Genomic DNA, 63,399 nt, shown 5'->3' with positions numbered 1-63,399 from the left:
GAAACAAAGGACCCCAGGCAAGCCCACAAAGTGATCCCGGCAGTTTCCTGGCCACAGGAGTGTGAATAAACCCTTCCTCTGAGTCTCACATTCCCCATCAGAGCAGCAGGCCCTGCAGTGACATCAGTGAGGAAACCGCAGGATGGAAACTGGGATTCTCCAGGCTGAGGTCAGGCTGTGCCCAGGCAGCTGCAGAGCAGGGATGGAGCTCAGCATCCCCTTGTTCTTCCTCCTGGTGACGATCAGGAGGGACCTTGTCATACCCTCAGAGGTTGCAGAAGTGTCAGCACCTTCTCCTCTCTCAGGGATAGGGGATGCCAGATTGGGTCCAGGAGCAGCCCAGGCTCAGGAGCAGCCCAGGCTCAGGGTGTCAGTGCTTGAAAAAATAGGAGGATATGGGCTCTTAAAAGGAAGAATAGCAGGAACGAGCCGGATTGCAGAGAACCAGTAATAAACATTTGCACAGGTCACAGCGTGCTTTGGAAGACAAGAAGTGCCAAGTTTTTGAGTTTGAAATGTCCCAGAGAGACTCAAAGCCAGTGTAGGGCGTCCCAGGAAAGTTCCACTGGGAGCCTTTCTGGTGCTGACCCTGCTGCATCCCGCAGTGCTGGTCTCCCTGGAAAAGGAAAGGGGCTTTCTGGTGCAAGGGGCTGAGGTGGAGGGGTGTCTGGACATGTCCTGTGTTTTGGTGACATGGAGCCAAGGAAAAAGCCCTTCCAGCCCACGGCATTTCCAGCATTTAATAAAAATTCTCACACCAGGAAAGAGCACAAAGCATGCCCGGTGCTTTGTGTGTTTCCTGAAATCCAGGGCTTTTAAAAAGGATCTGGGAGTATTTCAAACACATGGGAAGGTCGCTGGGAAAAGACAGTAAAGAGCATTTGGCTGCCAGGGATTTTTACTGTGCTGCTTTTTCCTTTGACTTTTACAATTGCCAGGCCCACCAAAATTTTGGAAAACAGCACAAATTATTTGGAGGAGGGCTGAGAAGATGAGGTTGATCTGTGACTTGACTCCTGAGATTCGCTGAAAGATGCTGGTGTGGTGTGTGAGGAGAAGGGATGGAGCTGAGCTGGAGCTGGAGCATTCCTGGCAGCCAGGGCTGTGCTCCGAGCCGGCACCGCTGTGCGGAGCTGTTGGAAGCACGGCTGCCAGAGCCGCTGCCAGGGCTGCAAAAGCAGATTAAAGCCCTGGGGAGCAGAGCAACAGCCATGGGCATGTGCACTGCTTGGGGCCATGATAGGGGTCCCAGCTACAGCAAGTGCAAACTTTCCATTTAGACTCCTCTGTCTCTTTTTTTTTTATATTTGTTCCTGGAATAAACCCCAGGATTTCCAAAGAGAAACCGTGCTCGCAGTGTGTGAGCACGACTGTCTGTGGTGAGCACTTGTACTGCATAAATGAAGATTAAATGCATTTACTGCCCTGAGGAATCAGATTTGGGCTTGTTGCAGTACCAGCCCAAGGGACCCCAAACTCCTTTATCTCTAAGATAAAATAGTTGATATCTGCTGTGTGTGTCCAGTTAATGTATCAGTCTCTGATGTTTGACACAAATATTGCAGGGTCTGTCAGCCAGTACATTCATTATCTTAGAAGGAGTTTCGCCTGAGTAAAGGACTGAATTTGACTGTGTAGCACACGGAACACAGGACCTGTAAAAGGTGCCTGGACACTTTATTTCCCAGTTCTTCCCTCCCAGAGACTGATCCTTCTTCAGGGTGATTCTCTTACCAGTAGCACCATACACATCACAGTGAGTTCTGGGTTTTGGGCTGCCTTTTTGGTTTTTAAAACTGCCCAAGAACACACACGCTGGGGTGTGTGATCATTGCTCTGCTCTGGGCATGTCTGTCCACTTTGTCAACCCACACATCAACGTGCTCACACTGCAGAGCCTCAGTGGGTGAATCTGCTATGAAAACTAGAGTCAATAAATTTCCTGTGTATCAACTGGTTTGATTTAAAATACTCTTCTGAAAAATCAGTTCAGCCAAAGGCAGTAAATATTGTTTATTGCTCAGCCAAACCAACACTTTATTTTGCAATAAGTTGAATGTAGGAGTGCCTGTAAGCAATGACCCAGTCAATATTGCCACCAACAAAGCTGATCGATGTCCCTTTTTCTATCACCCCTTTCTCCCTCACTTCCTTGCTTTTCAGGCACAGCATGCTCCCCAAAAAATCCCTGTACACTCCAGAATTTTACCTTCCCAACCCATCTTAGGCACTCCTGACTTTTAGGGGAGAGCCTGTCTACAGTGAGCCCACTGGGAACTGATTTTAAAGGCTTCAATCAGTCCAGCATCCCCTGCCTCATGAACCTGCTCTAACAGCATTTTGGGGCTGGGTGCTCAATGGGAAAAAGGTTGATGCTGTCTCTCTTGCAGAGCTTTCCCTCTGATGCTTCCCTTGCCCTTCAGAAAAATCCCACCTGGTGAAATCAGGCAGGAATAGGATTAACATGAAAAATTCCTAGTGACTGGAATCACCTGGAAAAAGAAAAGATGAAAAATACTTGAGTCTACATAAAAGGGAGTGAGGCTTCACATCTGAGGCACAGTGGGACCCTTGGCTCGAAGTCTGGGCAGTTTAAATAGATGAGGTCTTTGGGTGACATTTTCCAGCAAGATTTTAAGTAAATGCCTTGCTGTAATATTTGAGATCAGGCATCTCTTGGTTTCCATGATTCTTTTCTTTTTTTAAGCCACAGACACACACACAAAATATATTAAAAGGAGCCCAGATTAGCTAAAAGGTCGGCTGGTTCCGAAACAAACAGTGGAGATTTATGGTGGAGGCTTTGGAGCACCAGAAGGAAGTGGTTCATCCCTGCCTCTGCTTTGGGTGGAAAGGGAATGTGGATTAAAACCTTTCTAGGAGCAGAAGTAAAGGTGAGAAGAGATGCTTTTGTCATTCATGTTGTAGAAAGGGAATTCACAAATTCCCCGGGGCATGTGCTGGCAGTGGGGAGAGAAAAGAGGTGCTGCACAGAGAGGCAGGAAAGGGGTGGCTGTGGGATGGGAAAGGGGTGGATATCTTGGATGTCTTCCTTTGGCAGGCTCAGCCTCTGCCTGCTTGGAGACCAGGGCTGGCAGGGGCTCAGGCGTGGGCCAGCTGTAGGTGCCCAGCTCTGTAAAAGGGAGGTGAGGACAGAAGGGGGAACCTGCCCGGGCAAAAACTTTCTGGAAAGGGGAAGAGGTTGATCCCTGCCTCGAGAATGCAAGGCTGCATCCCAGGAGACAAGCTCTTTGCTCAACACCCTGTCTGTGAGAAAGAGAACAGAGCAGAGCTGTCTGCCCGTGAGAGTGAGAATCCTTCATGTGTGGCTGAGGCTGATTTGCCAAGGAATTATTAGAATATATTAAATTAATTAGCTCACAGAAATGTGCTGCTGAGGCCTTTCCTCATAGGAGCACTCGGCCCAATTTTGGTGTGGTCCCTACCAACTTTTGGGGTAGTACCCTCCCCATGCACTTTTAGGAAAGGAGAGATCTGGCTGGTACAAACTGCACTATCCTGTTGAAGTGCTGACTGTAGATCAACAGCCACATTATTTCCAGCTACCTGCTATTTCAGTTTGCAATTAGAATTATTTTTAAACTCTGTCTCTTGATATTTCCTGCCAGTACTTGGCATGGAGGGAAAGTGGAGGAGGCAGCACACGGAGCACTCAGGAACAGCTGCTGGGGCAATTCCCTCCTTGTGCCTGCACATCTCCTGTGTGCAGAAACACGAGGCAACAAAACCCAAAGCAGAGCATTTCTGCAGACAGCTATTGATACAAACGTGCACAACCACACTGCAAAATTAGACCAGCAGATGGGTATCTTGTTTGTGGGAATAGCAACTGCTTTTCACAAGGCCAAAATGAAGCTACAGCACCAGAAGGGACAATAACTCTCCGTTACAGATCCCAAAGGAACTCACTTGCTGCATCTGTGGGAGAGCTGCTTTAGTCCATAATTGTGGGTTTGTGCTGGAATCACAGGCCTCTGAGCTCCCCCCATCTTGGGAGTTGAGAGTTGGGGACAGTGGGGACAGTTGGGGACAGTTTGCGTCCCAGCTGCATCAGTACACCCCACCACCTTCCCTCATGTTCCACTTTCCTTCTCCAGGAAAAATACTCTTGATCCATCCCAAGAAGTTGTCCAAGGGCCAGGAACAATGGAGGAGACCAGCTGGGAACAGCAACTCTGACAAACTCCTCTCGACTAACAGAAATTTCATAGCAGAAGAGCTTAAATGGAAGGAACATTGGTGTTAAGAGATTATTAGTCATTCTTTAAACTAGAGTGGGATGAGTGCTGGAAAATATTTCTCTCCAAATTGGTATGAATAACATGGCTAAATAAATCTGATTTTGGTTAGTCTTCCATGGTGTTCTTATTGGACGGAGCGAAGAGGAGCAAAACCGGGGGGAATATTGACTGCTGGGGAAGGTTTGCTGTTTGTATGCAACAGATGATTTGATTGACCGAAGAATTAGACATCTTTTATCAGCTAGGGAAGCAGTCTGGGTAAACACAGAGCCCACTGGCTGTTGGAAGCAAGGTACTCAGCATCTGCTAATGAACAGGAAAAATTATGGCTGTCTTTGGATAAACCAGTGATGTCCCGAGTGGGATTTTCCTCCATCTCCTCTCTGCATTTTTAAAGATTTTATCGCAAAGATGGCTGAGTGGACAAACAGCTCACCAGTTTTACAGGGTGGCTGAAAGGGTAAACCCATCACAGACCACTCATCCTTGGGGAATCTTTCCCTGTGGAGGATCCCTTTGTCACCTTGAGAATCACCATGACACCCTCACTGTCTCTATAACAGGAAAGCTCAGAGAGGAATCCACATCCCCAAATATGAAGATATTAAGGGAAAAGTCACTGATAGGGGCCAAAGCAAAGCCACAGCACTGAGGGTGCCCCAGGCAGGTCAGGGCACAGGGAGGTATTTTTAAGTGTGTTTTCCCCTTCATTTAAATGCATTTCTCCCAGCAGCAGCAAGAGCTGAGTGGATATTTGGGAATCCAGTACATACAGATGTACAAAGGTGTCAGAGCACCCCTGATACCTCTCTTCTCCCTGTGGGGGATGAAGGAGGGGGCTCGGACCCACGAGCAGCCCCTTACCAGCCCTCAACTTCCAGCCGCGCCCGTGTCTGACTTAGGGATGGAGAAAGTGTGGGGGAAGTCCCAGCGGGGAGTGGCTCCCTCCCTCTCTCCCAACACGGGTCCGCACTTTGGGGACCGCGCTGGGGCTGCAAAACCCCTCTCGGCGGTGGGGCCGGGGTTGGTCTGCGGTGACCGGCGGGGAGGGCGCGGCTGTGCGGTGCGTGTGTGCGGGGTGTGTGTGTGCCTGTACCGGTGTGTGTGTGCGGGGGGTGTGTGTGCCTGTACCGGTGCGTGTGTGCGGTGTGTGTGTGCGGGGTGTGTGTGTGCCTGTACCGGTGCGTGTGTGCGGTGTGTGTGCGGGGTGTGTGTGTGTGCCTGTACCGGTGTGTGTGTGCGGGGGGTGTGTGTGCCTGTACCGGTGCGTGTGTGCGGTGTGTGTGTGCGGGGTGTGTGTGTGCCTGTACCGGTGCGTGTGTGCGGTGTGTGTGTGCGGGGTGTGTGTGTGCCTGTACCGGTGCGTGTGTGCGGGGTGTGTGTGCCTGTACCGGTGCGTGTGTGCGGTGTGTGCGGTGTGTGTGTGCGGGGTGTGTGTGTGCCTGTACCGGTGTGTGTGTGCGGTGTGTGTGCGGTGTGTGTGTGCCTGTACCGGTGTGTGTGTGCCTGTACCGGTGCGTGTGTGCGGTGTGTGTGTGCGTGTCCCGGTCCGTGTGTGCGTGTGCGGGGTGGCTCCGCGCTGCCGGGGCACATCTGTGCGCGGCGGAGCCGCAGGAGGAGGGAGCCGGGGCCGCGGGCGCTCGCACCGAGCGGGGGGCGCGTCTCGCACTCGCACACGCGCGGCAGCCCCGGGACCGCCGGCTCCTCCCGCCGCATTAAAACGAGCCAAGTTCCCCGCCGGGGGCAGCGGCGGGCCCGGGCGGTGCTGCCCGGCGCCGGGGATGCACCCGAACGCCACGGCCCCGGCCGTGCCCGCCGGGCAGCTGCACCCGCACCCCAGCGGCTATGCCAACGCGTCCAACCGCTCCGACCTGCTCCCCAAAGTGCCCGACGAGGAGGACCTGGACGTCAACACCGACATCTACTCCAAAGTGATGGTGACAGTCGTCTACTTGGCTCTTTTCTTGGTGGGCACCGTGGGCAACTCCATCACGGCGTACACGCTGGTGCGGAAGAAGTCGCTGCAGAACCTGCAGAGCACCGTGCACTACCACCTGGCCAGCCTCGCCTTCTCCGACCTCCTCATCTTCCTCCTCTGCATGCCCATCGAGCTCTACAACTTCATCTGGGTCCATCACCCCTGGGCTTTCGGGGGAGCCGTTTGCAAGGGCTACTACTTCCTCCGGGACGCCTGCACCTATGCCACGGCACTCAACATCGCCAGCCTCAGCGTGGAGCGCTACATGGCCATCTGCCACCCCTTCAAAGCCAAGAGCATCATGTCCCGCAGCCGCACCAAGAAGTTCATCAGCTGCATCTGGATCGCCTCCTTCCTGCTCGCCATCCCCATGATCTTCACCATGGGGCAGATCTACGGCAAGGACCAGGATCCCGACTCCCTCATCTGCACCGCCATCGTGGACACCTCCACGCTGAAGACGGTCATCCAGGTGAGGGGCCGGGGACCGCGGCCGGGCAGCCGCCTCCTCCTCCGGCCGGCCAAACTTTGCGGAGCCGGGCGGGGCAGGAGTGGGAGGCTGGAGCGGGAACCGGCTCGGGAAGGGGATGTCTCGGGCAGCCCTGACGGGACGCACCGGCCCGGGGTGCGCTCAGGAGGGATTTGTGGGAGTCTCGGCTCCGCTTGCTTCGCCCCTCCCCGCACCCTCTCCTGCCCCACCACTCTCAGCAGAGACCTTGCACCGGGGTAAATCCTGCTCGGTGGTTAATCCGGCCTCGGGCCGGTACAACCCTCTGCGGAGCTCCTTCCCGTGCCCGGAGCTTCCCTCGTCCCGGTCCGGAGCTCCTGGTGCCTCAGAGCCCGGGACAGCCGGCCCCGCTCCGCCGTGTCGCGCTGGGGACTCTCGGGTCCCACCCAAAGGCGGCAGTTCATCGCCATAAACCCCCAAATCTCCACCCGTTCTCTGCATTTTCTGCATCTCCTTCCCTTCTGCTGGAAAGCGGCCACCAGGTTCAGGGGAAATAAAACCATCTCTCCCCCTCTTCCAGTTCCTTGTGTTGATCCAGAGCCCTTTTCTTCAGTGTAGTGACAGCTCCTAATTTCAGAAAGTTTTGGACACAGGGTGTAGCACAGGCATGTGAAAAGGAGCTGCATCGTGGAAGCCAGAGGCTGCTATTTTTGCTGTTTTGGGGAAATCCATAGCTGGTTTAATCAGCAGCCCCTCCTGACTTCAGCACGGCTTCGCTGCTCTCCACTCAGTGCTAAATCCAACACGCCCATGCGTGGAACGGATTTCAGCATCAACACTTGCCGTGCTCCAGTGCTCTGGCGGGTTGAGGCATTTGTTTACTGGAGCATCGGGCTTGAAAAATGTAAGAGACACGGAAGGAGGGACAGAAGAGATCAAGACACCAATCTCCACAGTCCCTTGGCTGCCAGGCTTGCATGTGATAGCTGCTCAATTTTTTATTTGGAACATGAATTTCAGGTGGGGTTAATCAGCGGGCAGTTGGAATTTAAAGCTGCATGTGTACTGGAGTCCCTGGGATGTTCCCACACTTAAAGGGAGGGAACTTAAATGGAAATGAATCAGAACCATTCCCTCCCACTAAAAGCAGGTGAGGGTTCGTGCATTTAGATTTAAGACCAGCGCCTGTAAATGTTTAGACATAACTCTCCCAGTTTCCCCTCTGTACTGTTTCAGTAAACCAAAATGAAGCCCTGATAGAAGCCCTGGATTCCCTCTGCATTTTGTTATGATCCCCAACTTTCATCTGAGGTGGTGAGGGCTGCATTTCTCCTGTAGATGCCTGGAAGGTTTTGTCAGCAGACGCCCAGTGTACTTAACCCAAATTCTCTACTCTCCGAGGAGACGTGAGCCATCTGATTTGAGAACTATGTGACTGAAATGCATTATTTCCACTCATCTTCTTCCTAGGATTAAACTGATGCTCATTGTTACCATGGTAGGGCTAAAACCAGAGGATTATTTCCTATCCATATCTTTGGAGATTACACTTTAAACAGTTCTCAGTGTACCTTACAGTCTTGCAATTATTCAGGCTATACCTTATCCCATTAGCCAAGTCAGGAGAAGGCAGACATGAATGTACTACGTGTGTGTGAAGTTCACCTGTGGGCTTTTCCTCATATATTTATATTTAATTAACTAGTGGATTAATTTAAAAGTTAAAAGAAAGAGGCAGCTGTTGGGGGAGAAGGAAGAACCAAACCCCAAACCATGTCAATCTGTTCCTTCTCGGGGGATCTGGCTGCAAAAGTGCCTTTGCCAGGACAGGAAGGTTGTTTCATGGTTTTACTCCATTCCTCTGAGCACAGGGAAGCATCACACAATGTGAGGGAAGGCTCTGGAGTGAATAAGCAAAGCAGCTGCAAGTCAGGTTTGAAGTGCGTTAATGGAAACCATCGCACAGCGTGTGAGCCGGCGCTCTCACGTCGTAAGCTGTGCAGAGGTTTAAAAAAAGACAAATGATGGAAGATCCGGGAGAGAAAGGGCAGTGCTGATGTGGAGTGTGACGTGCAGAGGTCTTGCTGGGTGGCAATCTGGAGCCCTGGTCTTTCGTGGTGCGTTCAAGCTGCTTCAGAGCATCTCTGCAACTCATTGCGTTCATTTTCTGTCTTTAAATTAAGGAGAGCAATGATGAACTTGCTCGAGCTGGCAAAACACTTGTAATAAATCACTCAACATATTTTGCTCCTATTCCTGTTTGGCAAACTGTCTAAAGCAAACTGGCGGGTTTTTTTTGGAAGCCATTAGTTCTCCAAGTGGTTTTATTTGTTGACTGATTGAAAGCCTGTCCCAGAACAGGGCAACTGTAACCATTTATATCCTCAGAGCCCACAGTGAGCCATGGTTTTGCTGGGATCATTACAGGAGAATGATCCTCTGGGACAAACTTCCTGGGACAAATATTTCATAGAATCACAGAATATTCTGAGTTGGAAGGGCCTATTTCATTGTAGTAATTTAATATCTCTGATTTTGAAAAAATTCCTCAGTGTTTGCTTTGAATAGTCAAGTTCGAATGGACATTTCTGAGTGAAATTAGACTGAATGTGAACAACCAGGTTTCCTCGTAATAATAATAAAAAAGCAATTATTCAAACAACACTCAGGATATTTGGTTCTTGTACATTTTAACTCTCACCACTTAAGCTCCACATGAACTGTAAGAGGTAATTACTGATATTCTTCTAGCAATTACAAATTGTTCAGGGCAGCACATAATCAGGAGGAGCAGTGAGTGAAATGTTCTGCAGGGTGACACTGCGTGTCCCCACGAGCCGTACGCCGGGCACATCTCACCTCTTGTCATCGAGGCATAAGCCCTGTGTGGTCTCTGATATGGAATTCTTAGAACTATTTCCCAGCTGTGCTCATCACTGTCTTTGCAGCTGCTTAAATCAGCCTGTGGATCTGGTTCATTATGTATTCTCCATTGCCAAGTTTTCGTGTTGCTTCTGTCAGTCAGGGACGTCTGGTTCGGATTTTGGCATCCACTGGGATCTGGTAACAGGAGTAAGTCCATTACAGCCACATTATTTAGTAAACTCTTAGCTGGCAGACATCCTCTGAAAAGCACTGTAGCCAATTTTAGGACCTTTTTCCACATAGATTAAACACCTCTTAAAGCCATACAAGTAAATTCACGTTTTCATGGCAGTTCAGCTGGAGGAGGTTTTAAAGCTCCTTGTTGTGGCAACAATAGATACAAGAGTTCTGAGGCAGGATGAGAGGTTTCCCCTGGTCACTTGTGGGTCTGTGCCTGTGGGGTTGGCTCTGGGACCAGCTTCCCCAAAACAGGATCCCACCGAATGTCCTGATCTACCATGTGCAGCCCCGTGTGCCATTAACACTGCACACTCTCAGCCCTGGTTTTCAAAAAAGCTCTGAATTTTACTGGCCAGATGCTGTGCAAATTGATTTTCCTGCTTATTACTTTTTTTACCTTCATACCTATCTTCTGGAGAGGTTCACAGCAGAACCTGGGGGAAGAGGGGAAGCTGAAAGAAATACCTGGAATCCTGGTGCACTGTCAGTCCCTACACACGGAGTCAGCAGCTCCTCAACCTAAAATCCCAGGATTTTATCTGAGCCTGGACACACGTGCAAGGGGACCTGAGTGTGGGCAGCTCCTGGCACCCCAAAATTCACAGGAGGAAGATGTTTTCACACTGGCATGGCACAGCCTGTGCTTGGATGGCTCTGCTGCAAAATGTCCCCTAAGCTACAGCAAGTGCCTGGGTAGAGTGTCTGACACATGCTAATGTTTTATTTGCACGGACAGCTGGTGTGATCCCATTTATTAAAACACATGGCAGCAGGCCCTGCTCCTCCATAAACTGCCACAGCTCCAGCAGCTCCAAGTTGCTCATTTGTTAGGGCAGCACTTGGGGAACTCCTCTGGACCTCCTCACACTTCTGAAGGATGCTGTGGATCTGCTCTGCCTCAGCCCACCCTGCATGGCTGCAGCTCACCCATCCCTGCAGAGCCCTTGTTTATCATGTTTTATGAAGCCTGCTCACAGTTTGGATGATTTGTAGAGTAAATAACTCTTCACATGAAACAACTGCTTGCCCAAGGGGCTCCTCAGCTTTATTTCTGCCTACATTTCTTCATGCGATGCCTTTGAAGGCACCTGCCAAAGAGCCTCAGGTGTGAAGGGGATGGAAAGGAAGGACCAGGAGTCTTGACATCCATTACCATGCTCTCTACACACTCTTCCAAGGGCCATCTATTTAATTCCTGTCAGTCTGAGAGGTTCACAGAGCTATAAATTCCATGTATGATGTTGCAACCATGCCCTTACACTTTCCTCTGGTGAGGAGCACCTTGGCAGGGTGGTGGAATGTGCTCAGTGTTTTGGTGCTGTGGAAGGCAGGGCCCTGCTCATCATCAGATCTGTGGTGCCAAGTAAATAAACATGAGAAGCATTTCTCCATATTACGTGAAAATAGCAAGCCATAAAACCAAGCGGCTGAATTCTCTCCAGGTTTGCTGGCAAATCCTATCCAGGATTAGTCAATGGTTCAGGAATCCTGTGTTTATACTAGAATAAACACAGTATTGACTAGAAGAATTGAAGTTGATTTCTTTTCCTTAAGTCACAGCTGAACTCCTACTGTGGCTTTTAATAACAGCGCTGTTCTAAATCACTCACTACACCAGAGAAGTCCTGAGTGTCACTCACCCCTCTGATGGCACCACAAACAGCACCTTTGTGCCAGGACTGGGTCCCATCAGGACACGATGCTGCCACACCCTCAGGTAGACAAGAAAATGAAGATATTGGTGTGTAAATGTGTCTGGATCCATCCCCACAGCGAAGGAGAGGGACCCCCGCCCCAGCAGCGATGCCCATCTGTTGTGGTGGGAGCATCCCTAAAGCTGCCTTTTTTCATCGGCTCTTCAGGGAACCCAGGGCTTTAACTCAGCATATGCACGACAGCCCAGCCTGCCTAATCCCAGCCCGTTTACACTCTGCTCTGTCTCGCAGCTAGATCTAATTTAAATAAGCTCTTGTGTTCATTGCTTTACATAACCACTTGAGCCTGCTGTGTTTTGCCAGTTCTTACATAATTTCTTCCCTTTTTTCCCCCCCAATTGGTTTTAATTCACTTGATTTCTTTTTCCCTCCCCCTTCCCGAGATGTCAGCTGGAGAGATAATAAAAATCGAGGAAATGTGGCCGACTGATTTAGCTCTTAGGTTTTCCTCTTACCAGCAGTTTGTGAAGGCAGAAGAGATGAAGGTAATCTTGTAGTTGCTTTTCCCAGAGAAAAAAAAAAAAATCCAAAAACCTTCATCTGTCTTTAATCTTTCAGATCATTTAAAACAGCTATTTAATTGTCATCTCTCTGCTTCCCCCCTCCTTTCCCTTAAAGACTTTCACTCTCGTCTCTGTGCAGCATCTGCTCGAGACTCACAGATGGCACTTTCGCTTCCTGACGTTTAGAAACGCTTCTGTGTCCTGCCCGAGGCAGGCAGGATGGGCAGCATCCCCCTGTGGGACACAGGGGTACCCAGGTGGGGGACAGAGGGGAATTTGGGCTCCCATGGTGTCCCCACTGCCTTTTCCCTGCTGTGAAATTGCCCCTCGCTGAGGGTCACGGGACAGTGGGTGAGCAAAGTGTCTGAGGGGTCCTGGGCTGATGATGTGGGAAGGGTGAGCCCTAAAGCAGAGAGCATTGAACATTAAATGCCAAACCCATCAGTCCCAGTGCTGACACCCCTCCTTTCCCTCACATTAAGCAGACAAATCTGGGTTATTACATTCCCTGTCTCTCTGGTTGCTCTTTGCCCTCTGGTACAAGCCACTCTCACCCGTGAAGCTGGAGATGCCTCCAATGCCCAGCTCACTCATCGTGCTCCAGTAACATCTCCCCCAGGTCTTGCCTCCCATGGATACCATTTCTTCTATCCAATTGCAGAATCTCTTAGGTGTGGGTTTTTAAAAAAACCCAAACATATAATGATGATGAATCAGTTGAGCTAATGAGTTATCCGGAAAACAAGCGCTTGGGTATAGAAAAGGTAGTGGAGTACTAATCCTGACTGGGGAGCAAATTTCTGAGCTGATGGTTTTCATTCCCAGTATTTTTCTGCATTCACTTAAGTTTTCCGTGTATGGGGAGAAAATATTAGTGAGACAAATTTGTATCCCATTACTCAAGTGCCTTGTCTGTGGAGATCCATCTTCCTCCTCTCTCCCTGGGGTACCAGAAACTCATCTTCACCCCTGCCGCTGCTGGGACAGAGGATGCTGTGGCACAGGGCTGTACTGTGTGACTCTCATCCCTGGCCTTTGGAGAGGATGCATCTGGTGGGCTGGAGGAGCTGCTCACCTGCAGGTGGTTTCAGCATGTGAGATTTGTTCCTCATCTCCCATGGCTTTTTCACTTCAGTAACTCTCAGTGCAGAGTGCACTCTGGGCACAGCTCCATGGGGGCCTTTCCTCTCCCAGGAAAAAAAGCATGATAGAATGGATAAGGTCTGTTTAGCTGAACTTTTTATTTTGAGGAAAAGTTCATTGAGGTTTCTTTGAAGCTTTTGAGTTCTCATGGGCTAGGGGCAATTGTCAGCTGAAGACAGAAATCAAAGAGATGAGATTTTCCCAGTAGAAATGGAAAAAAATAACAAGGAAAAATCGTAAACTTTCATAAAGCCTAGCATTTGATAAAGGGAGAAGAAGCATCTATTTCATGCAAAATGCTCATGAAAAATCTGGGAGTACCTCTGAACTGGAGAGTCACGGACAGAGCAGAAAGCATGTTCAGTATCAGTAACTCAGGGAGGCACTGGAGGGGCAGCTGTGCCAGAGGCCGTGCCCTGGGCTGGGTGGCATTGCTCGGGGCTGTGTTGTCACCTGCAGGGGAGCAGCCCCTTGCTGTCCTGTATCAGGTTCATCTGTGGATGTCCCTGCTGCCTTCTCCTCTTGGGCAGCTCAGCCCTGCTGCCGGTCCCCTCCTGCCAGGCTCAGCCTGGTGATCCCTGCTGCCTTGGCTCTGCTCTCAGGGCTTTGTGAGGTGTCAGCAGCCAGAGTAGGAGCAATCCCATCCCTTAACTATCTCATTTTCTTCCTCCTTTAACCTTGAGAAAAGGGGTTCCTCACCTTGCCAGCATCACCCACACCTGGGAGCAGGGACCTGCTGCAGATCTGACATGAGCACTTTGATGCAGGATGACATTTGGCTCAGCAGACCTCTATTTTTGATCAGGACTCCAAGGAGCTAATTAATATAGTCATTGCAATGCCACATGCTATTAATTTTAACTTTATCAAGAACAAAGGATGTCTGCACTGCTGAACTGAGCAAATGTGGTCTTAATATGTGGTAGGACTGTCATACCACCTTGTTCCCTTGGAGAATTTGTTTAATAAGTCCATAACTATTTGAGTATGTTCAATAAGAAATTAACCCACTTTCCCCTCCTATTCAATGACTTTTTCAAAACCATCTTATAAAAATGCAGCTCACACAGCTGCTGGGAAAGTTTAACTCATTACTCGCACCACCATTGATTCCTCCTGCAAAGATCTTACATTTTATCCCCACAGGCGTAATTTATACATTTTAATATAAAAAAGAAACTCAATCCTTTGAGTTTCCCATGTTTCATTTTTTATTGCTGTCAGTCACGGGCTTGTGACACTGTCACGCTTGTTCCTTAAATCCAAGTGTGTCAAGTTTGATAAAGCACTGTAGGCAGAAGGAGAAGGATAGGTTTAGACTAGTAAAGAGATTATTTGACCTCAAGGTACAATAATGGGGAGCTGTGTATGCCCCAAACACTTAATAAACTGCATTTACTAGGCCAAGGAGCAAACTCTACCTCAGGCTTGTCTCCCTCACAGCTTGCACGTGTTTCCTGGCCAATCCAGGATGGAAAATCCCTTGAAAGGAAAAAAAAAAAAAAAAAAAAAAAAAAAAAAAAAAAAAAAAAAAGGCAGGAATTTGGTCAGAAAGCATCTCAGAGTGCAGCAGTCCAGAGGAGCAGGGCACATGGACAGCCTGGCACTCTGAACCCAGGCTGCACATCAAACCATGCCAGGAAACAAACCCTGTAATACCTGAGGCTCCACGAGGCCGAGAGGAGCTGCAGCAGAGAAAAAGGCTGAAGAAAAGCAGCAATAAAGTAACCAAGAAGTTCACTTCTCTTTTGGGATAAGTCCTTTTTTTCTCCCTTGAAAGTCTAATTGAATTTTCTTTGCTCCCATCCTCAGCAGGCCAAGGGGAGGCTCCAGCACAGCCTCCTGCCTGCTCAGCCTTGGTGGAGAAAATCCATAAGCAGAGTGTGGAGAGGGGGAGAGGGAAGCAAAAGTGTCCACAATACTTCTAGCAGTCATAGAGCTTGGGCTGACACCATAAACCTCACTAAACAGGTTAATTTTTCCCCAAAATGCGTTTCTCAGGGCACCAATGATGGAACTTGCCACCGCTTTTCCCTTCAGCGAGTCATGCAGATGAGCAGAGCTGCACAGTTCACTGATAGCAGCTCTCACACTTGGGTCTGCAGTCAACAGGGGGACAGTGTTTGACTTAAATATGGCCTTTAATTTATTTATTACTGCATATCCACCACTCAGTATCATATTTAATGCAAATAACATTCAAGTGAAATCCCCTCTGAGAGGCACATTATGAAGATTAACAGCCCAGCTTTTCTGTTACTCTGGTTTATACACTGTTGATTTGTGCCCTGTGCTTTGTAGGCAAGCACTGGCAATATTTGAATCCAGAAATCTATACCTAAGCCTGCTGTTTTGCAAAAATCAGTGCCCAAGAGCCTGCTTGTGATTCCACAGCCAAAGAAAAGGGCTGGAGGCATGAAAACCTCTGGGAAATGCTGACATCCAGGTAGGTGAGAACCTAGAAAGGCTGTTTTTGCTGGTCACGCAACAGGGCTTTGGAGAGGGGTTTATTTCTTTTAATCACATAACCCACTTTTCTTTTAAACAGGCTGTCAGGAAAATTAATCTCACCAAGCTTAAAATGATACTGAACATATTCTCATGCCCTGAAATTGTGTGGAGCCGTTTTATTCCTTTGGATCTTTTTGTGGTGAATTTGTCAGGTGTAATGCCATGGGCCCAGCACCTCATTATGGAATTTCCTAGTAGGTTTGTGTGGGTTTGTGTCTGTTTTGGGTCATTCTCTGTCCCTCCCTCTGTTCACCTTTCATGGAGGAGAAATGTGACCAACATCACACTGGAAAATGTGGCCAAATCTGTTAATTGCCTCATCAGAGTGATGCCCCTTGTTCCCTGTGTCATCGTACAGGTTCTGGCTCTGTCACTGCTGCACTTGTTGCTTGCTAGGAGCTTGTCTCTTGTGGCAAAGGGGAAGGGAAACCTCTCCCCTCCTTTCCCCAAGAAGGACTCAAGCCATGGTGAAACTGCCAGGGGCAGCTGTTGCTTGAGGGCAACGTTGGAGTATCAGAAGGGAATAACCAGCCCAGATTTAACTGGAGAGAGTTCAATGCAATGGCAGCATGGCCAGATCAGGCCTGATCTGATGGTTGTTTCCCAAGAACATCCTGGAGCCAAGGAAATACCATTTATTCTTTAGTATCTATCAAGAAAGGGTGCTTGTTTGAAGACAGAGCACTAGCAGCTGCAATAGCCATTTTTCTGAGTCAAAGGAAACAGCAGAAGCTTATTAGACCTTGTGCCACTGCTGAATACTCTGCTTGGGAGCAGCAAAAAGCTCAGGGAACTTCCAGCTGAGCTCCATTATGGATGCATTTTCCCTCAGTTCATCACAAGCCAAAATATGGGGGTGCCACAGACAGTGTGTCCCAGGGCAGTGCTTCCAGTGAGGACAAAACCACAATTCCCCAAAGAAAGGGGTTTTCCAAGGGGCCAGGGCAGAGAGGGGATAATAACAGCAAACACAGAGAGGCTGTGGCTCCCAGCACCCAGTGCCCAGGCTCAGGTCCCAGCCACAAACCCTCTCTGCTCCTCCCAGACCCCATCATGTCCCACTGCTGCTTCCCATGGTCTCTGTTCCAGCAAGGTTTCAGGGTGGTGCAATCCCTTGCCAGCCTGCTCTTTCAGTTCCCCCTCTCTAGGCTGGTTCCCACTGCAAGAGGGGCAGGCTGAGAGCTCAAGGAGATGCTTGGAAGGAAGAAAAGTGTTTCAGGTTAAAAACAGGGATGGGGCTTTAGGATAGAGCTGTGCCTGAGGGAGCTGCTCTGCTTCTTTATGAGAAAGAGCAGGCCTCCTGCTCACCAGTGATATTAATATTTGGGGTCCTGTAGGAAAAGAGAAGGAAGATGAAGCATGGCAGGAGCTATTTATTTTTGAGAATGAGATGCCAGCTGCATTACTGCTTTTCAGCTCTATCTCTTCCCAGCAAATGAGTCTCCAACCCCAGTCCCTCCCTGCCTAGCCTGAGTTCCTCTAAAAAGGGCTGGAGATTTGATATGCAGGGAATGGTTTTATCAGAGGAAGATGAGACAGAAGGTCTTTCCCTTTCATGATTGCTTTTATCTTCCCTCTTCCTCCTGTTATCAGTGGAGATATTGCAAGAAAGACTGTTACAAATATAGTGAACAGCCAGAAATAAAGCTTGCTGGTGTCTTCATTACTTTAAAAAGAGTGTGTTTGAGAAAGGGAAAATCTCTGGTCAGACCCTAGATGTTTTCTCATATCATGTAGTGCTGTGCTAAACTTCATCCCTTAAATATTGCCCAGGCAAAAGTTGCTTTTAAGGGGCCTCAGGAGCTGCCCTCCTCATTGTGAGGTTATGTCTCTGAGCACTTCCATAAACCAACTTCAATAATGTTTCTGTTTTCTGCTCCAAAGGTTGCTGCTCTTTCCCCCCCATGAAATAATGGAAAACTTTGTTAAACTCGTCAACTATTTAGGGGAAAATGCAATTTACTCAGTTTCAATTAAAAGAAAACACCCAAAGCAATAAAAACCCACTGGCAGCCTGTAAGAAATAGAAGCAAAGAGGCAAGGGCAGAAACAGGGCAAGAAATGACAGTTTTATAAACCTCCTGCTGGGTAGGGATAGAAGAGGTCTTTGTGCCTGCAAAACAAAACTGTTTTTTCTGTAAAGCAACTATTGACTGGAGCTCTCCAACTGCAGCTGGAGGTGTGCACAGCGGCCACACGCCTGCAAACAGACTGACTTCCTCCTCACTGAATTCAGAAGAGACAGGCAATGCTTTCCCTTGGTGCACTAAATCAGAGCTGTGCTTTCAAATTCAGGAAAAAAACCCAGGTGATTTTTCAGGAGAAGGAGTTGGTTCAGGTGATTTTCAAGGCCTTTCCTTTTTTTTTTTTCCAGTTTTGCAGGGCTGCAGCCTTTTGCTGGGGCCGTGTCTGTCAGGGTGCAATGCCTGATTTTCCATGTGGATTTGCAGTAACACCTTTCCTCAGAGCCAGCCTCAAGGCAGCAGAGAGGAGCTTGCTTAAAAGGCCACGTGTATCGATCGGGCTGTAGAGATTATCTTGACTTGTGACCTGTGGGTACTGTTGAGACAAGATTGAAGCACAGCCGAAAATCTTCTGGGCATTAATTCCTTTCCAGCATTGGGCTTCTTTCCTCTTTGGGAGGCTGGTCCACACCTCAGGTCCTTACACTTTTGAGGGTCAGCCTCTGCTGCTAGGAAATTGGTGATGGGACATGGGGAAATGGCCTCAAATTGCACCAGGGGAGGGTCAGCTTGGATGTTAGGAAAAATTTCCATACTGAGTGGCTAAGTAATGATGATCCTATAAAAACATTAATAGTTAGCAGATTTCCCTCTATTTCTACAAATTTTGCACAAGCACACCTGGAAAAGCTGCTCGTGCTCCATGGAACCATCGCATGGACCAACCACATCCTCCTCTCCAGACCCAGCATCCCTCAGGAGCAGCACTGCTCTCCTGCCAAGACTCAGCCCATGGCTGGGGCCTTTCAGGTCAGCATCTCAGCAGCAGGGAAACCACTCAGGTGGACTGAGTCTTTCTGCCTGGCTGCCTTCACTTCTAAACACCCAAAGACGGGGTGGTGTTGTGGTGGGGTGAAGCTGGTTTCCTTCCTCAGAGCTGGGTGATCCCAGTGCTTGGGAATCGCCCAGGAATGGGTTTGGCAGTCAAAGGCCCCTTCAGCAATGGTGAATCATAGACTCACAGAATGGTTTTAGTTGGAAGGGACCTTAGACACCATCTCATTCCAACCCCCTGCTCTGGACAGGGACAACTGCCACTAGACCAAGTTGCTCCAAACCCCATCCAACCTGGCCTTGAAAACTGCTGTGCCCAGCAGCCCAAGAGGCTGATGGGGAGAAAATGCCCCAACCCTTTCTGGGAATGAACTTGTTGAAAATTATTACCAGCAAACATCGAGGAAGAAGCCTTGAAAAATTACTTTCCAGGCTGTGGCAGTGGTTGTTTTGACAGAGTTTTGATGCCTTCATTCGATATTCCATTGAAGCTTTGCTGGAGATAAGTGATCTCATAGAAAACAGGGCTTTTGTGTCTGGTCACAAAGAGTGAATTGCAAAGACTGCTGAGGGAAGTAGAGCACTTATTCAGGGAGACAAGGATTTCAGCTGAAAATAATCATGGCTTTTTCATTTATAATTCTAGCTGCAACTTGTCAGGAATCTGCCTCCATCCAGTCTGATTGGGCTGGAAATGGGGCAAACCAGTGATAAAATGAGCACTGATCACCCCCAAGAAAACAGCTTGTTCCAAGACTTACTCACAAAATGCTCCCAGCTTCTCCTTCTCTCACAACGTGGTGTGCAGCAAAGCCTGGGATGTTTTTAGGAGCACATGGTTAAGGCGGTAACATAGATGTGTAGTGGAGCTGCATCCCTGCCAGCCTCTCAGAGCTGTTGGGTGAAGTTTTCTGTTTAAATTGTTTTAAGGTGAACGAGACAAACTTGTCTGGAGCACCAGCACCAAGCCCAGCAAAAAATGGACTGATTAAATAAACAGAGATTTCCTTGTTATTAGTGCTGTTTAGATAACTTTGAAATGCTTATTTTTCAAAGTAAATGAATTACATAACCCTTTTCCCTATTTTTGGCTCGAAAAGGAGTCAGTGAATTTTCTGTTTCAGAGCAGAACATTTGTGCTTTTCACCATGATTCAAGGAACAGTTTTTTAGTCTGAAACTGGTGTGTGGATGATTCACAGTGACACATTTTGTGTTGGCAGCAGGCACCACCTCAAAAGCCTCGTGCACCGTGTGGTCAGGGCTGTGCCTCTCCAAACTTTGGCCTGAAGCTGCACTGAGTCTGGGGGAGCCAGGCTGATCCCTGGACCACACCAGAATGCAAGTTGGCATCAGAGCTGGTCTGTGGCAGCCTTTCTTTTAAGAGTACATCCTCATACTTGTGAAAAGTTTCATGAGTTATTTTACTTCCAGTTTTTCCTTACTTTCCATCATGGTTTACATGTTCGCCTCCATTTTTGATGCTTTCTGGGCATCCTTTGGTTCGGATCTGTGGGGCTTTTTTTTCTTTGTTTTTTTTAAAAGCAAAACAGGCAGCGTTGGAGTGGGGGCTGGGTCTGCTTCCCAGAAGGCTGTCCTTGCTGCACTGCAAGGAAAATAATTTCCCACTCTAGTTGTCCCTGGCTTCCATCACTGCAAGTGAGAAGAGATGGAATGGTGCAAAAAGTGTTGTGGAAACTGTGCTGTTTAACTCTCCCTTTAGAGTGCAATCCATCAAAGTAATTACATGCAGCTCAGGAACCTCAGGCTGCTTCAACAATGGCATTCTCCTGTAGCTTTTCTATTTCCATCTAATTAAAATGTTATTGTTTCATTCATGTTAGTTTGCATTTTAAATAAGGAGATAGGGACAGAGTGACTGATTGGTAACTTATTCTCTGTGTGAGTAAAGATAAGCACTAATCACCCTGTCATACTCCTGCTTTCCTTTTCCTTATGCATCTCAGACATCAAATTGCAAAAGAAGGGGTTTAATGACATTGATTTATTTCCTCTGTTGGGTGTCAGGAGGGGAAGGTGACATGCCCTTGGCCCACTGCCTGAGCAGTCACTGTCTTCACAAGTTGCATTTTGAGGAATGAAGGAATGTTCATCCCAAAACAAAGCTCTGCTTTGGAATTTAATGGGCTTCCATCTCCTCTTGCCTTTAATTTTTTCTGTGTTTTATCACCTGCCTCTTCATTGCATCAAGAGAGGGAAGGGAGGAGAGCAAGGCTGGGCATGTACAGAAATATCCCTTTTGGAAACATAACTAGAAATAATCTCCATTAAAACATGTGGCCATGATTTGCTCCCAAAGCAGGCAGGATGCAGCAGGCACCATCCCCACCACCCTGGGGAGGCTCAGCAGCTCAGGCTCCACCAGCCTTCCCCACTCCCTGGCACAAAGCGCCTCAGCCAGGGCGGCGATGCTCGGCGGAGGTTTGGGCACACGAGTTGGGAGCAGAGGTGTGATACCCAGCCCAGCTGGGGATGGAGGTGGGATTCAGCTGGAATGTGGTCATTTGAAACCTCCCCTGCTCCAAGGGTTTCTGCAGCCCTGGAGCACGTGTGCTTTTGGAGGGTATTTTTAGCAAACTTTGGTTTACTGAGGCTCACGGAGAAGTAGAGCATCAGCATCTGGAGGAGCTGTCATTCCGCTTCCAGTCTTGCAGGAGTAACACATTGACTTATTTATGAGAGCAGTCAGCTCTCCTCTCCCTGTGTGTAACAATCTACTTTACCTCTCCCAGCTCAGAGAAATAATTTTATTGTCAACCCTTCTGTGCCCTTAATAAAACCTTAAAACAAGTTAAGCAAGCTTTGAGGGAAATGGAAATGTTCCCAGATATATATATATATATATTTTTTTTTTATTCTTTCCAAAATAACCCACTCTTTCACTGTCTAAACCAGCGAGCAGTAATCACTGCTCTGGCCAAAAGGAGGAGGACAAAATTACTTCTTTTACAAGACAACATCCAAATACTTTGTACCCAGTAGGAGAAGCTTAATCTGTTAGCTGGAAAATGCCTGTGTCAAGAATGACTAATCTGAAACCAAAATGATACCTGGAAAATATTGGAATATATTCAATGCTCCCTGCAGAGAAAGATCCATCAAAATGAAAGGACAGACTGCTTCCTCCTCCTTTGTTTCTATCCTGATGAACTTTCTTCATTTCTATGCTTTTTTTTTTCTTTTTTATGGGGGTGGGAGAGCCAAATACTCTGAAGGCACTGGTGGTTCACACTTGAAAACAAAGTTGTCTTGCTGTCACAGCCTCTGATGCTGAGCCTCACAAAAGCACTGACGCTTTGGGAGAAATCTCGACCTTCTCTGGCATGGCAGGAACCCAGAGAAATGTTGGGTAATCAGGTTCCAGATGAGATCAGAGCAGGTGGGTGATCCCCCAGGGCACGTTGCTTCCAGTGCTCATGGGGTGCAGTCACTATTTCTCCTTCCTTCTCCCTTTCCACTGGAGATGTTCCTTCTGCACATGGGAGAATGATGGCATTTGTGGTTTCATAGTGAAATAATTCATTTTCAAAGGAGAAAGGTGCTTGGGTCAAACCAAGAGTGAATTAAGAAATTTATCGGGGAGGAGTTAAACAAAGCAATTAATTCAGGGTTGACCTACAGCCCTTGCGTGAAAATTAAATTTCTAGTTTGAGCTGAGGTGGATCACTTTGCTTCATTTTGGGCTTATAACCCACCTTTTTCTTATTTCTTTTTTAGCTTAGGACAGTTCTGAAATAAAGCAGAAGTTCAGCATATTTTCTTATTTAATATTTTGAAACGAAATGTGTTAGTGTTTCCAGGGAGAAAACAAGTGTTTATTTGAAAACACTGAAATAGTTCAACATTTCCTCCTTTTTTATCATTTCTGTATGTTGAATTATGACAAATAGCTTTTGGTTTCTATCCAAAAATCCATTTTGCATCAAATTCACCACTCTCTTAAGAAGATTATTTGTCTGCAACTGCAGCATTTCTAAGCAATGGCTGTGTCCTGGACCTCCAGGTTTGTAACTCCCCATCCTTCTGCCTCAGCCTTCACAGGATGACCTGTGGGAGCTGCTGGAGCTTGGACCAGAAACCTCCAGAAGTACAAGCACAGGGTTCTACCCTCAATTTAGAGGCTTCATTCTGCAGGAGGGGTCCAAAAACACACTGCAAAAGCTGTTAGAGCAGCCCTAAGTTAGAGCAGATATTCAAAGCTCATAACACAGGTACAGGAGTCTTCAAGGACCACAAGATTTGCTTTCACTTTTCCATGGCAATTAGAACTGCTTCATCTATTAGAAACCCCTTACAGGACAAAAACATTTTCCAGTTGTTTTTATAACTTGTATTCTCACATCTCCTCAGTCCCTGTACTTTTCGTTGCCTTACAACAGCATGTCACGACTCCTTCAATGCACAGAGCTCTGAAATTCTCCAAACAGATTTCCCTGGTAATATTTTTGTACAGCTTTCACTGTGTCACTGTGATGAGTCAAAGCACATCTGATTTGGCTTCATCACTCCCTGAGCCAGGTTCCACTTCTTTTAAGCATTTTAATTAATGCATAATAAATAAGTAAACTGATACCTAAGTTGTCCCCTAGAAATTAGGCACAATCTTCTTGGCATTCTCTCTTGATTAATTTTATTTGAAGTATCTGTCTTCAGTGTGTCTTTTTTTAAATTTTATTTTGTTTTTGCTCCTTCACTGCTAAAGATCAAGTGGTTTTCCTTGTCTGTGTCAGGTATATACCAGAAAGGCCCTGGAGGAAGAGTGTTTAATAAGGTCTCTAATTGGTTCTAAATATATTAATCCAAATAGCACTCAAATGGCTGGTGCCCCTCTCTCTTTATGTTTGGTTTGTGCTTTTTATTTTGGTTTTCAGGTTGTGAGACTGGCTGTATCATTAAAGATCAGACTAATGCCTCTTTTTCATCCATATGATCTCTGCTTTACCAAAGGCTGTGCAGCAAAGCAGAATTTCTGAATGCCTTTGCAACAACACAGAGGTCCTCACCTGTGAAGTTTTGACACCCTTGAATTAGGTTTGAACTCTACCTTCAGAATTAAAGCTGGTCCATGCATGTATTCATACAAACAACCATTTTTTCATGCAAAAATGGCTTTATAATTACACTGGAAGGGCTTTTTGCAGAGCCAACAGCTTTATCTGCTTGTAACAACTGCAGCTGCAGAGGCCTGGATGTAGCTGGATGCCAACAGGTTTGGGCTGAGTGAGGAGGGAGCAGCACTTCTCAGCTCCTTTGTGTGAGCTGTGAACCTGAAGAAGTGGTCAGAGTTGCCACAGACCTGTCATTGTAGCATTTTTTTCCAAATTAAGCAGTGCCAGGAAATAGAATGTAAAATGAACGAGAGCTGTAAGTAATGGAGCAAGAAGCAGCAATGTGTGTTAACCATCCCCAGGGGAAAACATCTGCAGCAGTGATAGAGTGATGCTCAGCAATTCCTCTGGGCTGGCTGAGACTTGGCTTTGGTCACTGTCTTTGTCTCCATCGCTCACCTCTTGATTGTAAACAGCAGCTCAGCAGGGAGTTGAGTTTTGGGAACGTTTAATTTCTATCTTAAACAAAATCCAGTGATGCCTCTCTGAGAGGGATCTCAATACAGCCTAAATGGAGGGAATGGCTCACATGGTGCTCTCTCTGGCACAGGGTGCCCAGAGAAGCTGTGGCTGCCCCATCCCTGGAAGTGTCCAAGGCCAGGTTGGACAGGGCTTGGAGCAACCTGGGATAGTGGGAGGTGTCCCTGCCCATGGCAGGGGGTGGAATGAGATGAGCTTTCAGTTCCCTTCCAACCCAAACCGTTCTGTGAGTCTGTGATTCCCACCAGCTTTACCTGCAGTGCTTTACCTCTCCCACCACTTAACTGCAGTAGACGTGAAGGAAGCAGCATTTGCCTCATTGCTAACACCTAGTTTTGAAACCAATTAAAAGATAGGAGACAATTAGAAGGGAAATGTGCCATGACTCTTCTTTCTTTGCCCTCGGTACCGCCTTTGCTGAGCGCTGCTTGCCTGAGACTTTGTGACTCATTGCTACACGAGAGAGCTCGGAGTTCAGTGTAAAACCAGCACTTTTGTTCTTGCACACTCTCATTTAATGTCCCTCCTCCCTCCTTCAGCACTTCCAGTGCAAGTGGAATAATTGAGAACATGGATGTTTTAATTTCCATTATTCAGTTTCCAAGTTTGCAGCACATGGCAACAGAGGAGTCACTTCTCCAAGGTACTGCAAATTCCTTGAAACAACCATGACAAGGCCCAATTCTCTCTGCATTGGTGTAAAGGCAAGCTTTTGTCCTGAAATCCAAATTTTGCTTCATTCATTTATAATATTCATGCACTCAGCCTGCCAGCCTGGCATTTCAGCTCCCCTGTGGATGTTTTTATTGCCTTTAGTCAAGGCAATATTGCACAGGAGTTAGATTGAGGCATAGAAAGACTCTCCAGGGTCACTTGAAGGCTTCATTTAAAAATAAATCTTGCTAGAAAACAGAGAAAGTCACTGTGGAAATGCTTGGGAAGAAGAGGTTTAGGCCAGACCTGGTAATTTTCTGCCTCCATCTATTTACCTGAAAAACAGGAATAATGAAAACTTTCTTGTACCCAAAAGGGAACGGATGGTTTTGCTTAATGAATCACTTAATATCTATGTCCATAAAATGATGAATAAATTAATCATACTTCCACCATTTCAGCGCTGTGTATGCTATTCTCTCTCCATGAAAATTCATTGCAGTACCTGAATGCTGAGTGCTAATGAGAATTCTCTGCACTTAAAGGGCTGAAATTAAAATACCGCAATTACCAAAGTATCTTCCATTAGATGGAATTATTTATGAGAACTTGTCACTTAAAAGACTCTCAGATTTTACTGAATCAAAAATCAAGAAGTAACAGGCCATTTTCATGTCTTTTTTTCTACCAGAGTGACATGGGATCATCTCTTCTACATCACCATGAGTTATTTGGGAGAACAAAGTCCAGGTTTTCTTACGAGTCCTCTCTAAGCATTGTGGAGTCTTTCTGAATAATTCCGAGCTGCATAGCTTCATTTCACCAGTTTTGATGCTCATCCTTCTCATGTCTGGTCCCTCATGGAACGTGAATCTGGAAGGACTTTGTTGTCCTGGATTAAGTGTAGTCCTAGGCACTGACTGGAGGGAACATCCAAATTATGTTTTTCAGGTTTTTGGGCAGAAGCAGACCTGAAATTGGCATCCCTGATCTTTTATGGTCCATCTCACATTTTCAAAGCTTGGAGTTTCTAAGGCCACACTCAGATCCCAACTGAATGGGGCTTTACTGCAAGCAATTTCTTTTCAAATGGAAGAAGTAAATAATATTAGAAGTGAGTCTGCCATCCATTGTGAACCATTATTTTGTAGGCAGAGAAAATACCTTTAATTAAAATAATGAACTAAAATGGAAAGCAAGCAGACAAAGTAAAGATCTGGGTGAGTTCCTGGGAAAGCAGGTCCTTCTTTGATCTCGGGTAGGAGCAGACACCTCAGTTATGTATCAGAAAATCAATCTCTCAGTGTAACTGTGGTGCAAAGATGCCCACACAAGAAGCCAAGGACACTTCTGGCAGCAGCAGAGGCACATATGAGGTACATATTTATTGTCCCTGGGGTGGGGGTGAGCTGGGGGTATCTAACATGCCATAAAAGCAATGTAATATTCCATCTTGTGTTAGTTGAAGCCTTGGCAGTAGCTCAGCTCAGAAGCAGATGTTTATGCTTAAAATACATTCCTTGGTTTAAGGGTAGAAAGGGTCGCAGTGTATCTGGATTTTTTATTAGCCTTTTGCAAATAGAAGTGATTTTGAGAAATGGATAGTGATAGTGCTGGTTCTCTGTCCCTGCCTTATTGTTGAAGGAAGAAAAAAGACTGGAGAAATTAATTACATTTGAAGGGTATCTGATATATATTAAAAAAAAAATTGAAGAAGTCATCAGTCACTGAAAAGAGGAGAATGCTTCATTATGAAGCTGATTTGCCCTTTATTGTGAGTGATGTGTGCAGGTGTTTGCCTGCTCTATCCCTCAGAGCTGGGCTGTGAGACTCAGCCCTCTGCTCAATGATCCTTTCCCTCTTCCCATCCCACACTGACCCACGTTCTCACAATATCCTGGAGAAAAAAATGGAGCATCTTTAAAGCATCTTGAGACAGAAATCGGCCACCAGAGAGACACACACCACCAAGGGCAGGGGTTGGAGCATCTCAGCTCTTCTGCTTCTCACCTGGCTTTCTGCTCAGGGAAGGGGAAGGGAGTTGGCACATCACCCCTGAGAGCTGCCAGTCCCCGGCACGGCTTTCTCCTTGGTCACTGAAATGGTGTCAAAGCCTGAATGGGTGTGGGGGCTGGAGAAGAGCAGCAATAGGACACCTTGGGGTCACTGCCAGAGGGGACGGGGATCCTCCCAGAGCCTGGAGCCTGCTGCCTTTACCTGGCATAGCTGTGGCCAGCATGCTCAGGGCTGGCTCGCTGTCACCCTGGGCAGGGAAGGGTCACAGGGAGGCAGCACCAAAAAGGCTCCATTCCCCCAACCCCGGGCATTCTTCCAGCAGGCATCTCCTGTGCCAAGCTGGGCTTTTTCCTCACAGGGGCCACGCTCAGGGCAAGTGAACTGTTGTGTTTGTGTGGCTGTGAACCCGAAATGCTCTGCCTGCCCGAGAGGAGAGGGCTGGCACAGCCATGCCAGCCCAGCACGTGGCACCGGACCGTGCCAGCAGCTGCCTCTGCCTTGGGCTGCCCTTGCCTTGTCCCCATGCAGGGCTGGACATGGCACACGCCAAAACAACGGCAGTGCTGGGCAGCAGCTCCCGCCTTAGAGCAGCTTTTTGCAAGGAGATGTAAGGGAAAGGATCAAAGGATGATTTCGCTGTCAAATTTTGTTCAGCAGCATCAAACAGAAGCGTGATGTGTCGGTTCACTGTTAGGTAGCAAAGCCAGATGCTCCCAGTGCTTCAGATAAAATGTGCTTCATTTCATTCCTTCAGCTTTCTCTGGAGCTGGTTTTTAGTAGTGAATTAAAAATTAAAAAAAAATTAACAACTAAATACTCAATTCTTGGCTATGAATATTTATGGCAGTATTGGACTTGCAAATCAAAGGTAATTTAAATGTCAAAACTTGTGTAAAGTCTCTCCTTTGGAGGGTAAGTCAGAAAATTAAACTTGATTACAAGCCATAACATTTGGAAATTAGCATCTTAGGGTATCAGTGATAAACACTTCTGTACATCCCATTTTTAAGTAATATATTTTTAAAAGATGAGAATTAATTTTAATAAAAAAAATGGTCCCTTAATTAACAGTGAGGTAATTAACAGGGAAATCCTGGTTGCATTCATGACACTGTGATTACTTCATCTTGCTAAACCACTTCCCCTTTTGCGAGGAATCTGCCTCCACAGCTGTTTGGACAGGAATGGTTCCTACCTGAGACAGCCTTGTGTCTGGGCAGCCTGCCTTAGGGATAAAAGCAGCAATTTTTGCACTGAAATTTTTGTGCTTCACAAAGGAAATTATTTTGGTTAATGCATAGCAAAGGCCAGTGTAAGTAAGTGCCAGCAACAGCAGCTGCAACATCTCTGTGAGCAGAGGGGGATGTGACCAACAGCCACGCTCAGATCCTTGAACAGCACCCTGCGTTGCTGGGTGCCTGCAGAGAGTCAGCTCCTGATTCCTGCAGCACACAAGTCAGGACATCAGAAGCTGGTACCTGCTCCAGGTCAGCATTCTCAGCCATTCCTCCATGAAGCTCTGTGGTTTTGAGAGAAGTAAACCTGAAAAACAACCCTCCTGTTAACAGCCTGAGAATTGTGCTCCAGGAGTTTGAGCTGCCATGGGGAAAAGGTTAGAGATTCTTCTACACCTGCAGTGAGAATCTTGATTTGAGGAATAGTAATTCATACCTTTGCTCCATACAGAATCCATGGAGTTATTTATCCCAGCACCTCAAGTTTCCCTTATCCATCAGATTTTTAGCCAACCTCAAATGCTGGCTACAGCCAGGTGGGTACCCCTACCCTTTGGGGTTAGGTCCCGAGAAATTTATAACAGGAAAGAAGCCATTCCACAGGCAAAACATCATCATGCCAGTCATTTGCTGGCTGGATTATGCTTTAGAGTAAAGCAGGTTACATAAAGTCTGTACTCAGTAATGGTTCCTCAGCAGAAACAAATCTGACACTTAGCCTATTAGCCTCATTTGCAGTCTGCTCCGATAGCATTTGGTCTCACGTGTTCATTTTGTACTTTAATTTGGAAAAGAGAAATCAATTTTGAGAAATGGGAAAGGGCTCAGGGCTTGCCTGTGCTGTGGTTTGCAGGAGAGAGCCGTGACCTTCTCGACCTGTTTTGCCTTGGGTTCATTTTCTGAAAGACTGTGTGGGTTTGGGGTTATGTGGCCTTCCAGCTGCCCAGTCAGGCTTTGCACCTACAGCTCATTAGGACCTGACCTGTTCATTGCAGTGGCTTTTAATTGGACAACAGAGACATTGTCACCAGGGACAGGCAGCTCATACCTGCTTTCCTCTCTACCTATTGTGGATTTAGGATTTCTCTCTCTGCTTGTCACTTGATCCAATGAGTCCTTCCACACTGTCCCCACTGTTGGAGTATTTCCCTGCTGATTTACCCTCATGGCTCTGTGAGGAGGCAGGGCAGCAACCTGAAACCAGGAGATCCTCTGAGCTCCTTGGAGATGCCAGGTTTCTCTGCAGCCCCTCTGTTTGTCTCGCCTCCCTGGAAAAACAGCTTTTCTCCAAAAACCTGCCCCCCACACACACCTCCTCAGAATGACACCTGTAATTCTACTGTAAGAGCAGTAGAGTGCATAGTATTACTGTAAAAATATTAAATAAGCCCTTTCAAGTAGTCTGAAAGCCTGTGCATGAATAATCACCCTGGTTTCTCCTCAGGAGCTCATGGCTTTCCATGCAATAATGTTTGCAGACCCCAGGTGAGGTCTCCACAGCAGCCCTGAGTGCCCATGGCAGCACAGGTAGATCCATGTGGAGGGTGGTATTGGCTGTGGGTGGAGATGTCCAGGATGACTTGTGTCCACTGGGGACCCTCTCAGAGCAGCTTTTTTCCCTGAAAACCCCAAAACCATGGTGCCAAGATATCCAAACCATTGCTCACACTCGTGCCCCTCTGTGGCTCCAGTTCCCAGCTGGAACTTGTGTCCATCTTGCAGAGAGAACGACCTGTCCCAAAGCTTCAGGCATGGAAATTGCTCACTCAAGTAGAAATGCACAATTTCATCCAGTTCTTAAGCCTCCTTTGAAAAAAAAAAAAGCTCTGCATCTCTCTGGCTATGAAGCTTTCATTTGCATTCCTTTCCACATTTATCTGAGCCATTTGTATTTCATCCTTACAACACAGAAGAAAAAAAAAGGGAGGAAAAAAGTGATAGACACATTGACTGATAGTGAATGGGCTTTTTTTCTATCCTCTAGATTTATTCCTTTTCCTCCTCCAGCTCTTCACATCCTCAGTTCTCCAACTCTCTTTTTCTGTAAATATCCTTAACAATGCACAGACTCAGAAAATGCACTCAGGAACACACAGTGCTGTGGAGAAGCCAACAGCCACACGCAGATCACATAGGCTGGGTGAAGAAAGCACCTAAAAATGATGCTGACTATTAAAGGTCCTTCCCAGAAGGAGAGGCTGTTCAGGATGGAGGCTGTTTCACTCCTGAGCATGCTGGGGGTGCTGGGGCCAGGGGCAGGACCAAGCAGCAGCCACCATCTTCAGCAGGAGCCCTGGGAAGTCAAAGGGACACAGTTTCCTTCTGACCTCCCTGCCTTGCCCCAGGAGCACTTGCTGGATTTGATCACAATGTGCACAAATTTTCTGCTGGTCTATTTTTTCCATAACAGCCATGGCAAGTGCCCTGCAGGAAAAGGAAAAGCTGCTCATTTCAGCAGCTCCCAAAGTCAGCAGGAACAGACCTGGAAAACAATATAATGACAAGTCTGTTGATTTAAGTGGCATGACCAGAGCAGAAGTACCAACACACTCCCGGGAGCACCAGAGGACCAAGTTGTTCCCATTTCACCTTGTAGTCCTATTTTTATCCCCCTGGCATTCATCTTAAAAACTGGGGCATGCAATGCAATTAATGGGTGACACAGAGCTAATGTGTGATAAAGACAAATCTGGATTTGTGTTCAGTTTATGTCTTGCCCACAGCAAGAGTGGAAAAACCCAAAAGGATTTGGCCAGTATAAAGGGGGTGCTCCATGGAATACAAACGTGCTTTCTGATTTCCAAAACAGAAAAATGCAGGGAAGTGACCGAAATTTTGTCAGGTTAAGTAAGATCACAAAGAACCTGAGACCTCCATGAATAGTGCCTTGATGATAAATCACTAGAAGAAGTCTATAAACAAAAGGTGTTTCGTGATTTGCCTTGGTCACACTGCTCAAGTGCAACAAAGAGAGGTAATTTTAGTCTTCCTCAAGACACTGCTTAGTCAATACCTTTCCTTGGTAGCTCATTCAATCACCCTGATTATGGAAGCGATGAGGAGCAGCAGGAGAGGGAATCAGGAGAGATGAGCACAGCCAGCACTGCTTGACCTCGCCTCTCTGCGAGAGGTCGGCTGCGTGCGCGGGGCACAACACCTTGAAGGAGAGCTGGAGATCTCTCCAGCCCACTTCAGAGCCTGATGAGGAGAGGGGCAGGCAGGTGCTGCCTCCTGGGAGGGATTTCCATGGAAATAGGGACGTCAAGAGGGTCCTACAGCATTTCCTGAGAGAAAGTTCAAGCTGCACTCTGCTCAATGTCACCGCTGCCCCAAGGTCTCTGTGTCGATGGGGTGTTAGACTGGGGGGCTGCCCAAGCTGTGGGGCAATACTTGAGGCTGCAATTAATTTATGTAAACTGGGGGGAGAAAAAAAATAGAGAAAGAATAAAAAAACAAAGAAAAACAACAAAAAAAAAACCACAAAGGAAAAAAAAATCCACACTTCCACAGCTTAATAAAGCAGCTTGGGGAGGAACTGTAGCATTTTCTCTGTAAATTGAGGTATGTTCCAAACTTCAGCTTTAAAGTTCAGACCCCCAGAGAGATTGTTAGATTTTAATTGCTACCTTAATCAACATTTATTAGTGCTAACCAAAGCTCCTCATGGATTTAAAATTCAGCCCAATTGTCAACTACTAATTACTTTAAGCAGACAAGCTGTTATTTTACCAGCTATATTAATGAGACTTTTCAGCATATGTGAAATATTACAAAAAGCTTCAGAAAATTTGATCCTGAAATGTAATTCAACAGATACATTTTTTTTTTGTCTTGATGTTACTCATCTCTCAGACACTACAGCATCTCTTACCCTCCTCTACCTCCACCTCACCTGGCAGAAATGCAAAACCAGAATTGGGTCTAATGTATTTTTCAGTAGGAGAATGATCTTTTCTTTCCATTTGTTTGGGGTTTTGTTTAGCTTAACTTTCCTTTGAATTCTTCTGAATTGGGTCTAATGTGTTTTTCAATAGGAGAGCGATTTGTTCTTTCCATTTCTTTGGGTTTTTGTTTAAATTAACTTTGCCTTGAATCCTCCTGCACTGTGTGCATCATGCATCAGGCTGAAGGCTGGTTTATAACCAAGTCTTTATCTTAAATCTTCACCATCATCCCAGGGAATGGAGCTGATTTATTAATTACCCTGTGCTCTAATGAGTTTCTGCTCTCCTGTCAGCCAGCTGCTGGTTGCATCCTCATTTTTTCCCCACAAAGGGCGGGACAGAGGGACCACTGCAGTTTGCCCACCCAACCCCTGTCCCCAGGGAGAGACTTGGCTTGGACACGGGTGGCAGAGGGGAGCCCAGCACCCAACTGCTCCACACCCATGCACATTCCAAGTGTAAAGCTGGAGTCTGACAGGCACCCCGTGAGCCAAACAAATCCACATTTTTCTCTGTCATGATCCACCTACCAAGAGAGTGTGGGAAGAAAGAAAGCACCACTTGATTCAACTGTTTGCTGCTCTTCACAGTCAGAAATCTTTGCTTATTATGCTCCCATGCTTGTGTCTTTGGCTTTATTTCCCTGCTAAAGCAGACTGTTTAGTTAGAATCCTGAAACAGTCACTGCAAGTGACTTCATATCCATGTGGGCAAAAGCCATCCATTTTGATTATGAGGGATGAAATGACTCAGTATTGCCAGAACAAGAAAAGTTGGGGGATAATTGACTGTCACCAGGGTTTGATTCTTTTTCTTGGTGCTGTCTGTGTGTAAATATCCAAGCATAACAGTCTCATTCATGGCAACAGCCACCCCAAGCATGAAGCAAAGGAGAATGGAATAACAGACATAGGTTAGAGAAGCAAGGATCTGGATATTGGCTCACAAAATCAGCTGCTGTGAGTTATTTACGTGGTGATAGAGCCCTCAGACACATGTGCAGTCTGTGTTCTCCTGAAGGCTGTGGTGGCTGCCCCTCCTGCAGCATCCCAGGCTGCAAAAGCCTCACAGGAGTGTCAGATGTGCTGAGCTCTTGCAGTGGTGGCCAACAGCACAGGGAAGAGGATGAGTTCCTGGGGTCTGACAAGGACGCCATCAGCCACCCTCCACAGAGAACATCAGTCTGCACCATGGGGAGCACCATGGAGACATTTTCTTTGGATGAATGTCCATCACATGAGCCCCCACAACTTGTGCAACCCAGTGGGAAAGAAGAACCAAAAGAGGATAGACAGAAAATAACTGCAAAATCTGGATTAGGATTACTCAGCTGTCAGGTGCATTAGGCACTGTATGAACATTTATTAAATTATTTAGAGGGCTGACAAGCAGCAGAGCTGGAGAAACCCAAATTTCTTGTGAAAGGCAATGGGCAATATCCCTTTGGCAAAAACAAGCAGGAACCAAAATACCAGCAGATAGTGAGAACTGAAATCCAACTGCACTGGTAAATTATTTAAAGCGTATTTCCAATCTGGCATTTGAAGTTGAAGTATTATTTCCCCTCCAGTAGAACATAGCTGCTGGGGAGAGTGAGGGGGAAATAGTAGCAAAGACCAGCATGTTCAAAGGGAAAAGCAAGAACATCATTCACTGAGTTTTTGTTCAACCAAAAATATTGCCCTAAATAGTGCAATGGATCTGAGGAGCGAGGCTGAAGCCAGCAAACTGACAGCATATGAATTGACTTTATTCTTGTTTGCAAGCAAAATTGGGTAAATTGAATTAATTTACCTTGTAGCTCACTGTACCAACCACAGGAAATGAAGAAGGAAGGAGATGGACTCGATGATCCTTGTGGGGCCCTTCCAGCTCAGAACATTCTGTGATTCTGTGATTTCCTGAAGGAGGAAGGGGGGGGAGGATTTGAAGCTTTTGGGTTAATGATGATGGGATGGAGGATCATCACTGCTGCTCTGTCACTTCTTCTGTCCTCCCTTACCAGGTACAGGAAGGCAGCAGCTGCCCCGTGACAAAACCCTTCCTTTGTAAGTTCCCCATAACCCTCTTAAATAAGTGGCAGGAGGCCCTAAATTAACTGAGGTGAGATGTACAAGGCTCCAAATCCATCATCTTCATCAAGCTCAATCCCAGAGGGAACTTGGGTTATTTGTCTGGGTTTTTTTGTTTGGGGTTGGGCTTTTTTGGTTACTGGTTTACTCTTCCATTTTTCTAAATAAACATTTAGCCTTCAGTGAAAAAGCTGAATATCCATGACATCCATGATATACAAGACATTTCCAGTGCATCGTGATTAAACCTTAGAACCTCCCAATTTCTCTGTTCTCTTTGGAAGCTGGAATCAGCCAAACCATTCCAGTTTGAGTTTGGTGGGCAAAGACCAGGAAAGGAGGAATTTTTCTCTTAAGAACAGTTATAATGGAGTAGGTTCTCTGGCATTAGGGAGGTAATGAAAAGCTCAGAGGTCCCCAGGGAGTTCAATATTTAGATATTACCCTTGTGTACAATTAGGAATAATAAGATTTATATCAAACACTTATGGATGAATCACATCTTTTGCTGTTACTTACAATAAATCTGAAAGTACTTCAGGCCACAGCATTGTAACCATGCATAGAAATGAGGTTAAATGATCCTTCAGGTATCCAGTCAAGCTTGGGAATGCCACCATTATTCAGTGCTCTGACATCTTTCCCAACCCATCATGAGCAAGAGACCCATTTAAGTTGCTCTGCATCAGATGTTGCTTTTTATGTACAAATGTTTTCTCCAAGGAGGGAAGTTTATGAATGGGAATGTTTTTGCCATAGATATGATGGATGTTTTTTGTCAGTACGCAATTTATTTCCATCTGTTCTGTATCTGATTAACTCCTGCAGAGTATGTGATTAACTCAACTTCTCGACATCATTAGCTGCTCTGCATTCCCATTATAGTTCATCAGTGTGGGACCACACACAGGCTTGAAAATGGTACACGTTGGTTATGCTTAAAACTTTAATCCACACTGCCTGGTTATTCTCTGTGATGGCCATGGATCTGCAGAGAGAAGCCAGGAAAACATCTCTACTGTGGAGCAGACACAAAATGCTAATGAAAACAGAGTTTAAGCAGATCCTCTTTCTGATCTCAATGCTAGAGCTAAATTAAGCCCTTTGGAAGAGTTTGTGGCTGATGTTATCCAGCTGGACACAGCTCTGGAGGCATCCAGCCAGCACAGAGAGGGGAGAGGAGCTCTGCACTGCCCTGTGCATGGCCACATCCTCCTGCTGTGCACCAGGTTGTAGGTACTCACACCTTGTAGATCTTCAAGCACAGCACAGACTGCAGTCAGTGCACGCTGCCACCCCAAACCTTGTAGTAACACAAATTTTCTTCTGATATAAATATCTACCAATACAAAACCTGAAACTCCTCCACAGCATCGAGCAGCCAAAGCTCAAGAACAAGTCTTTTACATTATCCTCTGAGTTGTGTTTGGAGGGGTTTTCCCTCAGTGAGTAAAGCAAGTAAGTGGATGTGTCAGGAACAGATGCTCACATGTCCTTGCCGTGCAATTAATTGAGCTCCAGCCCCGCTGACACTAATGGCTGCAGGGCAGCAGCAGCATGGGCACAGGAACCAGCCCAGTGACTTGGGAGCATCCATCAGCTCCATCTGATAATTTATCTTCAGACTTATCTGTTCTCTTTCTTCACCTCAGCAACAGTACCTGCAGTCACCTGCTCCCAGACCACATCCAAAGCAAAGATAAAACTGGGACTACTGCAGAGGTCTGAAATACAGAGTTTTGACCAATTCCAGCTCCTGTGGCTGATGCCAGCTGAGGTCACCAAAACCTGCTGAGTTACTTAATTGACAATGGATTGGACAGGATGAGCCTGTGTTCCAGGCTTTTGTTTTGAATTTTGATCCCCCCAGATGAAAAACTCTGGATGTCCTGCTCATGTCTGTGTTTAGGTCAGGCTCACACCCTCATCACTGCCCCAGCTCCTGAGGCCCAGCTGCTTGTGACTGCCATCCATCCCCGTGTCCCCACGCAGCTGTGTCCTGGCTTCAGGCTTTGCCTCTGTAACTCAGAGCTGATCATACATTTTGACATCAATACCTGTGACTGCAAGCAACATTTCACATCATCGTAACCTTTCTTTGAAATGTCTGGGCTTGATATTCAGCACTTTTGAAAAGGTCTCCCTGAGGCAGAGGGAAGGTGCTCCTCAGTCTCTCTGAGCTCCTGCAGCTCCAGGGGCTGAACAGGGGAGCTCTTTGGGATGAGATCAAAGCAATTCATGTGGCCACACTCTGTTACCTTGGATAACATGTATGGAATAATGTGTACTCACCTCTGGCTGGGTAGAAGAGGTACAGGGTATACCAGGAGATAACAATCAGAGCTTTTGTGGCCATTTCTCAGGGTGTTTCAAAGAGAAAAATAGCTGGGTTTGATATCTTGTGTTTGATTATTCATTAAGCTAATGATGGGATATTGCATCCTGGATCTACATGCATATTTGCATCCTGTCCCTCTTTAGGAGGAAAGAGGAGGGTTATTTCACCCAGCTGAGCTCAGTGGGGTTTGTGTCACTCTGGTGCTGTGAGGGGACCCTGCAGCCATGCAGGATCCCACCATACCCTCATGCACCCTCCAGAAGAGTTTGCAGGGGGCACAGAGTGCCACCCACCCCCATCATCAGCCAGCCTCTGTCCGAGGGTGACAGCTGTGTCCCCCCCTGCCACGCTGTCAGGGCTGCTGGAGAGAGCAGCCGCCCGAAATGAAGCGTGACAGGCAAACCTGCCCGAGTTAAAGCTGGCAGCGTGTAAAGGTCGAGCTCCTGCTCAAATGCACTGGTGGAGCTCCAGATCCACACACAGGCTTTGGCACTTGGCCAGATATTCCTATTTACCCAGGATTTGTGCTCTCATAGCAGCATGCACTCATCCAAGGTAAGGACCAGAGCCAATACCCTGCAGTAAAGGTCCCCTCAAAAAATTCCAGAAGAGATAAATTGCCTTACTAGGCTGTAGTTGTCCAGCTTCCACGTTTTTCCCTGTGCCAGTTACTAACTCCAAAAGCAGGGGTTATTTTCTTCTATCACTCACAAACACAAACCTCTCCTGCCCTGCTGTCACTAAGGAAAGGCATTACCTGATAATCATGAGATACTTGGCATGGAAAGCTGGAGAGCTATGGAAAAGTGGGGTTAATTAGATATTAATTTATTTACTGTGAGGGAGAAAAACCTGTGGACTTTTTTTTCATCAGACACATCCTGTGAACATCAAACACGAATGCATTTGCCAAATGCTCCCTTTGGCATCCCATCACTATGTACCTTCCCCTTTCCTGCTTTGTCTTGCACAGATTGCTGTATCCTGGAATGCAGTACTGTGCTTATTAATGGCTGAAATTATCCACTGGCTGGTTAAAAAAATGCTAATTCTGGCTACTGAGTGAGATAACCAGTAATTTTGTAAAGAACATTTAGTCAAATAAGATTTTTTGGCAGCCAAATGTTGTTGTAGCAGAATGTGCTTCTCTGATTGACATATGCTAACAATACTGCCTCCACAGTCAGGGGGAGGATAATTTACTTTGCATTTCCATTGGAAATGAGGTGAACCAGAATGTGGTAGGTTGTTAAAATGTAGCTCTGTGGTTTAATAGATTTGCTCAAAACAACAAATCAAACGATGCGCTGTATCCTCAGTCCTCTCCCTCGTCACTTCCAGGAAACCAGCAAGGATCCATCTCCTCCCGAGACACTTTTCAGCTCCTTTGGGGTTTCTCACCCATTTCCCCAGGTTTGTCCCCAGGAGTCTCTGCACTGAGAACCCTCCCCAGCAGAAAACAGAAAGACTGCAGCCATCTCACAGCATTCCCCAGGTGGGCACAGGGAAATGAACTATGGCAGAAGCTTAGTGGGTACAGATGAAGTTTTACCAGCGCATCAGCATCCACACTTCTCTCCATTTTAGTTGTCCTTCCCACAGCCCGAAAGAGAAGGGAGAAAAATCGCTCTGAGCATCCCAGCTCAGTGCTGGAAGGGGCTGTGTCCCTGGAGAAGCTGTGGTGATGGAGACCTGGCTCTGCTGTCACCTCATTTATCAGGCAGCAAGGGAACATCTCTGGTCTCTGCCACAAAACCCCTGTCATAACCCAGAGTTAAAATTATCCCTTAATCTCAGATGCCCCCATGTCCACTCCAGGGGCCTTGCTCCTGCTGGCAGAGCATCCCAGCTGCTGCTCCGTGGGATGCACCCCACTGTGCTGCTGCTGTGACCAGCATTCCATGCTCCATTGGCTTTGGGGGACTTTATTTACTTATGTGAAAAAAAGGCATGAGGGAAAACACAAGAGCCGTGTTCAAAAATCTTTTATGTTCTCAGTATTGGAGCATTTTTTATTTTCTCATCAAAACTCTTTTCAATTAAAATGTTGTGAGTAGTTCTGATTCTTGGCTGTTTTTATCATATATACTTCCAGTGTCAAGTTTGCTACTGTATCTCCAGAAGAGCCTGTAGCCTAACTTTTTTACTTTTAACCACTTAAGTTCTCCAAGACCTCACTCATTTTTTTCTGTGCCTCTCCAAAATCGTATGCTGGTGGACCATGGGAACAGCCAGCTGCAGGTGGCTCAGGGTATGGAGTTTTGCTGTGAGCAAAGGTGACCCATAAACAAGCGTCATATTCATAAATTTTACCCTCCTTGCCTTCAGATATATCTAAGAAAAAAAGTCGTGGCTTGTAGTAAGGATCCAAAGCCCGTCTTTTTTCCAAAGTGGCCTTTGAATCTGTGTTCCTCCAACAATCACCTTGGAGCACAAAATAATAAATCTTTGCAAACCCTCTGATTTACAGGACTTTGTTGAAGCCCTCTGGGGAGTCCCTGTGTGAAGTTCTGTTCTCATCTTCTCCATCAGGGCTGCGAGGGAGCTGATAGCTGCTTTAGGTGGTAACCCAGGGAAACCACACTGTCAAATAATTTGAGGGACGACTTGGCAGAAGTGAATCACGTCAGCAGGAAGCTCAGCAGAGCCAGGGGAGCAGTTTTCCACCCAAAAGATTTAGGAAGAGTCAAAAACTCGAGAACTGGGTTCTGCTTTTGTGTCCCTTGGTTTTTCTGGTCCCTTCCCCCATGTCTCTCCCACACTCTTGTTTGGACGGAAGAAGCAAACTCACAAAAGGCTGAATTCTCTGTCTCAGACAAAGTCTGATTTTTGTTGAGCTAGCTGTGAGGCTGATAGCTGCATCATGTCCTGCCATGTCTTGGCATCCATCAAGTGCCTGTGGGGGTTCAGGGTCTCAGCAGAGGTTTCTGCTGGAGCTCACCCTCAGGTGACATCTGTGTTGTCACTGTCCTGCTCAGCACAGCCAGAGAAGAGTGATTTGGGTCTCTGGCTGTCACTGCTCAGGCAGTGCTGGAAGGGAAGGCTGTTGTTCTGTACGAGACAAAGCATGATTTGGTCCTGAGGACTAATCCCATCCCACAGATGTTGCCAGCCTGGTGCTTGAGCAGCATTTAGGATTGCGCTGATTCCGGGAGTGACAGCAGCATGGAACTGGGTTAGTGTTTCATTCTGTCCTGCCACTGGCAAACGCTGCAGTATTGGATTTTCTTTTTTTATTTTGTTTGACGAGGATTTAGCACACAGTCACGGGGTGTGTGGTGTTGTGTTTGTGTGGGTTTTTTAGCCTAGAGAGCAGCCAGGGCTAAGCCTTTGCATGCTTAGCAGCTTTGGGCCTCTGCGCTGAGCTCATTCTGCCCATCGTGGTGCTGGGCTCTGGTGGGTTCACTCTGGTGCAAACACATCAGTTTTGATAGAGAGGAGAATCACACTGAACCATCTTGGTGAGCACAGAGATGAGAGCAGACCCCTGTGCTTGTGCATCCAAACAACCTTGAATACAGGGTTAGTGTAGATCCAGCATCACACAGACTGTGCTTTCCATGGTGAGCCAACATAAATCTGAGACTTTCAGGTCAAAAATGAGCCTACACACTCTCTAAATCTTCCCTCCTGGGCCAGAGTAGTCTGTAAAGATCTGTAAAGCTCCAAAGGCTCCCATGGGTGTTCACTGACAGCTGTAGTCACTTTAGTCCACTGATGTTAGGAGACACAGTAAAAAATCCCATTAAACACCTCTACAAGTCTTCCTGCTCCTGAACTTTTTAATATGTAATCCTGAGATCCCAGACAAGCTCCTCTTGAGAAAGTGGGAAAATTTCTACTGACTTTGAAGAGTTGTTGGAGGCACCAGCTCCAGCAGTGAGCAAAGTCACCTGAAAATTAAATGTTGCTGCACTGATGTGCACAGTGTGCTGGGCTCCCAGCAAGCAGCTCGACAGAAAACAGCAAATACAAAGGGTTTGCTTAGGTAGATTGGCTTTTCAATCCTTTATGTTCTTTGGGACTTTGTGTTTGCAAATAATTCTTTCAACAAATTAAAGCATTCTGCTACTTGGGAAAATATTGATTTAATTTTTTTTTTACTATATGAGAGTTTTGCTACAAATCAAGACAGGGAAAAAAATCTTTAAATATAGCCTTTGATAGAAAGTATGCAATATTCCCACTTTTACCATAACAGTTCCTAAAAGGGAAAGTCAGTGCTATTCTAGCCAATTTCCCAAGCTCTTTAAAAGACTTCACAATGCAATTGTGGAACGAATCAAGGCTTTTAAGTAAGCTTGGAAAAGACTTTTAGAGTTCTGCAAAATTAAGAAACAAGTCTAATTTATAGCTAGGGCAAAATTTTAGAATGAAAACCAATAAATCCTGAATCTCAGGTGACAGAGTGAAACATTTCCAGAGTTAAGTGCTGCATTTTGCTGATGTGCAGACATTGCTCAGCAGTGGGGAAGAAGGGCATTCTGCAGCTAAAGCCACAGAAATTGGAGTGAGGAGCTACAGGGTTCATTTCTTAGTCTGACCTGGTAAATCGGAGCAATCATTTCACCCCTGTGTTCGCCAGCTCAGCTCGGCTGCACTGTGAAGGTTAAATAGTTGGTCTTTACTGCTTAATGATCTGTCTTAGCCTGTGGAGGCAAGTCCAAAAGATAACTCTTCCTTATATGCAGGAGGCTGTGAGATCTTTTAGGAGCGTAGAAAACTGCTTTATACTTAACAAAAGAGGCCATTAGCAGCTTATAGTGGTGGGGTGTATCTAGGAATTCACTCAGCCCGCAGAGGAGTTGTGTTATTATTACCAGGAGATGATGTTCTCACCATGTGGAAGAGAGACAAAACCCAGCTGGTCCTTCTGCTTAACACATGGAGCTCCGGAGCACAAAGCTGTACAGGGACTTGGTCCACTAAAAGAAAACCTGGGCAACAACAGCTTCTGTCTTCACCAAAAGAGGACTTCCTGCTTCAGATTTATGGACAAAAAAAGTGAAGTGTGCCTGCTCCCATGTGCTTATGTACTGCTCATTTCTTTTACAGATTCCCTGTAGCATCTTGGGAGTGTGGTTGGGTGATTCCCATTCGCCTCCAGCATTTCTGAACCCCTCCAGAGCAGAGAGACCACAAATCTGCACCAGACACAGGGTGTAGAGCAAACCTGGTCCACCTTGGTGATGGTCCAGTAGGGCTGGGTGGGCGGAGAGGAGATGTGTCATCCCAGCAGATGGAGAACCTGTCTCTAGATGAGGTTTTGCAATCTGCAGAGGGACCTGGCATTGGCTTGGAGTGCAGGGTTGTTCTGTGTTGTACATCACTGAGGTGAAAAATAAGTGGCTGTCTGAGGGAGAAGTCAGCCTGCCTTGGAGCCCTCCCACTGAGTAAATTCCCTCTTGAGTTTTGTAGTTTCATCTTTTTGTCATTTTTTCACTTTTAATACAATTGCTTTCACAGCGATTTGCAGCACGGTTTAATCCTTGTCAATATTTTGAAATTCCAAGAACTTAAAGGGCTTTTGATTTGTTCCACACTCACCTGGGTGCTGTGCTGAGTCTCCTCCTGAGCCACGTAGCAGAGAGGAAGAGCTCCTGGGCTTAGCAGAGCAGCTCCCCATCCAACCATGGCAGCCTTGCAGACATGCAGGCAAACCCTACACGTGCCTCTGTTTCCCTGGGCTGCCTTTTGCCAAGCTCAGTTCCACTGAGGTTTCTAAACAGCCCAAAAGCTTTGCTGCATTTGACATGAGCTGTGACTTCTACTTGATTCAATCACTGCTTAATTTGATCCTCCATTTAATTTTATCAAAACTGTAGTAATCAAATAATTTGTACTAAAAACATTATGACTTCCACTTGTTTATTCTGATCAATTTTAATCCTTTACGGCACAAGTTTTATTTAACTTAGTTATGAGGTAACAAAACACTGCCATTAAATCTACAAGGAAAAGACAGAAGACAAAGATAGTTAAAAAGATCCCAAGGAGTCCTCATAATGCAGGAAAAAGACAATAACACAGTGTTATTTAGAAGTCATGCTATGCATGATGAAAGCTAAGCAGCATCCTGCTGGTTGTGAGATGAAAAGATCAATGGCATGTTTCAGTCGAGACATTTCTGGCAATGAACTGCACTGAAAAGGGGAAAAGAATGTAATTAGATATGAATGATTTTGCCCTTTTTGGGTGTTGACCCACATGAATGAACATGCGTCAGCAGTGCTTGAGTTCTCCCTCTGAGCAATAAACCTTCAAAACCAGCTGAGTAAGAGGAGGGAAAGATTTCCACTGCAGGCTGTTCCTCTGTTGCTTTGAGAAATAGAACCCAACCTCCTGCTCCGCTGATCCTATCCCTGACTGTGCCCCATCTCTCCCCTGTAGGTCAACACCTTCATCTCCTTTGTGTTTCCCATGGTCGTCATTTCTGTGCTCAACACCATCATCGCCAACCAGTTGCTGGTGATGTTCAAGCAGGCGGCCCAGGAGAACCAGGTGTGCACCATTGGTGGGCAGCAGACCATGCTCAGCATGTCCATGGAGCCCAGCAGAGTGCAAGCCCTGAAACACGGCGTGAGGGTCCTGCGTGAGTATCCCCTCCTTCGGCAGGGAACGGCTGGAGGTGTCTGAGTAAATGTGACTTGAAGAGAAACAGGCTGAAATTGGTAAACACTTGCACCCAAAATACCCCCTCCTTTTGTCTTTGCTTGTTGGTTTGCAAAGCTAAAGAGCAGACCTGCTCACTCTGGAAAAGCAAATCCAACCCAGCATTTTAAGGATTTCGTCGACAGCAATTTAAGCCTTGCACGTATTGTTTCACTACTTCCCTTTTTCTGAGGAGTTTTGGTTCAGACAGAGCTTAAATAAAAGTTCCTGCACTCAGGAATTGAGCTGTACTGCAAAACACTGGATATCTTGATTAAATAAGCTGAGGAAAAAACCAAAGAATCTGGTAGCTTAAACTTAGAGAGGATAAAGCAAAAGCTGTTCAAAAATAGTACCCAAAACAGCTAACAAAGTGTGCCCAGAGTGGTTTTAAACAGGAGATGGGGAGAGTTTGTTAGCAGAAAGCTTTCTGATGTTCTGGTGTTTTTAGAAGGGTTTGGGTTAGAAGAGACCTTAAAGTTCACCTAGTCCCAAACCCCTGCCATGAGCAGGGACATCTTCCACTAAGCCAGGTTGCTCCAAGCCCTGTCCAGCCGGGCCTTGGACACTTTCAGGGATAGAGCATCTTGGTATTTGAAGTGCTTTGGCCCAGCCCATGTTTCCAACAATGAGAGAAATCCCTAGAGAAGGCACCAGGAACTTCCATGACATTTTTCCAGCTGTTTTTGACAAGGAATGCATCCCGTGCAGCACTCCTTGCCCATGCCATAGGTGAACCTCCGCATGCATCCCAGCTTCCAACACCGCACTGGGAAACACATACTGCCAAAAAGGAAAGAAAAACCCTGAGGACATTAAATTCCCCACAATTGTCTGGTTGGACTGTGTTTGTTTACTGTCTCTGCACCCCAATGAACTATTATCCACAGGTAGGTAAGGAGGGAGCCTTGCTTCCCCACGGAGCCTACGAGGACTCTGCTCCTTGCTATCCTTTTCTGGTTTTTAACATGTTTTTTAACACTTCTGCCTGCTGCCATTAAGTGAGAAGCTGCCTTTTCTCACTCGTGCTACACCACTGCACACCTCTCTCTCTCCTTTTAGTATTGTATCCTCTTTGATCATCAACAAGAGAGAGCTCTTCATGAATAATAAGAGAGAAACCTAAATTTACACCTGGCATCCCTCAGCACTGGAGGAAGTGCACCCCACACCCACAGGTCCACATCTCCTCTGAGGCACTGAGAAACAGCCCTTCTCTTTCTGAACAATAAGCATAATTTTCTTTTTCATCTTCTTTTGCTTCCTCATTTTCTTCTCCAGGCAAATTTTTGGGTTTGCTGTGTACTGCAAAAGCTGAGAATATTTGGCAAAAGTGAGGGTTTCAGTCTGGAGCCTGGGATGGTTCAAAAGTGGGTCACATGTGGCACCATGGGGCCCCCCGGGCAGCAATGCCCAGATATTCCAGGCATCTCCTCAGGGCCACCCCAGCAGCAGGACTGAGCTCCCCTCCCTGCTGGGAAGGCAATGAGAGGAGAGCTGCTTGTTGCATTTCTGTGCTGAGGAAGATCCAGCAAATAAAAAAATCCTCCCTCACTTCTGTCTGTGATTCACTCCACCATGCAGAAATGCTCTCTTTATCTAGAAAATGGGAGTGAAATCCTGCTGCATTTCAGTTTTTCAGATGCACTTGATTACTGGAGGTACTTGATTCACACTCACTTTTGTCACCTGTTCCTCATGACTTACATTTTAATAACCCAGGTCTCTGAGCTGTCTGAAAAGTGGCAAAAAATACACAAGGATGCACATGATTTATCCTGGCATCCATGACAGCCAAAATCATGAGCAGACTCTGGGCTCATTTATGGAAGAGGGTGGGAAAAGAAAAATTACCCTTGTGCCCCCTTCTAAAACTGTTGGCACAGAATCAGAGCTTCGGGGGGTGAAAGTATCTTCCTTTTCGGAAAGTGAACTTTGGCCTGAAGGACAGAGAAGGCTGATTTAGGTTTAAGGGTGAAGTGTTTCAGAACTTGTAGAAGAAGTGCTTAGAAAATAATTTTTTGTGGTTCATGGGGTGCAGAGCTGTTGGATAAGATCAGAGCAGCAAAAAACCTCCTTGCTCCAAATGTACTGAGATTAAGTATTTGTTTACACTGAAATTAGAGCTGAAAGTGGACAGTCTAACAGCCTCATTCAAAACAGCCGCAACAGCGTTTTCCTCCTCTTTGGTAGCATTTGTGTATTTTCTTGGCTCTGTCTGACTTTGGTCATGTACAAAATAATGAGAGTGATCAGGATCAAGGAATGTGCCAGGCCTGTTGCCTGGGAGCCACCTCATTAAGTCAGTAAGCATGAGATTCCTGATTGTAGTTCGCTCTCTGCTGTCAGCGTTCACCAGGTGTGAGGATACAAATTCAAAGAGCTACAGCCACTGGCAGCTTCCCAGCTTTTTTCTGAGGATAACAGGGCAACCAGTTCTGTTGTTAAAAATACCTTCCACCAAGAGATTTCATACTCTCCTTCATCCTTCCAATTCCTTCCATTAAACCACCTCCAATTTGTGTTGCTGTTCCTTGGCTATGTTGGAGCCCTGGAATGCCGAGTCTCCCAGAGCTGTGTGATGCTTCACAGAAGTGTAAATATTCTCTGAGTGTACATCCTGATACACCAATCACTTAATAAAATTCTAAATAATCCTTAAACACTCACATGCACACACACACACAACAGAACAATCATAGAATCACAGAATGGTTTGGGTTGGAAGGGATCTTAAAGCTCATCTCATTCCACCCCCTGCCATGGGCAGGGACACCTTCCACGAGACCAGGTTTCTCCAAGCCCCATCCAATCTGGCCTTGGACACTTCCAGGGATGAGGCAACCACAGCTGCTCTGGGCACCCTGTGCCAGGGCCTCACCACCCTCACAGGGAAGAATTTCCTCTTAATATCCACTCTAATCTTCCTTCTTTCTGTTTAAAGCCACTCCCCCTTGTCCTGTAACTCCATGCCCTTGTTCCAAAGTCCTTGCCCATCCTTCTTGGAGCTCCTTTAGGCACTGGAAGGCTGCAGCAATTTCTTCCTGGAGACTTCTCCCAGCTGAACAACCCCAATTCTCTCTGCTACTCAAAAATCAAGGTGTTTCTGAGCTTGGCTGAGGATGAAAGCTCTGTTCAGCCAAAATGTCTCCTTGAAATGGGACAGTTTTGCAACATGGACTGATATCCCCACCAACCCACCTGCCTGCAGCCCCTTCCCCTCCAAGCAGCCCTCGGCACCTCCCGGCTGCCTGTCAGATCAGTTCCCAGGCAGATGGGAGGAAGGCAGGAGTTATTGAATGGCACAGCTGAGCTCTGACAACGACATGGAAACAAATTCATGGACATCAAGGGGAGGCTTTGTGTGTCCCTGGATGGACGTTGGCTAAGCCTATTAAAATGTAATCAGTTCCAGGTAGCATTTGCTCTGTTACAGAAGCTGCTTAGTGAAAGCAATTATAAAGCACTTAGAGGTTTAACCAATTAAAAGAATATCCTTCAGTCTCCCACAGCTGGCTGGGTGATGCCTCAGTAAAATGCTTTCTAGCAGATGAAGTCAAGCCACATTTTTACTGAATGTCTGTGAATTTTTAAATTATGATTTTGGGGCCTCTGCATTTTGTCAAGTGATACAAGACAAAGGCCAAGAATTAGTGATGTATCCATGTATTTCATTAACTTGTGCATTAATAATTCCCCTTCTGAACAAATACTTTGAAGAGTCCATTCATTTCTTCTCACCAATGCTCCAAGTCTGAGTTATTCATTTCAGGAGGAGAATATTGCCATGAGATTTAGTATAACCAGCCTACAGACATTAATAGTAAATAGCTCATACTTTGCAGCCACAATACACAGAAGAGCACCAATCTAAAACTCCTTAAACAGTTGTATTTCATAATTCCTATATTCTAAGGCAAGCAGATTTATTTGTTCATGAATCATTTATTTTCAAGAAAGGAACAAAATTCATGGCAGTTTGTATCTCTAATAAAAAGTCTGAGCAACTCCAAGTGGAGTTCAGCAAAACCCCTATGGCATTAAGCTTGAGTGGAAGCTGATTTTAACAGCTGAAGTGTCACACTGAAATTTGGGAGGATGAATTACCTATTTAACAGTTGTATATATTTCCCAGAGATGTTTGTAGTTGTAGGTTTACTTTGCCATCTGCCAAGTGAGATAAAATGAGCAGAATCAGAGCGCTCTATAAACACCCTCAGAGGAGCAAAAAGCAGGGCTGGCTGCACCTCTTGGGGCAGAGAGTCTCTCTTTCCCCTCTCCCAAGGTGTGTTCCTTTTCTGGCACCACAGCTCGGGCTGGCACAGCATTCCTGCTGGGATGCAGGCTCTCGTGGCTGCATCTCTGCAGAAAACTCCGAGATTTGCCATGCCCTGAAAGCAGATTTTCCAGGTGTTAAGCCATGACAGTGTGAGTGTTTAGAAAGTTAACTAATGTGATTTTAAACATGAAGTCTGGCCAGGGCTTTAGTCACTGTAGAAGCATGCACTGAATACAGCTCCAGGGTCCCTTTGATGAGCAGAAACTGTTCTGGGAGGAACAAAGGACTCGTGAAGCTCAAAACTGGGGGGGGGAAGAAGAAAGGGCTGCAGAGGAAGCTAGTTCAGGTTACACCTGATCTCACCAAATAGAAAGAGCCTTGAGCCTGGTGAGGATAAGATGGGATCCCTTATCTACCTTTCAAAGTGGAAATTTTCTTCTTTTCTTCTTCCTTCTCCTCCAAACATCCAGATATCCCATGGGGAAATGGCATGAATGAAGTTTAAATGGAATAAAACAACCTCTTCTCTAATTTCCAAAAGAATAATTACCTTAGAAGGAAACTTGGGAGGAGACCCCAGTTTGCACTGGGACAGCAGTGATGTGCTGCTTTCTAGAGCCTTGGGCCAGCTTCAATCTGTATTTTCTGCCTTGGTCCCTATGGATGAAACTGGTGCCAGGGGATGATTTAACCACTGGTGTGAGCTGGGACAAAAATCCACATCTATTTTCAAACCTGTCATCTGAAGCCATTAAAAATCAGGATTGGAGAATATAGCCTGAGAGAAATATGTTGATTTTGAATGCCAAAAGGTTTTTCCATTCACTGTGCTGTCTCACTTTCACTAATAAAGAAGAATTTAGTGTTTTTTTCAATACTATGTTCAAGAGCATTAGGGGATTGTATCCAGCAAATGCTGTGTGTTTTCAGTGGTGTCTAAAGGAGCTGAGGACTTCCCAGGCTCATTGTTACTCCCAGTTTCCTCTTTGCTCTCCTGAGTACTCCGGGTGCTTGCTGGTGGCCCCCAATCCCTGCCGATTGTTATTGACTTTTATGGAAATCCTGTATTCCACAGCCTTATGACCCAAATACCAGCATAAGTAGTTTTAATTTTACTGGGCTCATACCTACCCTGGCAGCTCCTGCAGTCCCTACTTTGGGGCCTGCTGATATAAATATTGCCAACAGCCTGTCAGGTAGAACATCATGTTAATATAAACAGCACCTCGAGGTTTAACGAGGCAGTGCCAGCTGTGCCCGCACTTGGCCCGGCTTTCACCACCTCTCATATCAAACAGCACTTTGTGAGAGGTTCTCTTGTAATGGCATCAACTGAGTAAGTACATAAACCCAGGATTTGGGATATACAAGGATTGTTTCTCCAAAAACCAGCATTACTTTTGCACGAGCCCCATAACCTGTTGTACACCTCATTAGTACCAGCTGGTGTGTGTGCTCCCCTTGGGCAGCACTGGGGATGAGTCTGAAACACACAAAAGGCTGAGAGCTGTTGTTCAGGTGGGTCAATACCTCCCCAAACAGCTCCTGCCTTTGCTCAGGAATTCCACCGTGCTGTTCCACATCTGTATGTGGCTCAGCTTCCCTTCGAACACAGAGAAAAAGAAATAAATTGGTTGAAATAGTCTGGACAAAACTATCAAGGAAAGATAGATCTGAGCTTGTCCGGAGGCCCTAGCAGCAGCAGAGGTGGTTATAAAAAGTAGCATCATCCCTTTTCTGCCTCTCCTGGAGAGAAGGGAGGACAGCACAGAGGGATACCATCGCCGAGGGCACCCCGGGGCTGCAGGGCTGTGACTCAGCGCTCGCAGAGGGGATGGAGGAGATGAAGTGAGGAGGAGAACACCAGCCGAGGGCTGTGTGCCGCAGCAGCTCCCCGGTGCCGCGTGAGTCAGCGGCGGTGGTGACTCCTCACCCATCGCTGTCCCGGGGCTCTGAGTCACTCCCAGCCTCACACGGCCCCACAAAGGGATGGGGGCTGAAAACCCCTCCTGAGCATCGCTCCTGTGCTCAGGCAAAGCAGAAAAACCGTGGGGTTCTTACTCATGATGCCCTGCCCTGTGCACATGCTGACCCAGACGTTGTCCTGGAGGAGGGCAGCTTCCCGGCCCCAGCCCAGGAGACACACAAGGCAAAATAAAATACCCAGTGCGATCTAATAGAATTTAACTTCCACGATTGCTCCCACGTCCAGTTTAGTCTGAGAATCAAGGCTGGCACAGTTCAAATCTCAAATGAAAAAGATGTCACTCAGAATTGATGCTTCCCTCTGCAGGACTTCCCGAAAGAAAAACAAACCGGGGCTCGTCCTCTGCCACTCTTCCTTCCTCTCCCCTTCTTCCTTGGCATGCAGTTCAAACGGGCAGAGAATAGAGCCATTATAAGACAAAATAGAAAGACACAGGATGTAATAATTCAGAGTTCAATGCACATTTAAATTGGGAGTTTGATTTAGGTGGGAAATTAGGGCATACATTGGTGGAAAGATCATTCCCTGCCACCCTTGGCACACTGGGGTCATCTTGCTGGGGTCCCACCTCCCTCCCCAGCCCTGTGGTTTGGCACCTCATTTGCTCGAATATGGGAAATATCAGAAGCTCGTGGAGCAGCTCTGCTCCTATTAGAACCTTATTGAATTAATTAGAAGTGAGGGATGTGTCTGGTTTATTTTTAGTTCAAAAAATAAAGGCAGGAAATCTCCAACCTCACAAACATCATCCTGGACAGTCACCCCATCACACATTGAGTCAAACCCTTCCCCTGCAGTGCTCAGCTCCAGCAGGCTGACCTGCTCCTTCTTACTCCACCAAAAGAACCCATGTGTCAAGCTTTTGATGATGAAGAACACATCCTAGGAGCTCATAACAATAATATAAAACAATTTTGGCAGCCAGTTGGCTCAGGATTTGTTTTACACTCAACCATTTTGACAGGCAGGTGCTCAGGGAAGAACAAAACAGCAGGAAAAGGCAACAGGCACCTGGGAGAAAAGGATCTTTTCATTCTGTATTAGATGAAAGTTAACAGAGTCTCGTGTTTCACATTCCTGCCAGGGGAGAGGACCCAAGAGGGCAGGATTGCCACCCTAAATCTGCTTGATCCCTTGTATGATAAAATTAAAACATACGGATTAAGGGTGACAAATTCAGGTCGGGATCTCCTAATGTGTGCAGCACAGAACTGCACAGTGTGTCACCCAGCTGGGACTTCCAAATTAGACCATAAGTGTCTCCAGTGCACTTCACATGTTTAATAGGGTTTTAATTGCAGAGTGATTGCATGTGATATTACAGAATTATCACAGATTACATAACTGCTGATGTTAAGCAGATACTTCCCTCAATATGTGTTTTTGTTGCTATAGATCCATATTATTTGACCCAGCATTGCCTGAGCAGCAGAAGCAGACATCATTTACCAGGAGAAAACCACTTTCCTTTAATGTTTTGGTAAATTTAACAAGCAGATGTGTGAGATTCTTATAATTGGCTGTCGAAAGAATCCAGATCCTGCCGTACCTAAAGAGCTGCACACGGGGGTGAGCAGCTGAGGAGTGCCAGTGCATGGAGGTTTCTGCAGAAACTGTGATGTGCCTGAATGAACCTGTGTTTGGAGCCATTTGGGAAGCTGCTTTTGCAGCCTGAAAACCCAGCTAATCCTGTGCAGGCGCTGGGAAAGCAGATGGGCTGTGATGTTGGCTCGTTCCCACTGGCCTGAGGCTGACGGATGGAGGAGGAGAGGCTGGAGAGGGATCTTCAGAAGAATCATGAGGGGACTGCTCCATCCAGGGCAAACCAAAAGTCCATCTGACAGAGAAATGAATTTCTGGAGGCGGCCAAAAGCGTGTGCTCAGAAATGTGAAGGAGCAAGGCAGGCATCCATGCTCCCAGCGAGCTCCCCAGTGGATCTCCCACTCCTCCTGGGCCACACGTCATGTAGGGGCTCTCCCATCAAAGTCCCATCAAAGTTCCCCAGGGAAGGATCAGACACAGGTCGAATTCATTCACTTGCTGGCATCTGAAGGGCTGCAGGCTGTCTGGTGATGAATTACATCTGTGTAATTTCAAGCTGGTTTTGGCCAGAGAGCAGCCAAAAACAGTTTGAGAAAATGAATTCACTTAGACAAGAGAATAAAAACATACCCTCTAGCCTTCTTTCCAAAACATGTCCCTTCAGTTGCTTAAATCTTTATTGGAGAAATGGCTTTTGCAGCGTTCCTGGAAGATGCTGTCATGCATCATGCAGGCTGATGCTAAAGGAATAGAACCTTCTCCATTGTTAGCTGCGTGTTCAGTGAGAGAGCTCATGGAATTGGAGTAGGGTGTGAGTATGGAGCTGGACAACCAGGCATTATTTAATTTCTGCTCTCCTGTGCCTCTTGGTTGAGCATCAGTGATGGGGAGATGCAACTACAGCCAGATATGTTCCTCCAAGACTGCATTCTCCAAGGGAAACACATCTTCTGCACATCTCCTTGAGCTATGACATGGTCCCTGCAGGATGACAGTGTCTTGGTTTGGGACATATCCACATAAATATTTTCAATCCCAAGGCAGAAAAACCCAGCCTTTGGCTCCATGTGACAAATCCACCTTGCACTTGTGGTACCTCACTCTGGAGCAGAGCTTTGCTGCTTCCCAGCCCCTTACAGGTCACATAAAGGACAAGAGTGATGCGGCCCTTGTTGTCTGTAGAGCAAATTTGGGACCAAAAATTAACTTAATTATTTTATTTAGTCTTTATTTTCTTCTTGCCTTTTATTGTGTTATGTTTTAACTGAGATTTCTTTATTTCCTGCTAAGATTCTGCCAGAATCCTGCTGTTCCATACAGAACTTGAAACATATATTACAAAAGGAAAGAAGTCTTTCTCTTGATTGCCTGATAGATCTGCTGTTTAATCCAGACTGACAAATGTGCTCTATCAACAGCACATTTATGCCTCAGAGTTGCTGCATTTTATTTTCCATTGTCTGACATCCCTCAGAATCTGGAAAGGAAAAAAGCTGTAGTGCCTTTCTCTGCTTGCCCTTTAATTAATCATTTTTGTTATGGCAAAGTCCAGACCCAAACACGCTGTAATCTCAAGCATTGCACAAATGCAGAACAAAAGGACGAGCCCTGCCACCAGAAAGAGCAGTTTAATGATGCTCAACCCTGTGGGGACTGTGGCCAGTGGGTCCACATAACAAACTAATGGGATTATGGTGTCCCTGGCTCCCTGTCTACCTGGATGAAAAACACACACCAACTGTCTCTGAGTACCTTGGACAAGACACCCAGTGCCACAAGGGCATGAAACACAGATGCAAACTGAGTTTCCTTTAAGCCAATGTCTGAACTAGGCATCACCAGTCCTTCATCTGTACCTTCTGTTGTTCTTATGTCCCTGCCCCAGTGCTTAGCACTGTTTTCTATTACTTCTGTTTTGCTCGTTTTTACAGACATTTGCAGGCTGGTTGTCCCTCAGGGTTATTAATTCTTTGCACTACAACAATACAAGAGCAAGTGGGGCTGCAGGAAAACAGGTTACAGCAATAAAACCCACGCAGATAGGTCCCTTTTTCACCCTGATGGAGAGTTGCTCACAAAGTTAAGGGCTTTTTTTCCTGCCTTGCAGGTGCTGTGGTGATCGCCTTCGTGGTCTGCTGGCTCCCTTACCACATACGGCGTCTCATGTTCTGCTATGTCCCCTCCAGCCACTGGACAGAGTGAGTCACAGCGTGGGGAACATGGTCCCCCCATGCCAGGACAGGGTGGGGGCTCAGGTCAGGGCTGGGGATGCCAGGACACCCACAGGTGAGGAGATGGAGGTGGGGATCTGGGAACAAAGGTGTTTTCCAATTGAGGAATTAAATCCTCAAACTCCTAATTGCTGTTTTGGTTCTTTTCTTTGGATATGTCAGTGTTTGCCAGCCAAATTAAGAGCCTTTGTTTTACTTAAATCCCCCAGACATGATGGAGGAAGCATTAGCTTGAACCAAAATGCATCATCAGCCCCTCCTCCTCCTCCTGTGGGCTGCAGCCACTGACTCGTCCCACTGGCAGCAGCCATGGGGCTTCACCCCTGGCAGCCCTTGATGAAATGACATTTGGACAGGGGGGTTGGTACACCCAGAGTGGATTTCAGTCTCTCTGCCAGAGATATTGATCCCCAGCCCCAAGATGTGCCAGCTCCCGTCAGCACACAATTCAGCTCCACATTTCCTCAGTGACAGGGGAGGTTACACAGGTGGGGGAATAACTGTGCTACTTACTGAGTCTGGGAGGGTTATTTCCTGGGCTGTGCAAGGAGTGGATCAAAATGAAATACCAGCAGTTGCTGTTCATTAGGAAATGCCCAGATTGTCAGAGAATTCCGGGATAATTGCACGAACACACGTGCGCTGCTCACAGATGTGCAAAGGCACCCCAGGAGCTTCCTGCTCCTTTCTGAGGCACCAGGCCAGGTTCCTCAGCAAAGCAACCACCGAAGTGATTATTATTTTTAAATATGTCATTAAGAGCTAATGCTGTCTGGGGACACACACCCAGGAAGCCAGAGATGCCAAACGATGCACTCATGTATCTCCTCCCATGGTGTTACATCCCTGTTCTCCCTGAGATCAGGGCTGTTTCCTTTGAGGCAAAGAAAAAAATTACAATACTAAAAAGCAGAACAACAACAAAAAACTAAAATTCCATTAACTCCAAACACAAAATATAATAAATTAGGATGTTACGATAATTAGTCTACTGAATGGGACTGTGGATCCAGCCATAAATCTATCTTCAGTCATGAAAGCAGAGCTCTAGGCACACACTGGGACAAACTCTTGTTTCTCCTTTGCTTTCCTATATGAAAAGCACTTAAGGCAGTATTCAATTATGTAGTGACTGCATTTGCTTTGAGCAAGAGGGGTAGAGAAGTCTGTCTGCAGTTAGTGGGAATTTATGCACCGTGGCTGCGTTCACATAACATTCTTTTGTTCTTTTTAAAACCATGAGTGATTTTAGGAAAACACTGAATTTACAGAATGATAGTGAACTATCAGTCTGGTGGCTAACCAAGAGTTTGCAGCAGCTTGGCATGTTGACTTATAAACACATGTGCCTGAAGAAGTGACATTTTTCCAATATTAGTTCTTCACAACTACACAGAGAAACTCTGCTTGAAAGAGCTGGATGGGCCATGCAGTCCTTGGCAGTGCTGAAGGGGTGTGGAGGGATAGGCAATGTAGTCCAGCACTCCTCTATTTATCTTTTGTTAGACACTACTCAGACTAGGAAAAAGGTCTGCAATTTTCACCAAGATAAATGATTCTGAGGAACATCTTGCGGAAAATGAGACCTGTGGTGTTTATAAATGCTTTACCAGCTCAGGGCTGTTGTTCTCAGTTAGCCCAAGGAAATCTATTTCCAAAAGTATAAAAGATAAAACATTTTTGACCAGTTCTAGTTGAAAACCTTAAATTGTGGTGGTCAGGATGTGTTTCAGAAGCATGCTGTCATCAACTTGCCCCCAGAACAGGAAATGCCATCCCAAATTGTGGACAAATCCCAACCCAGGGACCCATTGAATGAGCTGATGCTGCTCTCACTGCCAGAGGGAGGAGAGAGCTGCATCTGTTACTGGAGTTTGGCTCATCGGCAACCTCTGTAGATCAGAACTGCAGCCAAAAAAGTCGAGCTAATGTATATGTATGACACTGAAGCAAATTTCCGTCTGGCTTCTCAGTTTGCAGAATGCCTGTTTCAAAAAAAAATGAATGCACGAGGTAACTATTGCATCTGGCCCCAGGGCTTAAATAAATCTCTTAACTGCTGGTGAGGGGGGTAATGTCTTCATAGAGGCATCTGATCCATGTTTGAGCAGTTCCAGTTGAAGATATAGATGGGTTTTGGTGGCTCAGGCACCACTGGTAAGCTTGTGTCTGCAGCCTAAAAATGTTAGCTGGAAAGCAGCTCATGTTTTTCTCACCCTTGTGACTTTGAGTTCTTCACACTCAAGATTTTTATCTTTCATCTGTTCTTCCAGTTTCCTTTACAACTTCTACCACTACTTCTACATGCTGACAAACGTCCTCTTCTACGTCAGCTCAGCAATCAACCCCATCCTCTACAACCTGGTGTCGGCAAACTTCCGCCAGATCTTCCTCTCCACACTCACAATCCTGTGCCTGCCATGGAGGAAGAAGAAGAAACGACTGGCCTTCACCAGGAAATCCAACAGCATCTCCAGCAACCACACATTTTCCAGCCAGGTCACAAGGGAAACTACGTACTGAAGCTAAAGGAGGAGGAGGAACACAATTCATCGTGGAGTCAAAACTTGAGAGAGGCCTCTGTGACTTTCATGCATGGTCTCCAAATTCACATAACACAAATGTGTTTAGCAAAGTCATTCTTGTTGGGAAAATAGGCTTTGTTCTGCCAGTAACTTTGAGGTTATTTTCGAGCATTGGCCTTGCCTCTTGTGAGTAATGTCTACATGTATTGTAACTTCAGTCTGGCATAAATCCAGATGTGGTGTTAACTGGGAAGCCAAAATGTGTTTGACTTAGGCAAAACTGTTCTGCATTTCATCCTTTTCTCAGTGCAGAGATGCCATGTTCACATCCAAGGGTTTGAGATCACGTCTCCTGGTGGCACCGAGCAGAGAGTTTGATGAGGAGAAAGAAGCTTTGAGCAGAAAGGGATGTTTTTGGAGAATGGACGTGCTTGTCTGTGGGATGTTCAATGAACGAGGAGTGAAAACTCAGGGAGCCAGGTGGTTATTTTAGAAATGTATATCTCCATTGTGAGTAATACGACCGAGGTGCTCAAGAGAGCCGCTCTGGCTCCTTGGAATTCAATAAGAACAGACGATGCCTTACCTAGGCTGGGGTGGCTGTGGCCTGGGGAGTGGGGTCACCTTTGGCTTTAGGGCATCCACAGTGCCTGGCATTGGTACCTCTGCACCGGTAACAGCAGAGTCTCTGGCGAAGTCAAGAATGCAGAGGCTGTGCCCAGATGGACAGAAATGGAAAATCTTCCTTTTGCCATACAGCCAAATCCTATTTTTTACCAGGGAGAACAGTTTGCTGGCCTGCATTAAGAGGTGACAAAACTCTGAGCTCCTGAGGGCTCCAGGCTGCTGAGATAAGAGAAATCTGCCCCAGTTCTGTGGGACCTTCAGATTTTTCCCATTCTTATTCCAGTTTTACTTGCTTCCTCACCATTTCCATGAGGCTAACATCTCAGTTTATAGCAGTTGTAGGCAGCAGGTCCTCTTGTTCTACCTTTTCTTTTATTACTTTTTGCTACCAGACGTGTTGGCACACTGAGCTGTACCCAAACATTCAGGTAGTTCAAATGCAGAGCATAAGAAGGTCTAAACTGGGGAGTCTTGGCTCTAAACCCACTTTCTTTTAAAAGCCAGAAGAGCAGAAACAAGACCTGAAAATTCTCTTTGGAATTTCCCAGCTGGTCAGGACAGGTAGCATGAGCTTTTCTCCTATATGGTTCCACCTCTAACAGCCCGCTGTGTGATACAGAAAATTGCTGCAGAGTCTTTAGTACCAAAATCACAGGGCTCTGGGACAAGCTAAAGGGCTTTCTTCCCCAAATGGTGACCTGTACGAACCTGGAACCTGACCAATCATCCTGTGCAACCTCTGCTGGTGGTGACCTTGTGTCCCCTTTCACACTACACATCATCAGGAGAGCAGCACTTGGCTCTATAAGGTGACAAAGTAGAAGAGTTGGCTCAGTTCGGCTTTCTGGGCTTTGCCCATCCCATGTCACTCTTCAGCTAATGAGCACTTGTGGTCCCTAACTGAAGCCACAGTGCTGGAGGTGTGGATTAAACCCAGTGAGGGTCACACAATGATGGAGACCAGTTACTGAACCACTGGGTGACATCTCCTGCTGCAGATGTCACATCATAGAATCACAGAACATGCCAAATTATAAGGGACTCACAAGAATCATCGAGTACAACTCCCTGGACTTGTGGTTTAGGTCCTGTTGGGCTCAGCACATAGAGGATACACCCATTTGGGGGCATCTGCTGTGAGTTGGTGGTGGTGACTGACCACTTTTGGAGCATTTATAACCTGGCAGCTGTACCCAGCTTGCTACCACGGCAGCCCATCAGCCACAGCCTCCAACCACACCTGCCAGGGATGGGAGCTGGTTTTAATGCCTAGTACAGAACCCTGGAAAAAGAAAGGGCTCCACATAAAAGTCAGTGGGGCTTTAGTTTCTTCTGATTCAGCCAAACTGCAAGCTCTGTTCTGTCATGCCTTCTTGTGATCTCTTGCCCTGGTTGTACCAAGCAGAGGGCAGAGATTATATTAGACCAAGCACTTTTGTTGCTCATGTACTGTTGACTCCTCCTTGACAAGGAAAACAGGTAGTGGCAGACAAATAAATGAAATGAAACAAACAGGCACAAAGGAGACTGGTCTCTTCAGAAGGAAATCTGTGAGAAACCAGCAAATATTTTCTGTGTATGGTGTGTGTGAAATGGCTTGGGCAGGTTGGAAGAAGAATCTCTAGAAGACCTGCTCATCCTGACTTGTGGGAAAATCCAGGTACCATGAACAGGAGAGGGGAAAGGTCTGCCTTGAGAGGAAGAGGAGTCTTGATGTCACACATTTAACATTGGCCTTCTAGGCAAGACACTTCAAATGTTTGTGGAGGACCCAATTTTTTTACTTCACCTCTAAATACAGTGAGCAGCTGGGAGGTGCTTTCTGAAACCTCCCACAGAAGCTGCAACTGTGTTGCTTTGACTTCCATTGCAATTTAACACCCTGCATATGTCATTTGCTTTTGAAATATTAAACATTATTACTACAGTTGTCCAACACCAACCTGCTGAAATGTGCTTGATTATCTTAGGAAACACTGTACAAAACTTGTTGTTTCACATAAGATGCTTGGTTTAGATCTTCACTACTGAGATACACTGGCAGCTTACAGAATATTTGATCACAGCTCAGAGAAACTGGCAGGTTTATTTTTGGTTTGACATGACAGTGGGAGAAAGCTGGAGTAAATGTGAACTTATCATAAGCTCCTTTCACAGTGTTTGCTGGGTCACTGGAGTGCTGAAGAGCTGGGGGAATTTGGGGGATTTATCCAAGTGGTTTGCTGACTTCTACAGCTCTGTTCTTGCAGTTTAACAGGAAAGCAGACCTGGGTCCATGGCCTTAATCTGAGATTGCAGCTCAAAGCTACCTCTTCCACTGGCCAAATCTGACAACCTTGAGCTGAGCAGTGTAAGTTACAGCTGGTTTCATCCTCTCTTCCCTCCTCACCTAATTTTGCTATATTCAACCTAGAGATGCAAAGAAGTGAGGATAACTCACTGCAAATCCCAATAGTTTCCAGAGAATCACTGGAGAGTTTGGGTTGGAAGGGACCTTAAAGCCCATCCAGTTCCAAACCCCTGCCATGGGCAGGGACACCTTTCCCTAGAGCAGATTGCTCCAAGCCCCATCCAGCTCGGCCTTGTAAAGGAAAGATGATACAGCAGAGAAGAAAAAGGTACAAACAGCCCCATATTTACCAGATAAATGGTTCTTTACATGCCTTTTAGCAATGATTGAGCTGAGAACCTGAAAAGGTTTTTAAATTTAATCTGATGTGAATGGTTTTTGCCATTAGACAGAACACAGATTCCCATCCGTTGTGTCCTGTCTTGGCTGAACTCTTCAGCGAAGCAGAGGTGAGTGTTGGGGCCTCTGCTCATCTATGCAAATTCCCTGTGTTTGGAACTGTTTGTTTTGACTAAAAAAAGAATAAAATCTGTGGAACCCACAGATGTGAAGTGCTGCCAGATGGATTCTGAGAAATTCCCCTCTGAAGAGAGTCTATCAAGTGACCTCTTCAAACGTTATTTTGAGGTTTTGTTTCTCTTCACAGTGCCATCCGTTTGGCAGTGTGAAATCAGGTTTATCACGTCATTTTGCTATTCAGAAATTTCCTGCAGACAGGACTTTCTCACCACAGGCCGGGTCCATCAGTGTTGGAATGCTCTGCTGAGCTTGTCTTTTTTTGTAAGGTGCATGAGACCTCACTTCAGCGAGCTTTTCAGGAGCAAACTCAGTGGAAAATCAGCAAGGAGGGTTAGCAGGGCGCGTGCTGTAAACACAACAATAGCAGGACTCTGCATTTCTAGCATCCAGCGTTCAGTGAAACAATCCCCAAGTGTGCTGGTGCTGCAGACAGCTCGTGCTGCAGGTTTGAACCCATCATCTGTGCAGCTGCATCACTGCTGCTCTTGGGCAGGGACAGCAAACCTCCCCAGGGCACGGGAGCACCTCTGTGTGCGGCTCTGTGAGCGTCAGTCCGGTGTCCTCCTGGCTGTGTTGTTTGGTGACTCTTTAACCAAAGCTGGATCTGCTAGAGCTCTGTCTGGTTCTTCACATCACAGCTCAACCACTCTTCCTGTCCTCAGTCTGGGTTTGCTTAGTACGAGAACAGAAATTGCTAATCCAAATCTCATGATGCTGTGTCCTGGCTTTGTGATCCAGAGTCCTTCCCCAGCTGTGCCACCCGATAATCCTGCACATACTGTATTTATGGCAAATATTTTTTAAAGTGCACCTTTATTTTTTATTTTATTCTGAGATACAAAATGTTGATGTGCTTTATTTTCTGTGGCCTGTTGCTCAATGGGGAAAAAATGAATGTTAAAAGTGTGTCCGTGTCTACTTTGTACTATTTTCTGTGACAAAGGGAAGGAAGAGGGTGTGGAATCCTTCTGTGTGGCAATGGGAAACACTCTTTCAATGTAACATGCTATTATTGATACTGTATTTACTGATCAAAGTGTAATGAAATGGTTAATTCCCGATATAGCCTTTGTACTGTATCGTATTTTATTTTGTCATTTATTGATCCTAAGAAATAAATATCCAAATTTAAGGCTTGCACTGCTTTTGCTTGAAATGGCAGGTGTGCCTTTATCACACAGCCTGGTTATCAGCACAGGCACCCTGGCTGGGGTCTAAACTGATGAAATCCTATTGGCCTTGAATCGGGATTTGCAGCTCCTCTGCAGAAAGGCCCTGAGTGCTCCTCTCCCTGCAATTTCTGTACTCTGCAGCACAAACAGCATCCAAACATCAGCTGCTGCTCTGTCTTCAGGTCAGCAGTCAAATAGGGGAACTAGTTAGGTTTGAAGGACACTCCCATCAGTGATGTTTGCCCTGAGAAATCCTGAGAGCTGTTAAAACCATCAGAGCTGTGCTCTCCTGCTCTGCTGTTGGGCACAGCAATGGAGAGCATCCGGCCCATCCAGGGCATGGAGCGTGTGGAGTGAAGGAAGTGTGAGAAGTGTGGGAAAGGAGATCATTTATTTTTCTAAAACAAATGTAATTTTGTGGGGACAGGATTCTTTGGTACTACCTGTGGTATTAAAGTGTCCTTACACTAAATGAGCAAAAATCAGTCACCTCCATCCTCCCTGCAGCTCCTGGTTAATGTTCTGTTGTGCAATAGCTGAGCTGAGCCATAAAATCTTCATCGTTTTTAACCATTCAACCCTTTTGTTTCAATTTCTGGTAGAGGGAAATGTTGCTTGGAAAGCACCTAGAGAATAAAACTTAAATATTTTGAATCATTCATGCCTGGAAAATCCATCTTCTAAAACCTAGCTCAAATGCACTGCCTCTCCAAAGGCTTTTTGGGGCTGCTTCCAGATGAGAAGAGCAGGAGCCTCTATTGTCCCTACACCATCAAAGCATCAAAATAATTTATTTTATGGATATTTTTTTTGGTATTCAGCCCTGCTTTGCTCAAAGGTGCATTTTCAGCCTGAGGCTCATGTCTTCAGCAGTGGAAATCCACAGCACATGGCAGCATCCTCGTTTCCTGGCTGCAGGAGACCTCTGTGCTGGGCACGGTGCTCCCAGTGGAGCCTCCATGGCTTATGCAGAAATCCAGCCCGTGTTCAAGCTGGAGTGAAAAATGTTGCTGTCTGCTCATGACTTGTCTAGCTCAGGGCTGACTCCTGGAAAAAGCCAAATCCTGAGAAGCAGAGCTTCCCACTCCTCCCAGGCCACCCTCCCAGCCAGTGTCACGCAAGTGTGCACCACGTCACACCCGGCAAATGGGAAGGAAAACAAAAGATGTGGAGAGTCAAATGATTCTATTTTTCCTCTAGAAAAGCACAAGGACTTTGCCTCGGGCCATGAGGGATGCTTTCAGCTTGGCTCTTATTTCTCATTTCAATTATAAAAGCAATTTCCATAGTTCACAAGGGGAAAATTTCAGGCACCTTTTGAAAAAAAATGTTACATTTTAGTAAATGGCTTCATAAAACTTAATAAACATCCATGCAGAAGTTAATTTATTTAAAATATCTTTAAATCCTGCTCTGCCTTATTGAATTTGTTTGAACTGTAGATAAGGTTGGAGTATACTCATGAGGGTATTTAAGCAATAAGGCAGCCCATCACAGTTATTATTCCAGGTCTCCTGTGGTCTGGGAAGCACAAAGTAGAACCTGAAGTGATTTTGGGCACTCAAGTGAAACCCCCCCCCAGAAGCACAGGCACAGGCATGGCCCGACTGCTGCAGGGCAGCCAAACCAAGCTGCTGGGGTTGTTTACTGGGAACAAAAAGATGCCAGGGCAGCTCACAGCAGCCAGCCCAGCATCCATGGGCTGCCAGCCCAGTCCCAGGCTCACTCAGCGAAATGCCAGTGGGAAAGGATCAAAGAATCATGGAATCACAGAATGGTTTGGGTTGGAAGGGACCTTAAAGATCATCTTGTTCCACCCCTTGCCATGGGCAGGGACACCTTCCACTATCCCAGGCTGCTCCAAGCCCCATCCAACCCAGCTTTGAACACTTCCAGGGATGGGACAGCCACAGCTTCTCTGGGCACCCTGCGCCAGGGCCTCACCACCCTCACAGGGAAGAATTTCTTCCTAACATCTAATCTAAATAGAGAACCAGCAAAGTTAGTTAAACACCATATCACTGGTGATACAAAGCAGCCAAGCCAGCCAGGACTTTCAAGAAAGAGAAGGAGAAGGACCAAAAATTTGGAGTGAGTGTGTAAGTGCATGTGTGGGTGCTGCAGCCACACCTGGGATGATGTTTTGCCCAGGGCTGTTCAGCCTGGAGAAAAGAAAGTTCCAGGGAGACCTTAGAACCCCTTTCAATATCTAAAGAGGCTTCAAGAGAGCTGGAGAGGAAGTTTTTACAAGAATCTGGAGTGAGAGGACAAGGGGGAATGGCTTTAAGCTGACGGAGGGTAAATTTAGATCTCGCCAGCACCCCAAAATTTCCCAAAGTAATGGAGATGCAGTAGCCATTGTTACCAAGATTTAACAGCATTAGCACACTTCCAACAACCCAGCACACTCCATACCTTCCTCACTGCAATGGTACATTTATTTTAGGGACGAATTTCAGGCACATGAACTTCTGAGATTCACCCAAGGGCTGCAATGAAATCTTGTAGACCAGAGTCTCAAACCCCAGTGTTTCCAGCAGTCAGTTCTGCTTCATCTTTCCCTTCACTCAGCATAAGCAGGTAGCTCAGGAGCTATATTAAGCCTCCATTCCAAGACACATATTAGTAAAACATGCCAACACTCAACCATTAAAAAGCAGCTTCTCACTGGTTGTCAGCAACAGCGACAACCTTGTCACAGCACTTGGCAGCTCTCAGAGTGTTCTTGACGGTGCTGTTATCCTTGGTGTCTGCTCCGTGCACATTGCAGGAGAAGGTGAAGCATTGTGTGCTGAATTTAAAAAATACCCAAACAGTGACAAACTCCATTAAATGGGAGTGACCTTAGCAGTGCCACAGGGAGCTGTAATGAAATCTGTGACACCTGACATTTTGGACGCTTTGGTTTTCCTGTCCAGCTGGAAAGCAGCTACGACTGCCAACGGCGTTATTAGTACAGCTCCCAC

At 46.3% G+C, this 63,399-nt stretch overlaps 1 protein-coding gene across 1 annotated transcript; it reads left to right on the top strand.

Moving 5' to 3' along the window:
- The first annotated feature begins 6,001 nt into the window (after positions 1-6,001).
- Positions 6,002-61,031, top strand: NTSR1 (neurotensin receptor 1). Its single transcript, XM_069034324.1, has 4 exons — positions 6,002-6,712; positions 42,940-43,141; positions 53,117-53,207; positions 55,514-61,031. The coding sequence occupies exons 1-4, from the start codon at positions 6,044-6,046 to the stop codon at positions 55,761-55,763; spliced, it is 1,212 nt and encodes a 403-aa protein (XP_068890425.1). The 5' UTR covers positions 6,002-6,043; the 3' UTR covers positions 55,764-61,031.
- Positions 61,032-63,399: the final 2,368 nt, after the last annotated feature.

This window comes from Aphelocoma coerulescens, chromosome 20 (genome assembly GCF_041296385.1).
Source record: "Aphelocoma coerulescens isolate FSJ_1873_10779 chromosome 20, UR_Acoe_1.0, whole genome shotgun sequence".
Classification (NCBI taxonomy): Eukaryota; Metazoa; Chordata; class Aves; order Passeriformes; family Corvidae; genus Aphelocoma; species Aphelocoma coerulescens.
The sequence above is the reverse complement of the archived record's forward strand: the minus strand, read 5'-3'. Positions and strand labels throughout refer to the sequence as shown.

Coding starts and splice junctions, on each gene's coding strand:
- NTSR1 (XM_069034324.1), top strand. CDS start 6,044: ATGCACCCGAACGCCACGGCCCCGGCCGTGCCCGCCGGGCAGCTGCAC. Junction 43,142..53,116: donor ACACGGCGTGAGGGTCCTGC/GTGAGTATCCCC, acceptor CCTGCCTTGCAG/GTGCTGTGGTGATCGCCTTC. Junction 53,208..55,513: donor CCCTCCAGCCACTGGACAGA/GTGAGTCACAGC, acceptor CTGTTCTTCCAG/TTTCCTTTACAACTTCTACC.